The sequence below is a fragment of the Neopelma chrysocephalum genome, unplaced genomic scaffold (genome assembly GCF_003984885.1).
Source record: "Neopelma chrysocephalum unplaced genomic scaffold, ASM398488v2 Primary Assembly neopelma1_22b, whole genome shotgun sequence".
Taxonomy (NCBI): domain Eukaryota; kingdom Metazoa; phylum Chordata; class Aves; order Passeriformes; family Pipridae; genus Neopelma; species Neopelma chrysocephalum.
In genome coordinates, this window is record NW_020897690.1 from 281,273 (window position 1) to 352,244 (window position 70,972).

The 70,972-nt window shown below is 36.7% G+C and overlaps 1 long non-coding RNA gene across 1 annotated transcript; it reads right to left on the reverse strand.

The window, feature by feature from the left end:
* Positions 1 to 17,677: 17,677 nt before the first annotated feature.
* LOC113965064 lies at positions 17,678 to 48,070 on the reverse strand. Its single transcript, XR_003533423.1, has 3 exons — positions 47,977 to 48,070; positions 38,088 to 38,128; positions 17,678 to 17,781 (listed from the first exon to the last, which is right to left on the reverse strand). It is a non-coding gene; the product is annotated as an uncharacterized LOC113965064 (long non-coding RNA).
* Between the last annotated feature and the right edge of the window lie 22,902 nt (positions 48,071 to 70,972).

Sequence of the window (70,972 nt, forward strand, 5' to 3'; positions counted from 1 at the left end):
ATACAGGTACTTCACTTATGTTTGCCTATTTACTATTAGCAATAAAAGATACAAACACAAAAAATATTTGTCAAAATTGATAAATATTGAGATAAACGTATTTATACTCTTCTTTCTAGCTTTCCATAGGTAGCTCTCTACTTCTAATCTCTTTCTCTGATTGGTTATGTTCTTAACTACTTGATTTTCTTTTAAAGAATAACATAGGTTGCTGCAACACATAAGGCAATATGACTACCTCTCTAATTTTCTATTTTATTTAAACAATTAAAGGATTAGTTAATTACTCAGATGATACAACATAAATGGCATGATGTGACAAACTAATGGAATATAGTAGGAATTGCAAAGAGAGGAATACTTAAAACTGCAGAATTTGTATCTTTCCTTCTTTTAGGTAAACATTTAATACATATCTTCTGGTACGCTGTTATCTATGGAAACCAATGTTTTATACTTTTCTCAAAAATATCATTGTCATAGAAAAGTATGAGAATAATATCAAAGATGATACAGAATTATTATTTTTCTTTTTTCTTATGCAAATGAAAACTTTACAGAGGATGAAGAAAGTTAAATTCCATCTGGTCTACATTCAGTTCTGCCCATTAGGAAGGAAAAGAAAAGGAAAAGAATATCCCCAAAGCTGAAAAATCTTCTTTGAAATAAAGTTGAATGTTCTCTTTCTCTTTGAAGAAGATGATAAGAGTAACACTCTTGCAATATCTATTCTTTGATAAGACTTTGGACTGTAAGAGGGGCTAGTCATCAGTCTCTTCACCAGCTAGGAAAGAATAGGCAGGAAAAACCCTTCTCTAAGATTCTGGGTGAATGAGGACAGAAGAGAGAAACGAAGGGGCAGAACCTTTCTTTCTCTTGAATCCTACAGTGAGGCTCTATTTAGAACACAGTCCTTCACAGTATTTATTGTAAATATCATTATCAGATAAGGATGTGTTTGGCTCTTAGGCAGAAATGTAACTGGGGAGTTATGGCTTCTGATTGACATGCTACAGTACAGAAAAATGATTGTGCTGCAGTGACATTTAATACTTTAAATGATGCAATTTTTTGTGGTTTAAGGACTAAATACAACTGCTTATGAACAAAATAAATTATGGTATAAGCTGAAAATATCTCTTTAAGGAATGCACAGGAGTTATAATTGGTTTCATTTTGTCCCAAACTAGTTATTTCTGAAGTAATGAGAAAAGAGATTTGTTTGGATATTAGTTTCAGAAATAGTTAAGAAAGCAAACAAGAAGCAAACTAGTGTTTTCAACTTTCTGCAACATATATTTATAAGAAACTTAGGAAACCTCTTTTCTAGAAGTGTTCTAACATAACTTCAGCGAACAACAATATAATAAATTTTAAGAAATAAAGGAATTCATTGCTTACTACTGCTAGTCAGGTAAAGGTTTAGGTATTCTGTATTAAAATATATGAAATTTGTAAAATTCATTTCTGTACAGAAAGCTTATACAATGCAGGTAATTCAGAAACCTTCATAGTGTTGAATGCTTCACCTTGTATTCACTCAAAAGGTTGCCATAACATATCTATCTAGACAGACTGAATGGGTGAATCCATAGTTACATTCAAAGGGATTTTGCCCTTTCCTACTTGTATAGGATCGAATAGTTGAGATAACTTTTGTGTTAAATAAGAACCCTAAGACAGAATATTTTTTGTTTTGAAATAAGCAACACCAGAATAGCTTCATATAGAAAGGTTCATAAATGTCAAACTTTTAGGTACTTCAGGTCATAGTATGGAAATAGGAAGTGTCAGGTAATGAAAATTTGTATTCTTTTCCCCCTGGATATTCTTCAGTCTGTGTTTGTATAAAGAGATATGGAGAGTTTTAGTTAAACTTGCTGTTGACAAATTGCTACTGTATCATAATCCTCAGGACCTTTTCTAACACTGTGGTGGTCTAAAAATGTGTAATTAATAAGGAAATCGTAGATTTTGCATATAAGTTGTTGTATTGTATTGTATTCTACATATAATGTATGTATGTTCTGTTTCTTCATTGGTTGATATTTGACGCAGTACCATATATGGTTATATTCAGCCCCTGTTTCCTATGATTGGTTGTGATTTGCATGCTCTGCCTAAACCCCACCTTCTGTTCTAGTGCCTTCCTTACCCATATTATTTAAGGCTGGAGCCATTGTGTGCAGGGCCTTTTGTGCCCTTTTGTTCCCCCATTTAAGCTGTTCAGTTGCCCTGCTACTTTTATAATAAAATCACCTTACCAGCTGCACCCAGACAAGTTGCGGAGGTCTTTATTCAAGCGCCGACCTCCGCATAACACTACCATTACAAGCTATGGCATGATATCTCTTCAAGGCCCATAATCAGATCTTGAATCCCAGGCTGGTAGCCATGGAATTTTGTGAATCTTTCTAGCTCAGTATCATCTGATTGTCCAAAAGTATTCAGAAGCAGAAGCAGAGAAGTTCTGCTGATTAATTTGGACAGAAACCTCCTGTCAGGGGTTGAGGAAGGGGGTAGTAATTCTCTGACCATATAAACAAATAGGATTAGGTGTCTGATTTTTGTGATACCACTGGAAAAAAATTCCCATAGCTTCATGTTTTAGAAGGTACCATTGAAAAGTATTTAGATTAGATGCAAAAGTTTTTGTGGAATAAAGTAGTCTGCTCTGCTTCATTGGGAAATAGGAATATGGTTGTCTTGTAAGTTTCAGAATCCATTTCTATCTGGATGTCATTCATTTTCCCTAATGGATATTATGTCTTAGTAAACTAACTAACTCCTAAATAATTATGCTTAAAGCTAGTAGTGAAATAGACCTATGAGGGGTGCTACAGTGTATTGATTGGTAAATTCAAAGTTTTATGAGCTGTACTCCAGTCCTGTCAAAATCTTATTTCTGTGAGACCTTAAGCCTGTAAAATAAATTAAAAAACTCATTTAGATGGATACATGCTGAGAAACCCATGCAGGAATAACGCCATTCATGGGCTCAGACCTGCATACTTTATTTTCTACTTTACATTCGTGGTAGATGCGTGTCCCGTGTTTTCATGTTTCTGTGAAGCTGCTAATATTATGACTCTGTAGGAAAAATTCTTGTGTTTGCCCAACAACTTATGGAATGGATAGTGACCAAAAAGTAAGTGTTATGAGGATATGACATTGTTTACAAAACCTGTCTCTTAAATGAACTTACCTGGTAGTGGAGGACCATACTAATGAAGCACACATCAACTGTGACATTTGCTATATCTTACTGCTGATGTGTGTGTATGTTGCTGGAAATGGGCATCTTCGCTCTTAAAAATCTTTATTTTACCTGGCTTTTGTTGTTGTATCTAGTATATTCCTTAGGTTACAGTGCCAGAAGGTTAGCATGAATAGAGCAATAAAATGCTTTCGGTAAATGTGAATTCCTGTGCTTTTCTCTTTCTGAGCAGAATTTCCTACCTTCTATTTTCCAGAAGAAAAGTGTGTGCAGGATCATTTACCCGATAATTAATCACAAGTAATTTGTAAACTAATTTTTTATCAGGGTGTATAATTCATGAATCTCAGTCTTCAAATACTTACAGTATAGCAGATAAAACTATACAGTTCCTATTCCAGAAATGAGAATTGTGATGCATGCAAAGGTCTGGAAAATGGACCAGAAGCAATGAAAACTTGCATTTGTCACTCTCATACCTCAAAAATGTTAGAGAAATATGGACAATGATACTTGAAATATACTTAGTGTTTTAACAAAAATATAGAAAAGATGATCTAGAATAGACGAATGTTTTTAAGGGCTTATGAAGTTCATTTTCCCAGAAGTTCTGAAGTAAATTCTTCTGCAATTACAGTATAACAGTAAGCCATTTATTCTAAATACAACAGGGAAAAGAGTATCTATCACTTGGATATTTTTAAACTGTCTCCCATAATGCATTCCTGATAAATGAAGCATTGTGAGGCCAAGCTATAATGGGGGAAGAGCACTACAAGTGAAAGCACTATTGTCCTTTTACTACCTTTAATCTCAAACTGCAGATGCACAGATAGCCTTTGTTCCTTGGGAAGAAAATTTCCTTTTTCACTATGTTCAATTCATCTGTTTTGAATAGTACAAATCCATCCACACATATTTTTTTTTTCTGAGTTTTTCATCAAAGCACTTATCAAAGTGAAGAGGCATTGACCTTCTGTTCCTTTAACATTTCACTCATATTGAGTCACCACCTAAGTTGTGCTGAGTTTTGTCTTAATTCTCAGTTATAACCATTTTTGGCAAAGGACTATGCTATCAAAATCCAGATTTTTGGACCTCTTTTCTGTTACTAGAGAAAAGCCAATAATTGGTTAAGTCAATAAATGGTATATTGAAATAAAAACTTTAAAAGTATTTATGAGCAATCATGATCAGTGAAAAATGTAACATTTAACATTGATTTGGTATCTGTAATAAATTTTAGCAACCGGGTTTGAAGCTTGAGTGGTCAAAGTGCAAACAAAATATGCTCCATGAACTCCTGTTTAACAGCCAAAGATACTTCAGCCAGTGAAACAAAAAACACTTCAGCATGAAGAAATATCAAATTTTATTTTTAATGAATGTGGAATCAGTGCAGAAATCATTATTTTATCAAAGAAACCTTCCAGCTCATTAGACAAACAAATTTGAAAGAGACCAAAAAATGTCTTGAGATTACACCTAAGCCTGCACCTACTCTTCCAGAACAACATATTTCAAAATTGCAATAATTCATGGAGAAATGCATAAGAAATCCATAGAATTTTAGAAGAAAAAGATATACTTTGATTAGGTTCAGAAACTTATGAAAGTTGCCCAAGTTATATATCACTGCATTTCTCTATTAACATAACAGCTAGTCATGACATGGAAGACAGTCACGCATATGTTGAAGTTACAAGCTCAGACCTTGAACACGAGAATAGAGTATTTTTTGAAACAGAAACAGAATACATCAGTCAAAGCACTGAAGTTTTTCCTCATCATCCCACATACACGCACAAAAAAAAAAAATCTGTTACAGAAGAAAATATTTTGAAATTTTTAATTTCCCTGACTTTAGAGTAAATCATACTAGATCATACTATATGTGTATGAACTAATAATATAGACAGAATAGTGTCTCCAATAAAATTTTAAAACAAAATAATCGGTGTAAATGTTTGAGGCAACTAATTTCAACAGTTTAAATGTCCAAAAATTTACAGTGCTGCAAATATGATTACTGCACATATTCATGCATACAGTTTTCTAATTACATATGGAAACATTTGCTTAAGAAGTACTGCAGTCAATAGGGAAGAGAGTGAAAATTATTCCAAACATTTTAAAATGACACATTTATTTCCTGAAAACTACGGTGAACTGTTTAAATATAAACACTGATGATTTCCTCCATTAAGAGCTAATTTTAAATTATAACACATTTAAACACAATGTTAATGTGTTAACAATTATGTTAAGTTTAAGATGAACTAGATTTTCTTCATAATCTCAAAATCTGTTAATGTTTTCTTGCCACAAATACAATTTTGGGGTTTTGTCATGCTCCAGTTACTCATGTTTGTGCCTACATCCTCTTCAGATCAAATGGGAGCTGCCTTCCTCCTCAGGGTTGGGGCCTGCAGAACTGTTGCTCACTACAAGTTCTCTACCACCTGCTGAACTCTGGACATCATATTAGCCTGGATTGTTTCTCTGAACCAGCCATCATCATAATCACAAAAGTAGACAACCATGATCCTCATCCAAGCTGCAATATCCCTCCTTTCATTCTCCAGTGCAGGAAAGAGGTTCCACACTTGGAAAACTAGTTCCTACTCTGGTGGTAACAGTGTAGTCTTATGTGGGATGTCCAGCAGTGGATTCAGGCCTCTAGACGTGGAATACCATTCTTGAGATCCTCTTCAAAACATGGTACTGTTAATCAAATGTCAGAAAAGCACACCACAAAGAGGGTTCTTACTACTGTGAATTGCAATTTCCTAATATAATTAAATTAAGTCAATGCATCCAGACAAACTGCCTGGTGAATACTGGCACAACTATCTCCTTTGCTAGAATGAAAATCCCTACAAAGGCATTTCAAATACACCTAAGCTGTAAGCACAGCCATGCAAATACTTAAAGATTATGATCAAACAACTCATTCAAGTTCCCTTGGTTACTTTAAAAAAACTAAGGATTTTTTTTGAAAGTTTATATGTGTTTTATTCAACCACAGGAATTGTTATTGCAGGGCCAGGTCAGAGCCAGCATGGCTTCATGAGGGGAAGGTCCTGCTTGTAAAACCTGATTTCTTTCTATGACAGGGTAATCCATCTATTTGATCTGGGAAAGCCAGTAGATGTTATCTTTTTGGATTTCAGCCAAGCTTTTGATACTGTTTTTCACAGTATCCTTCTGGACAGAATGTCCAACATGCAGCTGGATAACCATGTTACGTGATGAGTGAGCAACTGGCTCACAGGTTGTGCACAAAGAATTATAGTGAATGGGTGTATAGATGGAATACAGGCTGGCAACTGGTCACTAATGGGATTCTACAGGGTTTCATCTTAGGTCCAGTCCTCTTTAATATCTTCATTAACGACCTGGATGCAGGACTCAAAGGAATAATAAGTAAGTTTGCTAATAACACTAAACTGGGAGGAGCTGTCAACTTCCTTGAGGGCAGAGAGGCCCTGTGGAGAGACCTCAACAAATTGGAGGGATGAGCAATCACAATCCATATGAATTTTAACAAGGGCAAGTGCTGGATTCTACATCCAGGCCAGGACAACCTGGGTTGTACAGACTAGGGAATGAGAAGCTGAAGAGCAGTGCTGTGGAAAGGGACCTGAGGGCCCTGATTGATGGCAGTGCCCTGGCAGCCAGGAGGGACAACCATGTCCTGGAGTGCATCAGGCACAGCATCATCAGCCAGTCGAGGGTGATGATTGTCCTGCTCTGCTCTGCACTGGTGCAGCCTCATGTTGATTATTGTGTGCAGTTTTGGACACCACAATATGACAAAGTCTTTAAGTTGTTAGCCAGTGTCCAAAGGAAGACCATGAGAATGGTGAATGGTCTGGAAGGGAAACTTTATGAGGAGCGGCTGAGGTCTCTTTGTCTGTTCAGGCTGGAGAAGGGGAGACTGAGGGGAGACCTCACTGTGATCTTCAACATCCTCATGAGGGGAAGCCGAGGGGCAAGCACCAACCTCTTACTCTCATGACCAGCAACAGGACTCCAGAAAACAGCATTAAGCTGAGTCAGGGAAGGTTTAGGTTAGATATTAGGAAAAGGTTCTTCATCCAGAGCATGGTTTGATATGGGAACAGGCTCCCCAGGGAAGTGGACAGACCACCAAGCCTGTCTGAGTACAAGAAGCATTTGGATGATGTTCTCAGGCATACGGTGTAATTCTTGGGGTGTCCTGCACAGGGTCAGAAGTTGGACTTGATGATCCTGATGGGTCCCTTCCAACTCATTATATTCTGTGGTTCTATGGTTTTGTTTTTGTTTTAGTCTCTCTCCAGTGTTTTAACATTCTTCTCAAGATGTGAATGTCCGTAACAGGCATCTTTTACTCCTCTTTCATATTCTCACTAATTACTTATTATAATTATGACATTGGAAACTATTGAAAATTTCTATTTAATTGATTATCTACTTACTCTTTTGGAGTCTTTGCATTCTACCATTGCCTCCTTGAAATAATCTTTCTTTAAGCACAGTTTGCATTGTTTAGTTCTGAAAGGAATATTTTTCTTACCCTAGCTTACCAAGTGATCCATGTCTTCTTGTGGCAATGATCTGTAGTCTTTATTATTTAACCAGTTACACAATCTTTGTCATCTTTAAATTATTGACTGTAACTTTTTTTTTCTAGGTCATTGATAAAGGTCGAAATAATGTGAGGTCAGGATTCTATTCTTTTGCAGCTTTCCTCATAATGCCGTGTTACCTTCATGTTTTAAGCATATTTATTCAGCAATTATTTTTTTATGTAAAATGTTTTTTTATGTTACATCTAAAATCACATAAATTTAACTTTTTATATAACATTGAGTTTCATGGGGTTTAAGGTATGGCTATGATACTAATAGTACATATTAGACAAGTACACTTTTATACTTTCTATGTTCAGTCATGACTGAAATGAGTTTGTAAGAAAACCATTTCAACCTGTAAAAAGTGTCCCTCAGCAATATCACTGAGCACATAAAAAATGTTTTTGTAACTTACATTTGGTTATTAGTGTGTGGGAGAAAGGGTTTGGGACATGGAGAGTGAGGTCTTTATCAATAACTCTAGACTCCAGTTTCCTACAGTAAGGAAAGGCATATTATCACAGAAGGCACTACATGCTTTGTTTGTTATACTCTTTGAATGAAGAATTAAACAAATATTGGACTGCAGCTTACGTGAACGTACTTCTGTCACAAACTTCCTCAGCCTGATTTTTCTTATTATTTCTACATAGAAAGACTTCAAAGACTATAGGAGTGATAGTCACGATTAAATATGTGCTTATCTTTAGTTCGCCTGCATTTCCCGAAATAGCCATCATAGTTCATAAGGTGCTTCATCTCAAGTGTTGAATAACTTAATTCCTTATATATTCACTGGAGGTTCTAGAGATACATACCTTCATGAAAATAGCATTTCAGATCAATGATATTTTCAATAGAGTTGTATCACAAGTCACAGTCAACGAAAGCTACACTTATACCCTTCAGTGCACCCTCAACTCCTCCTTACATTATGTCTGTACTCACCTTGAGAAGAGAACCCTTCCTCTAAACTTGAGGGCATGTTAGACTCCTGTAATAGTTCCAGCCTGTATAGGTAGGAAGGTTGTATATATAAGGCACAGGTGAACGGCTTTTCATCTCATGGAAAAGCCTGTCAAAGCTGTCCTGTCTGCTATGTTCAAAAATAGAAGTCTCTGGTTCACCAAAGGCATGCAAGATTGTTCTGTAACACTGAACTCCAAGTCCCAAAAATATGCACTACATGATGAGACATTCATTCCCTCTGTTTCTAAACTAGATAATGTGTGGGGCTGAAGGAAGGGCTTTCTTCACCTTCCTTCTGCAATCCAGAATGGATCAGAACAGAAAGAAGCTAAAACTGATTCACCTCAAATTCAGACTGACAGTATTAAGGCATTTACAAGGACACATCACCTCCCGTTGCCTCAGACAGAGCCGGTGTTATTTACTCAAACAGCACTAGGCATACACTTCAGCATATCAGTTCAAACTCCTTAGACACATGTCTGCAGAATACCTGGACTATGGTATCAAAGTGAAAAGAGGTGTTGTGTGTCTGGCACAAAATCATACACTATGACAGTGCTTTTATTACAGAAGATGATTGAAATCAACAATAAAATCATGGAATCATAGAATCGTTTAATATGCAAAGGACCTCTAAGATCATTGAGTCCAACCATTAATCTCACACTCAGTTTAGTCCACCACTAAACTATGTCCCTAAGCACCACTTGAACATATCTTTTAATTTCCTATAGGGTTCGTGACTCCATCACTTCCCTGAACAGTCTGTTCCAATGCTCGGCAACACTTTCAGTGGAAAAATTGTTCTTAATATCCAATCTAAACCTCTGCTGATACACCTTGAGACCATTTTCTCTCATCCTATCCTCATACCTGGGAGACCAATGTCCTCTTTGGTACAGCCTCCTTACAGGTAATTATAGGGAGTGATAAGTTCTCCACTGAGCATTATTTCTACAGGTTAAACAACACCAGCTCCCTCAGCCACTCTAGTCTGTACTCCAGATTTATGCTCTATACCCTTCACCAGCTTTGTTGCACTTTCAATGCGCAAGAAACAAGAAATGCAAGAAACAGAGAGGTACATCTTTGGGCTCTGCTCACAGATGTATGTACGGTGATACTCCTTCTACAAATATTTGCTGTGCACCTACCAACATAGCCTTGTTGGTAACTTGTGTGAAGTAGGAAAGGTTAGCCCAGTTTGTTAAATAAACAGAGGCAAAAGAATATGTTAGAATATCCATCTCTTGTGTACCTTAATACTTCCAAGATTATAGCTTAGTTCCATCTCATGGCACCTTTCAGATTATAATGAGGTATGGCCCCCAAGGTGAGAAGTTGTCAGCCAATTTATGTACTGTTTTCACAGTTCAAAAGACTTTTCAGAGGGATTCCCTTCTGTTTTTTTTCAGGTGAATGTATCTGTCTAAGAGGTCTTCGAACAGTGTTCTTAATAGGGGAGCACCGGGAACTAACCACCTATTTCAGTATCTTGGACAGTTCGTGTCCATTTTAAAAGAAATGTTTAAATATTCTCTTTATGAAGGGAATGCAAAGTGGTCTTGCAAAATCTGGCTGAAGGTATAGCTGTATGGATGGAGATGGGTGTCAAAGGTTTCACAAATAAGATTAATTGACATCAAGCACCAGCACAAACTGCACTAGAACCTGAACAACAAAGCAATCATTCTCATAAATATCTACTTTTAGCCAAATTAATTTCATTCCTAGAAAGAGATATACTTGCATAGCATTGGTGTCTAATTCTGTATTAGCCTCATGTTGAACACTAAACTGGTATCCCTGGGTGTTTTAAGGCATAGTAGTGGCATAGGTATGCCCTGGTGTAGTCACTGTCCCTTTCTCCCAAAGTAGTCCCCAGAGACACAGACTCAAAGTTGAACTTAAACCCTAATGTTTTTCCTCTATTCAACTTCCAGCAACCCAAATTACTGCGGTCCCTTTTTTACAGTCTATTAAAGCTTCACTGTCTTCTGGCTTGAGTGGACAGGGCACAGGAACCTTAGCAAGGTCACTTTCCCCAGCAAGAACACTGTGAAGCATGCTGAGCATCCATACTAATGGGAAAGAAAAGAGCTGATTGTGCTCAGCAGTGTTTGATAATGTGTGTCAGGGGACATGGTAAATACATAAAAATTGTAATGTTAAATTTTATTACATATTCACAGTGCCCACCCAGATATGTTCTGGGTTGGCTGGATTGCTGCTCAGCCACTCCAGGTCCCCACATCTGTGATGTGACCACGCCTAGAGAGAGAAGGCTAGCCTGGGTGCAGGGTCCAGCTGGTGCTGTTTTCAGTGATGTCAGCTGGAATAGGCACTTTCTGTGTCTTCATTATTTGCAGCAGCTCTATCTTGTAATTTGTAATGCTTTTCAGTTAAGCCATTTTACAACAACCTTTCAGACCTCCATGGGGTCCCAGCCAGGAGCAGGGCAGTGGAGAGCACTGGTGCAGCCCCAGCCCTGGACATCTGGCACATTCCTGGGGACAGCAACTAGCTGAGACGAAGTCAGGGACAGGGACAGGGCAGGGCTGACAGGGCCATGACACACTCTGTTGCTGCTTTGGAGAGGCAGATGCAGCTGTCTCATGTGGCCTTTTGACAATTGTATTGTACATCTGGAGGACACTGCATATGACCTGAAGACAGTATTTGTCCTTACCAGGCTATGAAGTCTCACCTACCAATACTGCCTCAACCCCTTAAGTGGTCTGGCAGTTGCACACATCATGGGCAACCCGAGGACTGCTTGATAGGGACTGATTATAAGCATCCCTTTGGCTTCTTTGTCTCACAAATTCACCTGCCCTCAGGTTTCTTCACTGTTCTTTTTAGAAAATGAGAGCACTTCCTTCATAGGCCTCTACTGCTATAACAGGAACAGCAGCCATTTAGAGTTAATAGGCATTATTTCTCCATGATGTAGGGGTGTGGAGCTACCTCAAAAAAAGACTTTTCCCAGTTTCATTCATTCCACAATTCTAGCAAGAGAAGTTTTGGAGATGATAGTAGTGATAACAGTGTGAACCTGTGCCTGCTCCTCTTTCATGACCACCATCACTACCAAGAGTGCAGCCACTCCAGAAGAGTGCCATAATGTGTGAGAACGTGAGTTGCTGCATTTACACAGCAACTGTTGACTTTGCAGCATGGTTATGTAGAAATCCACAACTGATGGTGCTGAAAAATTTCCAGTGTGTGCAAGTAACCCTTAGCACAGTCATGTCTGTCATCTGGCAAGACTGACAGCTCTTATTGCTTCCTATCTTGTGTAAGTTCTAAGCTGACAAGCAGTGCAGAAAGTGCAAATGCATAGCAAATGCATGGCTGAGCAATGCTGATACTGACATATTACCCAATACACTGGTCACTGTATGTATGACCTGCACTGAATGGGCCAGTGCAGCAGAAGCCATGGCTGTGGTAGCTGCCATGATTACTGCAGAGATGATAAAAGTAATTAGCCATCCAATGATGATTCCTTGATTTAACAGTTTCCTTAATTTACTGTGTCCTGCATCATCCTCCCAGCTTCTGGTTAAGTTCACTGGGAGCCACAGTTCGGCCCTTCTGCGCATGGGAATTAATAATGATAAATTGAGAGTAGATACATTTTGATTTGCGATACATCTAAAATAATAAGGATTACTTACAGTGATGTTAAAGGTATTTGTAGTGGGTTTCTGTGGCTGGGTTTTGGTAGCAGGGGGGGCTGCAGGGGGGGCTACAGGGGTGGCTTCTGTTAGAAGCTGTTAGAAGCTTCCCCTGTCCCGTGGAGCCAATGCCAGCCGGCTCCAGGACAGACTTCCTGCTGCTGACCAAGGCCAAGCCAACCAGGAGTAATAGCAAAGCCTCTGTGATAACATATTTAAGAACAGAAGGTTGTTGTGCAGAAAGAATTCCACTCAGGGAAGAGCAGAGTGAGAACATGGGAATAACAACATAGACACCAAGGTCAGTGCAGAAGGAGGGGCAGAAGGTGCAGACCATGGTAGAGCAGCTGTGCCCCTGCAGCCCACAGAGGACCATTGGGGTGCAGAGACCCACCTGCAGCCCATGGAGGAGCCCATGCTGGAGCAGGTGAATGCACAAAGGAGGCTGTGACCCTGTGGGAAGCCCAAGATGGAGCAGGGTCCTGCCGAAGACCTGCAGCCCGTGGAGAGGGAAACCCACGCTGGAGCAGGTTTTTCCTCGGAAGAACTTGTGGCCGCTGTGGGGGACCCATGTCGATACAGCTCATTCATGAAGGACTGAATCCCATGGAGAAGTGACCCGTGGGACAGGAGTTTGGGAAGAACTGCTGCCCAAGAGATGGACTCACACTGGAGAGGTCCATCAAGGACTGTCTCCTGTGGTAGGGACTCCACGGGAGCAGGGGAAGGACTCCTCTCCTTGAGCAGCTGCAGAAACAACTGACTGCAACCCCCATTCCCTGTCTCCCTGCACCGCTGAGGGGAAGGTGGGAGAACATGGAAGGAGAGGTGGGGGGAAGGTATTTTTAAGATTGTTTTATTTCTCACTCTTTGGCTTTTATCTTGTTAGTAATAAATTTAAGTATTATCCCCACTGTTTAGCCCATGAAGGTAATCAGTAAGTGACCTCTCCCAGCTGTTATCTCAACTCATGAATCCTTAGCTGCTTTTTTTTTCTCTCTCCTCTGTCCAGTTGCAGAGGGACAGTGAGAAACTGGCTTTAGTCAGTACCTGGAATCCAGCCCAGGTCAACCACAGTATTGTTACTCACATGAATCATAACAGCAGGTGCAGCAAAGAAGGCATATGAATGACAGGTACACACCATGACTGAGTCATTATGCCAGTTAGTAAGAGTTAGTAGACACAATGAATTATCCCTAGAATATTTTCTTCCATGTGACATCTGGACAGGCCTTGTGCTGCTCAGCATTCATCAGTATCCTTCCGGGATACTTGAGGGACATTCTCTGCATCTGTAGAATCGGATTGCATCTTGGGTCCACTCATGATAAGGTTTCATCAAACGTGCTGGATGCCACCAGGGTCCTGTGGAAGACAAAATGCAAGCATACCCCTTCCCCATACTAACAACTCTATAGGACCTTGTCATTAGGTATCTTTTTGTGGGTTTTTGTACAATACTTATGGATCTAAATTAAAAAAATTAAGGGTAAGTACAGCTTTATCTACTTGAGGTGTCATATTCCCACTTTTTGTTTTAAGAGTACAGTTTTTAATACAACGTACACATTTCTTGCACCTGGGATTAAGTGAAGGATTTTGTTTTGTTTTGTTTTCTTTTTTTGTCTCTTTTTTCTCTCTTTTTTTTTTAATTTTTCTCTTTTTTTTATTTTTATCTTTTTTCTTTTTTTTCTTTTTTCTCTTTTTTTTTTCTCTTTTCTCTTTTCTCTTTTGTTTTCCTTTTTTTTTTCTTTCTTACATTGTTTTCTATCAGTTTTATTTTCAAGGAAGATTTAAACACCTATCAAAAAAATCTCCATGTACATTCTTAAGACAACTAATAATCTGGCATTGTTCTAGGTTTGTGAGGATTCCCAAAATCACAAACACTGAGACACGAAGGCTGTAAGCAAAGCGACTTTATCCTATTACTTGCAATAGCAATTAATACATACTGACCCCTGAATTTTTGAAAAGATGCTGAGCAGGATAAGGAGATGAAGCATGGTGCTTGGTGAGAGGGGCAGGCAGGCAATGCACCTTTCAGGGCATCCCCTGGATCAAAGCAGTGTGCATCTTGTCCTCCTCACCCATCCAACCCAGAACCACCTCTTATATCCCCCTCACAGGAGTGGTATTTTCCAATTGTGACATTGGCTCATGAGTGGCCAGCGCACGAACCGAGACCACAATGAGTATGATACCAACGCTGTGCCAACGATGGCTCTGTTGTTTCTTTTCCAAAAGGCAAGTTCCCAACAGTAAAACTATACAGTATTTTCCCTTGCCACATCGACGAGCTCAACCATGGACCAACTGTAGCAGGGTCTCAGACACGACTCTGGTCCCTGACACAGACATAAATCAATCAATCAATCAGAATTTTTAACTTTTTTCTTTTTCCCCATCAACTTTAATATTATTCTTAACCTTTTATTTTAAATCTCGACTATGGCATGTGTGTGAGGGCACCTAATTGTACACATGTACCTAGGACTAGATGTTTGTTGGTTTAAAGCATAAAACACACTGTATAAATAACTTCCCTTTCTAAAGTTATCAAGAACAAAGTTATAGGCACTTAAATTATCAAATAAATTCAGTGGTTCCAATGCTGTGTGTCCATTTTTCAGATGATTCATGCATCCAACATCCTCTCTCAAAGCACTTAGCCAAGGTCGATCCTCCCTTCTGATTCTGATTAACTTAATGCAGGTGCAGAGTAACTTAGCTTGTTCCCACATCCTTCCTCTGTGCTGTGAAATGTGAGCGTAGGAATCACCATGTGGGATGTGGGTGTGTGCTTATCTCCAGGAAATGTGCTTGACATTGTGTGTCTTGCCTGACGCAGTGCCTACTGTACATTTGGCCTGCTTGTCAGGGAAGGGATATTGTATAAAGCATTGTGCCCTTAAAAACATTTTGTTGGAGAGGTTGAGATGCATTTTCCCATAGATACCACTGTGTGGAAAACAGAATTTACCTTTTTGGGACTATACACAGAGCTGACTGATGCAAATTAGAGAGGTGATAGGGTTTACTTCAACTCAAGTCCCTGCAGGTTTGACATTTGCTTACGTGGCTAGAAGAAAAGTTCAGAATTTCTATTTTGGTGAGAACTAGTTAGGTCAGGTCAGACTTCTAATTGTTTGTTAGTTTTTCTCAATCAGTAAGTCTGCCTAAGAGGTTTACTATCTTCTTTATTTATTTTACTTTCCAAATTTTCTTGTCAATGATATAGTTTACCATGTAACCCAATAAAGAGTGATTTTTAATGCCACAGAGAGTACTGTAAATTGTAGTTGGGAAATAGCTATATGGAAGCAGGGGATGGTAGTTAACTCCTTAGAACAGATGGTAATCAGAGGTTATGGATGTGGATTTAATCTAAAAATAAATTAAAAAATCACAAGTTCTGAACCTATTCATATAAAGGTAATATCAAACATGATTTGTCCATGATATTTCCACTACAGAATAAACTAACCTTTAATAGTCATATGAGGTTAAAGTAATTAAATCATTCTGTAAATGTGAAAATGAAAATTGAGACAAGAAATTGTGGTGGGTTAACCTTGGCTGGCTGCCAGTGAGTTCTTCTCGCACTCCCCCTCCTCAACCGGACAGGGGACAAAATAAGATAGAAAAATTATATGTCAAGATAAATTCAGGAATATTACTTACTTTACCACCATGGGCAAATCAGACTTGAGAAAGATTAACTTATTTTTTTTTCCAATTAGAAGTAAAGTATGATAATGAGAAACAAAAAGAAAATTAAAAGCACCTCTCTCTCATCCAGCCTTCTTCCCAGGCTCAATGTCACTACACTCTCATCTCCTGTACTTCCTCTACTCCCTGAATGATGCAGAGGGATAGGAATGGGCATTGTGATGAATCCATAACAGCTCCTCTCTGCCACTTCTTCCTCCTCACACTGTTCCACTGGTCCCACCTACAATATCCTTCACAAACTACTCAAAAATGGGTCCTCTCCAATGGATATAGTCCTTCAGGAACAGACTGCTCTAGTATGGGTTTCTCATAGGGCACAGCACCTGCCTGAAAATCTGCTCCTTCATGGGCTCTTCTCCATGGACCCTGCTTCCTTCAAGACATATCTGCTCCAATGTGATTCTCCGTTGGCTGCAAAGGGAAGCCTGCCTCACCGTGGTCTTCTCCAGGGGCGGCAGGGGAAGTTCTGCTTAGGGACCTACAGCACCTCTACCCCACTCTTTGCCTGTGGTGTCCATCACAGAACCCATCCCTGCAGCCCCCTGTCTACAACCCCCTTTATATAAACTCAATAGAGCAGTGAACTGCCTATTATTTCCAAAGACATGTTGTGGGGAAAAAAAATGAAAACTCAACATTTTTAGTGTTATAGTAACACAAATCAAAAACTTTATATATAAATGTAAAATTAAGTTAATTACCAAAATACTTCCATAGGTAACATTTCACACTCTTAGTATTTGTACAGAGGCAAGTGGTCATTCTGTAATTAACCAAAATTATTTGAAGACAATATGAAGCAGGTGTACGATATTACACCATGGTATGATGTACCATATTGCTGGTCTAGTGATAAGCTTAATCTTTAATCCTGTCTTTAAAAGTAAAATTTTGGTTGCATGTCTTTCTTAATAATTTCTCCAGCTTTTAATGACTTGTGAAAATGTTAATTAAAATAATTACAAAAGTGAAAAATTGTCAATTTTGTGTTTTCTCAGTAAATAGATGCATAAGAATTTCTGTGTATAGTTATCCCATGTATTTTGCAACTCAGTTAACGTTCATTTTCCAAGCCACAAAATTTAATTTTTATTCTAGCATTCTGAAGAGAACACATAATAAAAAATATAAATTAACAAACAAACAAACAAAAACAAACAAAACCAAACCAACAACAACAACAAAAAAAAACAAAAACAAAACCAAAAAAACAAAAACCCCCCCACAGAAGTTATTCTTGATGGTAAGAGTCTTTGGACTAGTATTGAAGGAGGAAATCAATACAAACACTGTTACTCAAACTACTTTATCCTTTTGATGAAAATGTCAGTAAGCTGTGGTAGAAATGCTGCATCTTATTTAGTAGAGAAAAAAATTGCATGTATGTAATTATAGATTGTGTTTATTGTAGGATGCCAGAAGTGGCACAAATGACAAACACTTCTGTTAAAACTACTGAGGTATATTGTGATTTCGCTTTGTCCCATATGGCTTGCCCAGGGAGATCATTTTAGATAAAGAGTTTTCATATTTTCCTGCAGAATTTCCAGTTGTCCTGAAGAAAAAAAGTGAGAAAATGCTCTAGATCAGATATTTGTTACCCAATTCAAAATAGATTAGCAGAATGCTTTGCAAAAACACTAAAAAAGCAGTTTTAAAAATGAGGGTAGACTCTTGCAGCGACATATTGCAAACTATTTCGTTGTGAAGCTCAGCATCAAGCAGCCACATGAACTCCTACAGAGCTATTTCTTATAATGAAATAAAATAAACTCTACTTGCCCAGGCTAGATATAACTAATGAAAAATAAACCATCCCCACACTGATTTATAAAAGAAACTTCAAAAAATAATACATCCATTTCTTTATTAATAGACAAGATGAAACTTCTCAAGCAGAACTTGGCCAAAGAATAAAGAGCTCTTGGCCTATAGCTTCAACTACATTCTTGCTGGACTTTTGAACAATTGAATCATTTGAGAAAATAAATTTATTCCATTTAGTGGGTGCAGTTATCTCCTGGGTTAGAAAAGTCATATGAAATTCCGGTGAAAGAAAAAGGAAAAGAAAGTAAAAGAAACACAGAACAATAAGCGATACAAAACTTTTTCCTGTGTTGCCTGTTTAGAAAGCATATAAAATGTGTTTTTTCCTTTCTGGTGTTTTTTTTGTTGTTTTGGTTTTTTTGTTTGTTGGTTTCTTTTGTTTTCTTTTTTGTTTGATTTGGTTTGGGGGATTTTTTGTTTTGTTTTTTTTTTGGGGGGGGGTTGGTTTTGTTTGTTTGTTTGTTTTTTGTTTATCTGAAGTATTTTCAAAAGAAATTTATTTTTCCACTGCACCAAAGTACACAGAGTGCTCTTAAAAGCTATGAAATAAGTACTAAAACCAGAAGTGCCATCTTAACTGCATAACTGTACAGATGACACGAGTTGTCTACCAAATATGTCTGTAGTAAATTTAATTTATCCAGGACATATAGGTTCAAACATATCTACTCTAAAGTAATTTTCAATGTTTTGGGTTCTAAGCATCTCCATTGGACTTATCTCCATTTCCACTCACCTCCTACTAGCCCATCAAGCCTATGAGCCTCAGCTGCATCAGCAAATTATATATACCTGGAAAATGTAACGGGAGGTGACCCAGATCATCTTTCTTTGTATCAGTTATTCAAAATACTGAGACACAGTTACTACTTGATTTATTCCAGAAATCAGAGAACTGTGGACTGTTAGTTGTCAATCTGGTAGATAAAATGCTTAAGTGGGCTTTGTCTCTGCTTTGCTGGATCTCCTGGGCTAGAGGATTTCAGGTTCATGCTGAAGAAGCTGTCATCCTTTTCTGGCCTTCAAAGTTTTCTCATATGGACAGAGTCCTTTCTGGAAAGCAATCCTTACCTGTGCTCTCATTCCCAAGTTTTTCTCTATTATTTTTTTTTCTGTGAAGAAATCTTATCAGACTTTCTAACTTCAGTTCTTCTCAGTGGTTGGAGGCACAAAATATAATACATGTTTGTCATTTATCCTGTCAACATCTCCAAACAGCTGTGTAGCAGCAGCGTTTATCATTGTGAAGGTGGGGTTGGTAGTGTAGGTAAGACTCCATGCCTTTTACAGACAATATCTAAAGAGAACTGTCCTGAAAGGAGTTATACACAAGACGGCTTTCCAAATTTTTCTAACTAGACTATGAACAGTGGGGACTCGGTGGACACACCTGCAACCTGCTATCTGCTTTGATTACAAAAGGCAGCTGAACAACAAGCGTAAGAAAAAGTATGCAAAGGAGGGCTAGGCTGTGTTTGGTGTTGGGAGTGAGTGTTTCAGGTGTTTCAGGTCTGATCTGTATGGAGAGAAATATTGTAATGCAGTTTTGATGATACAGTAGTGATATTTCTGTAACTGATAGATTACAATAATGAAAAGTTAACAAAAAACTTTATCTATGTAACAGGAATGTATATCTGTCCTCTAACCAGCCTGTTAGGGCTTTTTTCTAAATTGACCTATTCAGTGACTCTAGTACAAGGATGTAGGCATAAGCAATTTTTGCTAATAAAGCATTAGGTGTCAGTAACCCATATCTTGAAGGCTGTTGGGAAAAAAGGAGACTGTTGCAGGGAACCTCAAAAGTGCAGACACAAGATGATACAAGTGTTGTAAGGGGATGAAAATAAATCACAAGTGATTAATTATGTGCCACTGAAAATGCAACCTTAATAGTTGGATAGGAAAGGTAGTAAAGCATACATAATTATGCTGCCAATTGCAGCTTGCTATGAAATATTCACTAAAGAGTTCCTTGGTCCTGATTTCCTCCCCTGGGATAAGGGGACATATAAAAATACCGTGGGAAAACATATTTCTGAGGTATCCCTTCCCTGAACATCTCATCATATATCTTTGATGTGTTGAGTCTCATCATGTGTTCTGATATAATATTGCATCATAAGTTCTAATACGTTGAATCCAAAAGACCCTAATCTAAGCTGGAGGCTTAGAACATCAAACCCAGGCCATGAAGCTAACTGGGAGCAATGGAGGTCTTTCATCTAAATATTACTTAGTCAAAAAAAAAAAGAAAGAAAAAAAAAGAAACTATCATGCAGCCAGGACATCTCTTGTTGTTCTCTTTTGCAGATGACTAGTTACTGCAAGACTGTGAGATTTCTCTACCCGGAAATTATTTGTCTGGCTCAGGCTAGATGATGAGTCAGGCCTGGAAATTGTCCTAGAGTATGTTAATGTCTTTTAAGTAGGATCACTATTAAAAGCAGAAGCAGCTTCAGTTTTATGTGTGGCTTGCTCTTGAAACTGCCAGTATGATCATGTGGTATGCACATAGCAGTTAAATGCTAGACATTAGATGCTGGACAGTCACATGGCAAAGTAAGAAAGATTCAATGTAGGGTGATGCAGACTTATTTATTAGGCAGAATGACAAGACTCACTCTGAACCACCTGTCCCAGAAAACCTGAATGACTCTTTGGACCGAATATCAAGGCATTGCAAATATAGACACTATGATTAACAGGCTAGAGTGCTGCAAGTTTTTATCAGAAAGCTCTTTATACTGAGACAAGCCTATGTAAGCATTTGCATATTATCATAGTCCCGGAGACTACAGAAAAATCTGAGGTAGAGCATGACAATTATTCAGCTAAGTTTATCAATGATTGAGGACATGTATTAACAATGGACCATTAGTGATGACAGAGATATGACTTGTTCAGTCTGAGGTAGCACATGATGAGAGCAATAATCATAATGGCAAAAAGCTTTTACAATCAGACATCAAATGACTAAGAAGCATTTCACCTGCTACCAATATTAATAACGTCAATAACAATACTCTTAGATATGAGGAGGTTCAGAAGGTTTTGAAGGATTATCTCATAGGGCTATTACTAGCCACTAACAGTATGTAACTAATTCTTTCATTTCTTGCTTTCTTTCTCTCTTTCTTTCTTTCTTTCTCTTTCTTTTTTTTTCTTCCTTCCTTCCCACCTTCCTTCCTTCCCACCTTCCTTCCTTCCCTCCTTTCTTCCTTCCTTTCTTCCTTCCTTCCTTTGTTGTCCACTGAGCTAATAAAAGTGACATTTGTTCTGACAGAAACTACTTTAAAAATTAAAAAATTTTATTCAGATTTTCTCCTCCATAAAAACAATAAACCAATAAATTATGTATTGAAAAGACAGAACAGGAAGTCCAGCTAGCGTTCTTTACATCACAAATAACATTGAAAAAATATATATCTCTAATTAATAAAAAAAGAAAAAAGAATAAAATTACCCAATTAAATATCTATTTTGACTTTAGATCTATTCATGTATTAGACCAAGGTAATGTTAGCAGTTACATTCAATGTAAGGTGACAAATGATACATTTATAGTATTGACCACATAATACACTCTGATAAACAGGATTAAAAAGACATAAATTAGTATTCTTTTACATGTCAGAATATTCGTTATTAGAATTTACAATTATATGACTCCTATATTCAGTGGAAAACTTTGAATTTATCACAAATGCAGTTATTCCTTCTTATTTTTAATTTCATTTCCAATGTAATTTAATTAAATCATATTCTTCCCCTCTCCTTTTTAAGACCAGAAGGTGCTTAAACTGTAATTATTTAACTGATAAGACTGCAATTTAAGATAGCTAATTACAATGCAGAACTGAGCAGAAAAATAAGTAGAAAACGATTTCTTCAGTGTGTTTTTTAAGTTTTAGCTACATTAAGAGTGTTTTACAGGAAAGAAGTGGTACTTTGTCTTTCTGACAGCAAAGGTTAGACTGACCATTAAAACAGCAGCCAGAATGCATGCCAGGAACAACTTTGTTTAATATGCATTTAAAAATTCAAGAAGATAAAAGCCACTACCTTCTCAGTGACAGCAGTCCAGCAAGGAAGGCCTAATTTTGAGGACTAATCCTTCAGGAAATGAGAAGTTTCTAGTCTTCTTAAAACAGTGAGGGTATATATTCATACTACACCTCTATACTGGAGCCATTCTGAATTCTGTTGTTTTCAGGGTTGTGTAGATACAGAATTACCCACTGTCCATTAAATGTATTTTACCTTTTCATTAGATACAAGTATGGACTAGATTTTAAAAAAGAAAATAGGCTTAGCAGCATTCTACTACTGGTTTGGTTTTCGTTTGGTTTTTCTTCAAACTGAAGACAGTCTTCCATTTTAATATTTAAATGAAATATAGTGTTGAACGGTGGTTATTTAAATATTTTAGAAGGTGGTATCTTTTTTCATATATTTTATTTTACATGAAACACAACACAAAATACATAACTAAAAGCAACAGGAGTTACTAAAAATTCCTTTGTCATGGAATAGTGAGAAAGTAGATCTCTACTATGGCTTCTCTTTCAATTTGAATTGAAAAGAAACTTTGGAGATTAAAAACTGACAAAAATGAAAGGGGTTTTTATTTAGTTAAAATACATAGTAATAAAAAAACCAGCAAAAAACTATGTAAAATGAGACAATGAGGACAATTTGATCCTTGGAAATGCTGATGACAACTGTTTAAAAATAATAATAATTTTTTAAAAATTAGCATATTATGCACCTCCTTTTCCAAATATTTAACAAAAGTGTAAAGAAATAGCTTACTGACTCAACAAGTGAGGTTTATTTTTCCTGTCAGAAAGTACTCATTGGAGTGTTATTAAGAAAAAAATAGTTTCAGTGGGCTTTTCTTAGAACAGTTCTTTGAACAGTTTTGTGTTTCACAAAAGTTTAGTTCACTGGTACTGAAGTAATATGTCACCAATATGAAATTCATGTTTCATAGGATAATCACAGCAGAAAAGAAGAAACTCCTCTAAGGATACAGTTTCATGGATTCTGTTTTTTAAAATAAGGGATGAAGAATACTTCAAAGAACCTAAATGTTGCTTTGTTTCTGATTATTTACAGCATATGTATTACATGAATGATTGGAATGATAGATGCTTTCTTTATGTTTAAATGTATTCTTCCAGGTAAATAGAAATCACTGAAATATTCTGCCAAGGTGGCCATAGGAGTTTTCAATTTATGTTTTGAGAGGAGAATTTTCTGACTATTTGAAGTTGCTTAATGCTTCTCACTGCCTCTGTTGCATGTGGCTTTACATGTCACAACTGGTCATTTTAAACCAAATTAAACCCTTCATTTAAGTGAGCACAAAACCTTTCACTGACAATGTTTCTAACATTAGTGTATGTTATGAAGCAAAATTAAATATTTATCTTATGGATCTCAAGCAGACAAGAAATACACAGGTAATACTTTCAGACTTGGTGGTCTTTTTGCTTTTGTCTGTGTTATGCAAAATTGGAATTTTAAATTCCGAATGTAAAATGTGTTTCATCTGCAGGTTGCCTTCATCAATTAGAATTTAATTCAGTTTTAGATGGTATTTGAAGGTATTCCTTTATAAAAATGAATCAAATGGGTATATTTTATTTCATTTTATTGTATCACAAAATTGAAGATTGGTCTCCAAAAGTACAGACAAAGCTGAACAGCCAGTCTCTTAAATACCAACTCAATATAAGCATTAAGCCTGTGAATTATGAAATATTCTTTGAAAACAGCTTCAATTACAAATCGCTTAAACTGAATTTGACTTCCTATTTTTACTTAGCCATCTTTGAAAAGAAAATAATACCCAAAATTTAAATTGTAATTCCTGTAGTATATTAATAAAATGCATCAGAGCAAAAATGCAAAGGGCATTATTGTGATTACTACAATCGAATCAAGTTCACTTATTCAAGGTCCAGGTTAAAGTTTCCAAAAGGGTTTTTACGCTTGCAGCTAACACTAAAATCTGAGTCATAGAGGAGAAAAATATTAGATTTCTCTTTCATTTTCACATCAGCAATACATGTGGAATACCAACTTCAACAGCACAAACTTAATATTTATTAAAAACTCCTTAGGATATGCCAGAAGGAGTTATGTTTGGATAGTTTAAGGTACTATGATGACTTTTAGTATTATTATTTCACATGACTTAAAACTCTGTTACCAAAGAAAGTATCTGATTGTGGCCCTTCACCAACAGCCCGGACTCTAAGGCACAAGTCTGCTGACCACAAAAGCTTGTGGAGTTTCTTTACAACCAATTAACATAATTTTCAACATATTATAACAATGACCTCTATTTCCTTTTAGGGATTTTGCTTTGATTTGAGTTTGTTGGGAGTTGGTTTGTTTGTGGGTTTTGATTGGGTTTTTTTGTTTTGTTGTTTTTGGTTATTTTTTGTTTTTCTGCTATTGTTGGAGGGATAGGGTTTTTTGTTGGGTGTTTTGTTGTTTTTGTAAGTTTGGGGTTTTTTTCACCTACAAGACTGGGTATCTTTGTTGTCTGATTTTAGTACAGTAAGAATGCTAAAAAAGACACATAACAGTGACAGTGACTGGTTTTATAAGGAAAGTTTACAATAGAAAATGAACAGCAAAATTTACAAGTTAAGAATGAATTGTCACTTTTTTCTACATAAAATTTTTTCTTGTCTAATTAGCTCTTCAGAATGTTAAAACTGAATAGCTTGTTTCTCAGTAAAACTGAGAACTCACACACTTTAAATCTATTGCTAAATATTTAGCGAGGTATCTATGATCTCACCAGTTAGTATACCTCAATTCTCAAGCTGAACTGCAGTCCATTAACTTTAATATCATAACAGACATGAGGTGATCATGACTGATGACCTTGTTAAACTTCTTTGTATGGAAAATTGCAAACAACTTAGTTTTGTCATGATAGAAATTGGCACTGGTTGCCTTATTCTACTGTATCTCCCATTAAGTCACATCACCATTTGGCTATTTTACCTACAGGTGGTGGCAATGGTTTCCTAAAACGTCTGCCTGTGAAAGATGGGAAAACTGCATCCCATGATATAGTTACCTTCTCCAAAATTCACATGAGATCTGCATCCTGACAGTTATGCAGTTTTTTAGACAAAAAGTTTTTGTAAGTCTATTATTTATCTCTCACACAAGTAAGTAAAATTTAACCACTACAAGCTAAGTGTCTAATTCTCACCTTCTTCCATCTTCTACCTTTTCATTTTAGGCTATAAAGAAATCCATTTACTTGAGTTGAGTGTAGTCTACAGGTGGTGCACATAGGAGGCTTTCCAAGCTGTGTCAAAGGATGAGTACCTTTTGTCCCTCTTGTACTTTCTATCAAGAGATAGGAAACAAAGATCATGTTTCTTTCATCAGACCAAATGAAAAATTACATTTTAAAAGTGTATAGGATATAGGATCGAACTCTGGATGCTTGAAAAAAGGAATCCTGATTTTATTTGACCTAAGAAAGCTGCCTCAGGGTATCTTGTAATGGATTGATGGAAAAGACAGCTTCTCCCCAACCCCTGTGGTGACTCATCAAAACTTGTTCTGGCTTTGAATGCAAGAGAGGAAGTGAGGAAGAACTGAGATTTCAGTAAGAAACTCATTTTTTACTGGGAACCTGTTCTCTGTTCATCGACAAGATTTTGAAAAGCCTCATGGACATACCCACAATGTAATGATCTTTTCCTCTTGTATGGTTGTTGTTTTCTGCAACATAAAATCACAGAAATCATTTAGGTTGGAAAACACCTTGATCCTAGGGGTCCAGAGGTCTGTGGATCTGACTTCTCATTTCATGCACAACTCCTACAACAGCTGTTGCTCAGCATAGTTTTCCATCAGTTTTTGAAGTCTTGTAACAGTCAGTCGTTTTCAACCATTTCATTTACTTCCAAAGACAGCTGGGCCCAAAACTGTGATTTTGCAGCCTTGCATTAAGACCTGACAAAGAGCTGGTTGCAGTTCGCATGAAGTGCTTGGTCTTGCTGTTCCTGCAGATGTCCTAGAAAACTTCCCTACCTCTCCCTGGGATGTTGTCCTTTTCTTTCCCTTTATATGGAAATATTATTCACTATACACATAATGATTGTGTCAGAAATATTCTGCTTCAGCCCAGTTTACCGAAGATGCTTAGTTAGTTCAAGTCTCCTAGCTCTTTACGTGAGCTGAAAATCTGCTACAAGCCTATTATTATCACTATATGACCTCCACCTGTCACAGATGGGTGGCAGGTATGGATCTCTGGATATGGTTACCTTTACTTTTCATTCTTGATGAATTATAACTTTGGGGTTTTGGCTTGGTTTGGGTTTTTTTTTTCTCTTTTTCTGACTTGCTCCTGTTCTGATCACTTCTTCACATTCCCATCATGGAGATGTGATCAATCAGCCTTCTGTCCAATTCTCAATACTCTGCCTGGGAAGTGAAGGTCAGGAGGTAATGAATTGGCCCGCAATATATTCCACACTTTGGGATTCATCAGAAAAAGAGACCAACCTTATTAGAGGCCAAGGATGATTGAAAGCTGTGGGTTAAGTAGCATAGAATCTGCCTCAGAACTTGGTGTAGAGAGTTTGAATAAGGATTCTTAAATTGGAAAGACCATCTTTTTACCTCCCTGTCTTACTACTAAATATGGATGATCTCTTCGTCAGGATGAGAAATTAAGACTTGTATTCCTGTACTGCTTTTAGTACAATGAGGTACAATATACACATTTGCTAATTGGGTATCCTTGTCCATGTTTTCCTGTTAAGCAGACTGAGACTTGTGGCATGCCAACTGCTCATAGCAGAGGCAAAAGTGAGAAAAATAGGAAAAAAAGTTCTCCAAAATAGGAACAAGTATGAACTCCTACTTGAAAATTTCTGCCCCAGCATAGGAATCTGTTAGTATTGATGAAAAACTTTCTTTCAGGACATAGAATAATTATGAATGCTAAAGTTAATGCTAATAAATGCCTAGACAGTGGCCAATGCTATGGCTGTCTTTTGTCTACAAGATAATACAAGTTACCTTTCCTCTGGAAGAAGAAAAGGTCATCTCCACTGGAAGAGGAGACTGAGAGGAGACCTTGTCACAGTCTTACAAGTTCCTTGTGAGGGGAAGAGGAAGGGCAGGCACTGATCTCTTCTCTGTGGGGACCAGGGACAGGACTAAAGGAATGGCCTGCAATTGTGTCAGGGCAGGTTTAGGTTGGAGATTAAGAAAAGGGTTCTTCCCCCAGACGGTGGTTGAGCACTGAACAGACTGCCCAGGGCAGTGGTCACAGCACCAAGGCTGACAGAGCTCAAGGAACATTTGGATGATACTCTCAGGCACATGGTGTGACTCTTGGGGAGGGTCCTGTGCAGGGCCAGGAGTTGGACTAGATGATCCTTGTGGGTCCCTTCTGTGATTCACATTCTGTGATTCTGTGAGTCTGCGATTCTGTGGTGAGTGACAGGAACATCTTTTCTTCTTGCTTTCCTTAAAATAATCATCCTTTGTGATTACTTTAATTAATGAAGTACTGAAATAAAACCAGGACAAGCATTCATTGCTATCTTATAAAGAATGATCTAGGTAGTGAATTTGTTGAGGAGAGCTTTTAGGTGGGGTACTTTCTGTCTGTCTATTTCTCAGAGTGCTTTTAAAGGGGGAAGAAGTAAGAACGGGCATCTGCCTGTGGTTTCTCATCCTTTAACCAATTTCCCCATATTATATTTTGTTTATAACACTCTGAATACAGCTTCATAACTGTTTCTTACACTATCAACACATTCAAAGCTTAATGAATGTAATTTGTGAGAAACTACCCTGCTGATAGTGATGGACAACACTAAGCAAAAATTCCCCTCTGACAAGCATTGCCATTCCAGACTCTGTAACAGAACAGATAGGGACTATATTCTGTGGTATATATCTAGCACAAAGCTTTTTTAACCATGAGATTGGTACTGCCTTTTCTTAGAAATTTTACTACTTTGTCAGATTTGTTTTTTATCAGTGATGTCAAAAGTAGGGAGAGTACCTGTATGCCCAGCAAAAGTGTACCAAAAGTTGTTGAATGTAGCACTGAGCAGGAGGGAAAATGTAGAGGATACTGTGAGAAGAACACCATGAAAATGTTCTGCAAATCTGATGTGTTTAAGTATCATGGTAAGTCTACAAGGAAGTCCATCATTTGAGACGAAGACCTAGAGATCTGAAGGGCAACAAGATACCATACAGCCTGGGAGAGACAATGAAGCAAAAGATCCAAAATACCTGTTCTCTAGCTACTTAGGTGAGATGAGTCTAGGTTGACATACTCCAACTTCAGTCATAGTTGGATTGTTTGAGTGTTTCACATTGAAGTCCTCTGTTCCACACAGTGAAAGAAAAGACACACAGTACCCAAGTTCCAGGACTCACTGAAGTGTCACAGATATTTGCCCTCCAGTGTTAACACATGCTGGGGTACTGAAATGTAAGTCCACTACCTATTTAAGTCCATGCCATTCAACTTGTATTATCAAAACAAAATAAAACAAAACAAAAATTAATAAAAAATGAATATATGAGAGTTTGCACCTGTGTTGTAACTTTGTGCAAGACTATCAGTAACTATTCAAAGATAGGGAATGAAACTGCCTTTGTGTCTTTTATGGCAATTGATATTATAAACCATGGAAACTATCACAGAAATGCTTGCACAGTAAAATAATGAAGAACGAATGCCCAACAAACAAGTCAGTACTTACTGTGCAAGATTTCTCTGAAGAGCTTTTTTTTTAAGATTACATTATATTTAAATACTTCCACTTTGGATGATAGTGGATGTCTCTTAGACAAGTACAAAGATGCTAATCAAAAACTTTTTTGATGAGTCAGGTGTTAGAGTGACTCCAAATAAGTGGGTAACAATGAAAACAAAGCTGATTTTATTATAGAATTAGAAGTATGGCAAAATGCTTGTATTAAATACATAAGAAAGCTCATAATAACATTTTTTATTGTCAGCCTGCATAACTAAGCATCTTTTTTTCCTTACATGACTAACATTTATCTTTTGACTTCCATATAGATTTTTTCTTGTCTTTGTGAGACAGATATTTCATTCAAGAGCATAAACTGTTTGCTTTAAAAAATCCTATAAACCTAGACAGATAAAGATTTCTCCTTCAGTTGTTCAGTTACACTTTATTTGATTACACTGGCACAATTAACCCCTTAACATTGCAAAATATATGAATCTGAAGAACCACTATTTTCAAAGGAATATATAAATAGATGTTGAGTTGTACATAGTTGTTTTATTCCCTGGAAGGAAACAGTATTACAGTGTAATAACTCCTGCACTAAAATAAATTATTACTAAAATAAATAATAGTTCTTTACTTTAGGTATAGCCCCTAATTATACGTCTTGTGGTGCAAATACACAACAGAAAATAAAAAAATAAAAAAAATCCCACAAGTTCAAGGTCCTGCCCATGGGTTGGCATGTTTCAATGCAATACTGAAAAATGAAAAGTAATCATCTCTGCTCATTGCATAAGTAAAGCTTTTTGTAAAATATCCAAATATTTGAAACTATTAATATTATCTTTTATGTAAAGCATCATGTCCAAGTTTTGGTGTTGTGAACATGAGACAGAAATATGTTGCTATGGAATTCCAATTGCACTTAAGATGTCCATAAAGCTAAGGCTTTCTTTGCTAAGCACTTCATAATCTAATAACAAAAGATAGTCTGGAGTTAAACCTGAGCTAAACAGATATCACAGAGCAGGAGAAAAAAAGAGAAATTAATGTACAGACAGATGAAATGTAATTTCTTCATAGCATCTGTAAGCGGCAGAGCTAGATATAAAATTTCCTTGAGACAATTAGGGGAGACAAGGAAGGAGTGTTGCCCTCCATGTCAATGACCAAATGGAATGCACGGATCTCCATATGGGGATGGATGAAGTACAAACTGAGAGTTTGTGGGTCAGGATTAAAGGGAGAGTAGGGACAGGTAGCATTATAGCAGTGGTCTGCCACAGGCCACCAGACAAGGAAGACTGACCTGAACTGATGAAGCTCTCTATATAGAGATAGGAAAGGCCTCAGTTTAATAAGCCCTGGTCCCCATGGGGAACTTCAATCATCCTGATATTTGTTGTAGGGCATAAACAATACGAGAAACTTCTGGAATGTATTGTTGATAACCTCTTTCTCCAAGTGATGGAGGAGCCAACAAGGAGAGCTGCTATACTTTATCTAGTTCTCACCAGCAAGGAGGGGTTGGTGAGGAAGGTGAAGCTGAATGTCAGGCTTGGCTGCAGATACGATGAAGTGGTAGTCTTTGTGATCCTTAGGGCAGTGAGGAGGGCGCACAGCAAGCTCCCTGCCCTGGATTTCAGCAAAGCAGACTTCAGTCTCTTCAGGGATCTGATTAGCGGACTACCATGGGACAAAGCCCTGGAGGGAAGAAAGGCAGTTAATACTCAAGGAAATCCTCTTTCAAGCTCAGGAAGAATGCATCTCAACAAAGAGGAAATCAGGAAAAAACGCCAGAGGGCTGGCATGGGTGAATAAGGAGCTCCTGGACAAAATCAAACGAAAAAAGGAAGCCTCCAGTGGCTAGAAGAAAAGATAAGCAGCCTGGGAGGAATACAGAGAATATGTTTAGTCAGTCAGGGATCAGGCTAGAAAAATTCTGAAAGAATTAAATCTGGCCAAGGATGTCAAGGGCAACAAGAAAAAAGCTCCTATAGGTAGATTGGTGATAAAAGGAAGACTAAGGAAAATGTGGGCCCTCTCCAGAAAGAAGCAGGAGAACTGGTTACCTGAGACATGGAGAAGACAGATAAATCAAACTTTTTTACCTCAGTCTTGACTGGTAACTGTTCCAGACACACTGCTCAAGTTGTAGAAGGTAAAAGTGTGGACTGGAAAATGAAACATCACCCACTGTAGGAGAAAATGAGATTGAGACCATCTAAGGAGGATGAAGGTGCAGAAATCATGGGACTTGAGATGCATCAGCAGATCCTGAGGGAACTGGCAGATGAAGTGACTAAGCCACTATCCATCATACTTGAGAAGCTGTGGCAGTCTGGTGATGTTTCCACTGACTGGAAAAGGGGAAACATAATTCCCATTTTTAAAAAGGAAAAAAAGGAAAACCTGGGGACCTACAGACTGGTCAGTATCACCTCAGTGCCAGGCGAGCACATAGAGCAGATCCTCCTGGCATCTATGCTAAGGCACATTGAAAATGATGAAGTGAGCCAACATGGCTTCACTAAATCAAATCATGCCTATCAAATTTGGTGACCTTCTGTGATGAGGTTTCAGCATTGATGGATAATGGAAGAGCAACTGGCATCACCTGCCTGGAGTTGTGCAAAGCATTTGACAGTGTACCATGTAACTCTAAACTGGAGAGACATGGATTTGACAGGTGGGCCACTTAGTGAATAAGGAATCTGTGGGATGGTCACTTAAGAGTTGCCATCAACAGGCCAGTGTCCAAATGGAGTCCAGTGATGAATGTGGCGTTCCTCAGTATTGGAGACCAGTACTGGGGCTAGTGCTGTCTCACATTATTAATGACAAAGATGGTGAGACTGAGTGCACCTGCAGCAAGTTTGGTGACAACATCCAGTCGTGTGGTGCAGTTGGCATGCTGGAGGGAAGGGATGCTACCCAGAGGGACCTTCACAGACTTGAGAGGTTCATCCATGCAAACCTCATGAAGTTCAGCAAGTCCAAGTTCAAGGTCCTGCCCATGGGTTGGGGCAATCCCAAGCTCAAGTACAGGCTGGGTGGAGAGTGGATTGGGAGAAGCTCTGAGGACAAGGAGTTGGAGGTGTTGGTTGATGAGAAGCTCAGGATAAGCTGGCAATCACAGAGTCATAGAGTCATAGAATCATAGTATTCGCTGAGTTGGAAGGGACCCATCAGGATCATCAAGTCCAACTCCTGGCTCTACACAGAACACTCCAAGGATAACACTAGGTGCCTGAAAGCCTTGTCCAAATGTTTCTTGAACTCAGGCTTGGTGCTGTGAGCACTTCTCTGGGGAGCCTATTCCAGTGCTCAACCACGCATTGGGTGAAACATCTTTCCCTGATATTTAACTGAAACCTCACCTGACAAAGAATCATAACATTTCCTCAAGTCCTGTCACTGGTCAATGTGCACTTGTAGCCTAGAAAGCCAACTGCATCCTGGGCTGCATCAAAAAAACATGACCAGCAGATGAGGGAGGTGATTCTGTCCCTCTGCTCCAATTTTGTGAGTCCCCACCTGGAGCCCTGGGGCCTCTAACATACAGAGGGCAAGGACATGTTGGAGCAGGTCCAGAGGAAGGACATGAAGATGATCAGAGGGCTGGAACATCTCTCCTATTAAGACAGTCTGAGAGCACTGAGGTTGTTCAGCCTTGGAAAGAGAAGACTGGAGTGAATTTATAGTTTAGTTATATCTATAGTTATAGCCTTCCAATACCTAAAGGTGGCCTAGAAGAAAGCCAGAGAGGACTTTTTACAAGGGCATAAAGTGATAACAAAAGGGGCAATAGCTTTAAATTGACAGAGAGTAGGTTTAGATTAGATACTTCACTATGAGGGTGGTGAGTCATTGGAACAAGTTGCCTGGAGAAGCGATCACAGCACCAAGCCTGCCCCATCTCTCGAATTGTTCAAGGCCAAGTTAGATGGGGCCCTTGGATCAGTGGAAGGTGTTCCTGCCCATAGTAAAAGGTTGGAACTAGATGACCTTTAAGGTCCCTTCCATTCTAAGTCATCCAATGATTCTATAATTCTATGATCATGGTTCCTACTTGTCTGTAATTAGTACAGAAAAAAACCCTCAGAGAAACTTGGAGGAGTTTAATTTTGATTCATTTTTGTATACTTATAAGGGTAATCTCAGTTTAAGTGCAGTTAATTTAAATTGAGCATGATTTCCTATCTAAAAGCTATTCTGTATCAGATAGGAACTGATACTTTCATAAAGATTTTGTAGTCCTGTTAAGCTTGATTCTGAATTCTTTAGGACATTGATGTGACATTAAGACTTTTAATACTATACCGACCTAAAAACTTGTACAACTGGGATGAGAAAGCACTTTGTATAGTTTAAAAAATTGCTTTACAAATGGAATATAGGTTTGCATACCAAAATTGTAAGGAACATATAATGCGACTAATTAATTTTTTGTGATATACCAAATGAACAGTTGTTGAAGAACCTCTCAAACCAATTTAATGCAGAAAGTGCATACAATAGAGAAGTCAGTACTTTTCAAGGAAATAAAACCCCCACAACTGAATGTTTTATGCAGAGACAGATTCCAGTGCAGAACTTGCTGAAATCTTCCTATATGCTTACCTCCATAGCTACTTCAAACTAGAAAGATGAAATTTACCATGTGCATGGTCATGTCACATATGCTGAAGAAATTCTCCAGTCCTGACAAAGGAATTTACCTTAAACTAGTGTCAAATTCGAATGATGAAACTGTATTTCATGGTATAAATACTGGAGTTTAGGCATTTCAGAAAGGAACGCAAATCTTTCTTCCCTTTTGTGAGATTTCATGTTGGGAATCTCAGAGTTGGGTTCCTTAGTGCTTGTATCCCAGAGACTGTATTTCAGTGACGGTAGTGACAGTCAGCTATTTAACAGCTTCAGCATTAGCCCAAACCAGTTTGCAGGATAAGAATAATGCAACTTAATCAGTTATGGTAGGTAAAATAAGAAGTGAAGAAGAGAGTTAATATAAAGCTATTGGATGTCTCATATTTTGGGTTACAAAAAAAAGTAAAACATAATTGAAAAGTTTTACTTGTTTCTACAAACAAGAGTCTTGATTTTCTTTATGGGTGGAGGGTAATAACAAAGGAGAGCTACTGACCTTCTGCATACATTAGCACATTGCAAGACTTCATGTACATAATAGGATGAAAAGGAACCTCCAGTATTATTCTAAATGTCACAGGCCTTATAATCTGAATTAAGTACCTTAAGGCTGAATTGTTCATCACTGAACTACAAAATAAGCCCTTGAGAGTTTCGAGCATGTGATTCTGTTACTAAAAATGTAAAATAGAAGGCATATTAGAAGGACTCATACATAATAATGCATAAAGGACAACATAGTCAATTTAAACTAATATTCCTATTATGACAGACAAAAGTGATTGCATATAAATAATGCTATATGCTTAATATTTTTTATTCATGTTTGATATATGCGTACTGAAAGACTAATTGTACATTATTCTCCTCTTTGGCAACATTTAAAAGGGTTATAAATTAATAACTCACAAATTGTTGTACAAATTAAAAGCAATCATACGTGTTAGTCTCTTGACTTATAGCTGGACTTCGCAGGCTCTAGACATTGTCAGTTACGATAATCCTCAGTAAGTCTTCCTGTTTAATTATGAACCCTCTTGTATGCATATGATTTAATAATTCATGCAAACTACAGTGCTGTTTGTTGTGATAAAATTTTTATCTGTGCACACTGGGACACATGAGGACTAGTATTAGAGCTCAGTTTATTCTTTCCTGATAGTTCATGACATTTACATTGGTCTCCTGTGATCATTAATATGCCAATCCAACAGTTTTTTTCAACCATCTTTTTGGATGATTGGCACACTGTCTGTGAAAATCCTTTTTCATAAATTGAAGCCAACAATATCCCAATGCTTTGCTGGATGGTATTGAATTTGCGATGAAGTCAAATTTATTGGTCAACTGCTCGCAGATACTTTTTGTTTATTACTTACTAGATGACAGTCTTAGGATCCAAAATCAAAACTGGTATAATTTGGGTACTGATGCTCAATAAATGTTCTTTATCATACAAATACAGAAGGAATACATTAAGGGCTAAGCAAAAAGATAAAGACTAGTTGATTTATTCAGTCTGGTTTCTATTTTCATTGAAAATAATTTCCATTCCAAAAACTTTCAACAAAATCAGGCTCTCCTCCATAACAGAAAGAAAAAAAAAACCTTTTATATTGTTTTATGATGGATTCTATGTTTTGAAAGACTAATCATATACAAATGTATTTGTTTCTTAATATCCTCAGTCTAGGAAAGCTAATAGGTACTTGGAATGTGAATAGCTGGAGGCTAGCAAAAGTAATCAAATAAATCAAAATTGCATGTGCAGGGGGGTGTGTTGTGCCTGCACGACTGACATTTACATAAGAAGAAACCCCACAAAGGAATAAATATGTACAAAAAATATGTTAGTGAACTATACCTACACATTTAATAGTGGTATAATACAAGCAATATGCTAAATAATAGACCATGAAATGGTTGGAGAGAGATGGAAATTAAAGCCAATAAAATAACCTTCAATTTCATAGAAGGCTAGGATAAATTTTTCTGAATCAGCACAGACTGTTTTTTTTTTTAATCTTGTAAATTTCCTAACGTATCTGTGGAGAGAAGAAAAATTATGAATTTGTGAGAAAAAGTATTCTTACATGGTACAGTAATAATAAGTCTGAAGATATGAGCTGTAACTTGCTAATATTTCTGTCACATTAACAGCTGATTTTTTGATTCAAAACATACAACATTAAGAAAATTACAAATATTCCATCAAAGTCTGCTAGATCTTAATGAACCTCATTCAAGAAAGACTACCAGGTTGTCCTGGTTAGAACGGCTGGGACCAATTCATCCCTGGATGGGTGTAACCCAAAACTGTGTATTCTATAGCCTCCATGCCATTTCCCAAAAACTGCTGTCAGTAGAGGCCTGCAAGGTGGGAAGATGTTCCTGTACCCTTTTATGGAATTCCCCGCTCTGATATCCTTATATGGAATTCCCCGCTCTGATACCCTTATATGGAAGAGGGACTGAGCATCCACATGCCCTTTTATGGAATTCCCTACTCTGAGGGAGGGACTGAGCACTCCCGCCTGAACTGGAGAATATATAACTGGGAGTTTCAGAGCCTTGGGGCTCTCTCTCGTGGGATCCAGAAGAAGACTCCAGACCACTGCCTTTAACTAGACTGAGACCACCACCCTCGACTGGACTGCAATCACCACTTCTGACCAGACTGCAGCAGCTCTCCCACCAGCAGGTTTATTCCCTCTCCCTTTGCTTTGGACTCGGGGGTGGGCCAAGGTACACCACTCTTGTTCATACCCCAGGGTGCTGGTTTATACATTTGGGTTTTGTGGGTTAAAAGCAATTGTCTGTCTGTATAATTGTACTTATTGCATTATTTTAATAAATTGTTATTCTGACTTATAAATCTCTCTTTGAATTGAGTTCATTTTCCCTTGCTGGTTAACTTTTAAACCAGCACACAGGTCATTATTATAAATTATCTTTAAAACAGAAGAGTGTCATTGCACAGTAGAAGAAGTCTCTGCAAGTGAACTAGTTTTTTGTTGTTGTTGTTGCTTTGGTTTGGGTTTTTGGTTGGTTGGTTGGTTTTTTTGTTTTGTTGTTTTTTTTTTTTTTTGTTATATCCTTAAGTTGTTTGGGTTTTTTTTTCTATGTGCAAAGTATAATGTAGTGCTGTGGCAGAAAATAAGCTATTCTCTAGCCAAAATGCAAATAAAAGCCAAACTTGAGCTCAGATGAACCATTACAAGAATGGTTCATTTGTGCAAACTAAAGCAAACACCTTACTTCCAAAAATGCAATCTGAGTTTGATTTGAAAATGTTATCACTGACAAGTTTCTCCTGACTGTCCTTACTCAAGTAGAAAGGGAAGATAATAATTTAAATATGTAGGGAAATATTTCTCTTTTCCAACCTCTGAAAAACTTGTCTCTATCACACAAACATACATAATTGAGCTCAGTGACAGAATGATTAATTTTTATTTGCCTGAAGGTCAGAGAAAAAGTCACTTCCTTCCTTTCTTCTTTCCTTCCTTCCTTTCTTCCTTCCTTCCTTCTCCCTTCTCTCCCTTCTCTGCCTTCCCTTCCTTCCTTCTTGAAAAGTGAGGAAAAAGCTTAGAAATTTCTGATACTATGCCAATATTATTCTGTCAGAATTACATTACTTTCATATTGAAGTTGATTCTCTTATATAAACTATGGGAATTAGTTTAATGTCAGGAAAACTTGAGTTCCAATAGCACTTAAGCACATGATCTCATTTAATCTGAGAGAGAAATTAAAAGGTCTGCTGAAGCTGATCAGGAGTACTAGATGGATCAAGCAGCTATTTTCCCATGCACTAAGTTTAGATTCAGCCACAGATGAGTTCTATTTACACAAGCCACAGAAGTAGGGAGAATACCACAGAAAACAAAAGCTAAAATCATAAAAGATTGTAACACATTTTCTAAGTCAATGAATTATTTTAACTATTAATGTTTATTTGTTTGGTAAGTCTGTGATCTGTTTTCACCATCAGATGGTACTATTGAACATAGTTCACAGATTTTTGAGGAGCAGAGGAAGCTTGTCATTAGAGAACCTGCAGAAATTAGCAAGTTGATATTCTAATGTGAGTTAGACCTTAACTCTAAGGTTACTACTGAGAATTACAAACAAAATCAAAGTAATATCTAATTTATTCCTTCTACCCATAACACATAAATTTCTGTATCTGTTACTGATTTTTTAGTTTGCTGTAGATAGCTAATTTTGGCTGTACCAGCATTACCACAAGCAATGTGGTCTGGTTTTGTTTTGGGGTTGGACCATGAATGGGAGATGAAACACTCCTGATTGTCATCTGATACTCCAGGATATCCTGAGACTCTTGGTTGTGAAAGAGGCTATTAATGTTCTGCTTACTAAGAAACATTTAAAGCCTCTGTTATGTTATTGTTTAATGCCAAAACACATATAGAAATGTAGAAATCCATCGGAAAAGAAAGTACTCCTGAGTTACGTTCTGGTTTCCCTAGCCATTGTCAACATTTTTTTTCAGTCTCTTGATTGTAACTCTCTTTACCTTCAGAAACCACCTGGCAAGCATGCTTGCATTTTAAGACAAAAATAAAGCTTACTCTACCTGGCCCAGGGCAAACTCTACTGGATTGTCTCCACTGGAGGCTAAAAAAGAGAAAAGAAATTATTAGGGCAGCTGCAAACCACAGGAAATGCAAACAAATCAAAGACCTAAAGCCTTAAACCTTGATGTTTCTTAATGCAGATACGAGAAGTAAGGGGAATGCAACCAACAAGGATCAGAAAACTAATAAGAATAAGAAAAAATTCATGGTTAAAACTGTGGTTGATGTCAGCTAGCATCCTGACTGGCAGACTCAGCAAACAAGCCAATGATTCTAGGTCTGAGCTAAATAAAGTATGCTGGTCTCAGTGGCTGCTTTAAATTTCCATAGTTACAGAAACTATTCCTCCTTCATGTGCCTCCAGTTTGGAGCCAAATCTCTGCCTCAACACCTAGAAGCATCTGCTGCCAGACTTGGCTGATTCTAGTTACTAAACAATGTGTTAATCTTAACTATTTCAGCATTGTATTAATTGAACTTTTACTTCTATAATGACAAGATAATCTTTAATAAAAATCTTCCATGTTACCTGCTCTGTGAGACTACTCTAAACATGGATTTTCACATATTTCAAACCAGAAAAGCTTTGCTATATCCTTTGCTCATTGTTTTACACTAACTTAAGGACATATATTTTAAACATATTTCAATCACCCTCAGTCGCTGTCAGGACTGAGTGTGATATAGATGGTGAGTGACACACCAGTGTGGTTCATTACTGGTAATTCTGGCTTCAGAATCTGAATTTTGAGACCCTAGTGAAATATGAGTGTTGTATTTTCTTTCCCTCTCTTTCTGGCCAAATTTTCGGATTACTGAAGCTCTTGTGCAGATTTTGCTAGCAATTCTTTTGGTGTTATTGAATGCAACAATGCACTGACATGCAGTTATTATGTGTTATGGTTTTATGACCCTCTTTGTGGATTTTCTGGCCTGCTTTTTGAGATTTACTTGTACAGAAAAAAAGTACTTTTTTTTTACTTGGGAACTAAATTTCACTATCTCAGTGAGCAATTCTGGATTAGTAGCATAGTTACTGATACAATTTTTGGTCTTATGGTTTCTTCTCTGTCTACACTCATTGATGAAACCTGATTTCTCCTTAATGGGAGCACAATTTGTCTGAGCCCCTTGGTTACAAAGAGGACAGTGAGGATCCGATATTTATATTTTTAAATAGAAAACTACAGTAGATATTGTACCCTAATAGACATTTCAGAATCTAATAGCTTTCAAATATATTTTTTGAAAAATCAGTTTTGTTTGCCTTTTTCTTTTAAAAAGTATTGACCAAGGTAGTAGAATTCCAAATCCAGTAGGAGTAGATACACCATAAGCCGGTAATTACTGGGGAACTTTCACAGAGTGGGAGCGGGACTGATCATTCCTATTGGAGCTGCTCATAGTATTCTGTGGTTTCTTTTTTCCTGCCCTCAGAACAAGTTACCAAACCTTTCTTTCTTCAAGCAGAGATGCCTGGCCCGACAGTAAATTAGTTTGGTTCCTGTGGCTGAGGCTGGGACCATGTTCAGGTCCACTAGGGACACTTCATGGAATGTTTACTTTTAGCATGTGTGTCTACTTAGAAAGTCTCATTTGAATGGATTAGGATCCAAAGGCATTACAAGAGTTCCGGTTTAGCTCTTCTATTTTATTCTGTTACCTTTTGTCCCAAGTTAAATCATAACTATCACCTCTCTCAGATGTAAATTTAAAAAGAAAATGAGCACACAAACGATAGAGCAATAATACTCTGCTTATTATGTTACTGAATTTCTAAATCAAGGTTCTTAACTTCTATATGGTGACATAAGATTTATCTCAAGTGGATAGCTTTTGACCTTGTAGTCTGCTGTCTTGATCTGAAATTACACCTAACTCATCACTCTCAGTGTCAGAAGATGTATCAGTATTCACAGCAGCAGCAGATTCCTCCAGAGGAAAGGAATGTATCTGTTTAAAAATTGTCAATTATTTTTTATCCTCTATATTTAGGCTTTACCATCCGTTGATAATAGTATTTTCAAATTTCATTTTTCAAACTGTATGAAAAATGAAATCCAAAAATATAAATGTTAAGTGAAAAGCATTTGAAGACTTTTGTTTCAAAGAAGAAATCAAAGAATCACATTACAGAACCTGTATGTGGTGGGGGGTTGTTGGGGTTTTTTTGCTGTTCATTTTTTTTGTTTGTTTTATTTTGTAGGGTTTATTATTTCTGTTCAAAATAGAACTCCATCAGCAAGTCTTTAACTCCTTTTGGTTTTAGTGATGCTGTCAAAATTGCCTTCTTAACACAGATAGTGGGACTTTAGTATTATTTCAGTGTTCTGTCTCAAGCATGGTTAGTGTTAAAATATTCTTTCATCAGGATGATTTCAAAATCATAAGTTTATTAAAGAATGTAAGAAAATTTTTCTTGTGGTTCTATATTAAAGGGTAAGAAGATTAAGAACAAGGCCATCCTACTGCTGTATAATGAACTGTGTACATCCATACTTTTTCCAGCAACTACCAACACCTGCCACTACTAATTTACCAGTGATTATTGTAATGACACTGCAAAAATTGGATTGAACCCAGAAAGAGATATTTTTCTCAGGTCATATATCTCCAAACTACTAAATTGTTAAATCACCAGCATTGACATCATAATATTTTTCTCACCCTTGAAGAGTACATCTGGAGGCATAAAGGTTCAGCTCATTAGTTTGATAAAAACAAAACCGCATAAATTTCTCTGAAATTGTTTCTTATTGCCTACAAATTCTGACAAAAATTAAAAAGTATTTTACTATCTTCTTAAGTTTTGAATTGAGAAACTTTAATGTTTTCAATATATGTGTTTAATATTCAGAATTTTTCCTAGATAGTCCTGATTGAACAAGACTGTGCAGATTTATTTTCTCTTTACACTTCTAGGACTTCTTAAAATAGGTGCAGATTATTTTTTAAAACAGTTTGGTAACAGGTATAATGCTAAAATGTCATGCATTTCTGATTGTTAGATTCTTTTATTTTCTATAATATATTCTTTGATTTGTCAAAATCAAAATAAAATATAGCACAGAAAGCTGCACCAAATATCTTGAAATTTTAACCCTAGGTTTTAAAAGCTGTAAGAATATATATCAGGAAACTTGCTTTACAAAGTTTACTTTGTTCTTAGGAGAAACAGCTTTAGGGAACAGCAAGAAGTAGATTGAGAAATGATCACATCCAAGATTTTTTATTCTCCCATCATGGACCGTATAAGCATTTATATTCATTCTCTACCTTCACAGGATGTTCCTATTGAACAGGGATAGTGCTAGATAGTTTATGCTTGTATGTATCTTAAATTTTTTAACCCTTCCTATTAACAGTAAAATAACATTCTTCTCTAAACTGCTCATTGCAGTTTTGTCAGTCACAAATCAGTTACATGTGATATCTGTAACTCAAAAACATTTACTTTCCCTGAAAATTAAAGTTACTTAAAGAAAAGCAAAATGGTCTTGTCAGTTACCTTCCAAAATACTTTAATTCTTTAAGTTATTTAATGTAGTGACTAACTTAATTTTATATTAAAAAATTGTCTAAATCATAATCATCAGTTTGGTGGAAGAAAAGATTCAGTTTTGCTGTTAACTTTCTGCACAATTCTTTAGAGTTATTCTAGGCTGAAGGATGATACCAGCGCACGGAGATGACCTTCGTAACAGTTTCATACAACAAAAATGATCACAATTATAAACCAAGTTTATAATAGAAGAGGGAATTTTATTTTGCATTAAAATTTACTATGAATCACAATAATTTTGGAAACTTTAGAAGTTTTTCAGAAATGCTTGTCAATGTCCTAACATAGTTACCTTGGAAGAACCTGTTTGTAAGAAAACTCAATGAGGTGAAGAGAATTTCAGTTAAGGCTAGATGTTTTTTCATATTCACCTGATTTATTTTGAATATTCTGCAAAATGTTACTGTAAGTCATTCATTAAAATGATAGGGGATCTCCAATTACATAAGCTTTTGTGAGGATTCTGTCCTAGTTCTGGTTTAAATAGGTTATTTGTAAACATTGTGAAGAATGAATGTTCAAACTCCTATAAAAATTATTTTTATTATCTTAATTCTCTTTCAAATATTCTGCAGGTTAAAGCAATAAGTAGGTCTGAGATGAAGTTTAAACCATGCTACCATCTTCATCAAATTTTAAGTGCAATCTGTTCTATCAGCTCTGATTGTAAATGCCATCTGATATCAAATTGCATGTTGCATACAAATAGATAACCCTGTTCACAAGATTAAAAAAAAAAGATGACATGAAAACAGCTTTGCGTTTAATCAGAGGTAGATCCACAAATAGTAGGAAGGAATAGAGCATAAATTATTTTTCTGTACAGCCTACTTGGAAAGTGGCTGTGAACAATAATAGATAACTGGATTGGACTTTGAACTGTAATTCTGATCCTGACACCAAGGCATTTTGATGCTCATTATGTTCTTGCTACTTGTTGTCTGTCATTTTTATTTAGATTGCAACTCTGTAAGGCAGGCTTTGTCCCAGTCTTTGTACAACATGGATCAAATCAAGCTCTTGATTTCTTCTGACTGTTCTAAATATGGAAGCAGCTACCAGTTCACCCACATCTGGCCTCCTAGATTAGTCTCAACACTTTCCAAAAAGCTAAGTTATATAAGAAAAATGAAGTGTACAGTGTGACAGCAGCAGTTCTCCATATCCAGCTAACTTTATGTTATATTAAAAAAATGACTAAATTTAGATTATATTATAAAAGTTTGACATAATTTTGAAAAGCTACATCAGATATATTTTTACAAACAGTTTAGATAAGTATATCTCTACAGGCTATGTTATCTATATCCATTTTCCTGATATTCTCACATAATAGATACTTTTTGTCCTTTTATAACATTCTTATATATCTTCAGACGTCAAAGAAATGGGAAGAAGTATCAGTGGAATGATATTCAAAATACAGTTTAAATCAACCGTAATTTAATAACTAATATTTAGAACTAAAACCTCCTTTAGGACACTATTTCCCAAATATCTATGTTGGTAAATTTGTATATTTTGTTATATATTTCAGGTTGGACTATCCTATCTATGTATGTCTATATCTTGGCATGCTCCCAGACAAGGTCAGATGCATCTTTACATGAGTGAGCAGTGTGCCCTTACATCAAAGAAGGTCATCGGTATCCTGGACTTCATTAGCAAAATATTGCCAGCCTGTTGAGGGGGCGGATCCTACCCCTCTACTTATCACTGGTGAAGCCACACTCAAATGCTAAGTCCAGTTCTGGCCTCCGCAGTACAATAGAGACACGAACATACTAGAGAGAGTCCAGTGAAGGACCACAAAGACGATAAAGGGACTGAACCACCTCTCCTGAGAAAAGGCTGAGACTGCTGAGAGCTGGGACTGCTCAACCTGGAAAAGAGAAGACTCAGGGGAATCTTATTAATGTATCTATATATCTGAAGGGAGGGTACAAAGAGGATGGAGACAGGTTCTTTTCAGTAGTGCTCAGTGACAGGACCGGAGGCAACAGGCACAAACTGAAACAGAGGAGTTTCCTACTGAATTATAGAAAACACTCTTTCTCTGTGCACAGATTGCCAGAGACTTTGTGCAGTCTCTATCCTTGCTCATATTCCAAAGTCTTCTGCATATAGTCCAGGGCAGCTGGTCTGGATGCCCCTGATTGAACAGGGAGGTTGGACAAGATAATCTTCTGATCTCAACCAGCCTGTGACTTTTTGATTGTCTGAAATCTGATGTGTCCTTTTTGGTCTAATGCTGGAATAAATAGACAAACTACTCAAGAGATTAAAGAAAGTGTTTTGCCAGCATCATCTTAGATAATATTTGGGGGATTAAAAGCATAGATTTAAAGAAAAATAAAGGTTTTCTTCAACAAGTCAGATAGAATTTGTTTTGCAAACTTAACGCACAACAATAATTCAATGCTTTCAGAAACATTTATGAGACATAGCTAAATCTTACTAACCTACATAAATGTATATATTTTCCTATAATCAAAATTATGATGCTGGTCATAATTAACAAAACATTCATGTTAAAGAAAAAAACATATGGAGACAATATTTTCTTTCAATAAAACTTATATTTTATACTACCTGAAGATTTGACCTGAAATGGATCATTAATCGTAGAATCACAGAATGGTTTTAGTCAGAAGGGAACTTAAAGAGCATTTAGATACAAATCCCCACCATAGGCAGGGATGTCACCCACCAGATCAGATTTCTCCAGGCCCTATCCAACCTGGTCTGGAACACTTCCAGGGATGGGGCATTAACAACTTCACTGGGCAACCTGTTCCTGTGCCTCACTACCCTCACTGTAAATATTATCTTCCTGATACCTAGTCTAAATCTCTCTCAGTTTAAAACTGTTCCCCCTTGTCCTACCATTATCTACCCATATAAAAAGTCCCTGTCTTTTTTACATAAGCCCTCTTAAAGTGCTGGATGTCTGCTATAAAATGTTCCCAAAGCTCTCTCTTCCGCAGGCTAAACAACCCCAGCTCTCTCAGGTGGTTTTCATAGGAGAGATGCTCCAGCCCCCCGATCATCTTCATGGCCTTCCTCTGGACCCCCTCTAACAGGTCCATGTCTGTCTTGTTCTGAAGACCCCAGACCTGGATGTAGCACTCCAGGTGGGGGTCTCATGGGGGCAGAGGGGAAGAATCATATCCCTCAACCTGCTGGCCACTCCTCTTTTGATGCAGTCCAGGGTATGGTTGGCTTTCCGGACCGTAAGCCACACTCTTGGCTCATGTCCAGCTTTTTCATCCATAAAAACCCCCAAGTCTTTCTCTGCAGAATTCCTCTCAACGAGTTCCTCTCTCAGTCTCTACTCATGTCTAGGAATAGTCCCAGCCAGGTGCACTTGCACTTGGACTTGTTGAATCTCATTAGGTTCTCATGGACTCACTTCTCGAGCCTGTACATATTCTGTACAAGCCTGAATATCATCCCATCCTGTTGTGTCAACTGCAAAGCTCGAATTGGTACCATCTGCAAACTTGCTGAGGATGCACTTGCACTGAACGGTCTATGTCTCTGCAATCTGGAGATAAGGATGACTTTTGGGATTGTATTAAAGGCCTTACAGAAGTCTAGATAGATGACATCAGTCGATCTTCTCTTGTTGATCACTGCAATCATTCCATCATAGAAGGGCACCAGATTGGTCAGGTATGATTTGCCCTTAGTAAAGCCATGCTGGCTGTCATGGACCATCTCCTTATCTTGCATGTACCTTAATGTTGTTTCCATGATGGTCTGCTCCATGATTTTCCTGGGTGTAATGGTGAGGCTAACTGGCTTGTTTGCTGAGGCTTCCTTTCTTTCCTTTTTAAAAATCAGAGTGTTATTTCCCTTTTTCAAGTCAACAGAGACTTCCCCTGGCTAACATGACTTTTCAAATATAATAGAGAGTATCTGGGCAACAACATCAGCCAGCTCCCTCAGCACCATGGGATGTATGTCATCAGGCTCCATAGACTTGGGTAATTCAGTTTCATGAAGGGATCCCGAATCTGCCCTTCACTTACAGTGGAAGGTACTTTGCTGTCACAAGTCCCCCCTGGAGGTTCCAAAAGGAGAATGTGGACATTCCCCATATAAATATGATAAGATAAAATGTGTCACACATTTTTCTCAACTTTTTTTCACAGTATAACTCAGTGGGATAATTTAATTTTGACACTTAACTTATCTAGAGGTTGAAGAAACACTGAAACATTCATGAAACACAAAAAAATCTCCACAGTCCCTCATGCTCATGTTATGTTACCTGTACATTTTGTTTAATTTAGATTCTTTCGTAGGTAACAAAGAATATTGAGAACACTTAGGTTTGCCAGGATGAATATGTGTGCGCTGCTAAGGGCCATGAATTACCAACAACATTTTCAATAATGAAACACAGCTTTTTAAACACATTCATATATCTTAAAAGTCAGCTGTACAAATGAGAGTTTACAGAAGATTTTTTAAAAGTAAAACTGTAAAGTATGTTGATTTATGCCTTGCCTTGATATTGAAATGCATTATAATTATCCTAGTCCAAGTTTTATGTGGCAACATATCTATGCCAAAAACCATATCTCCAAAGAGGCATTTTAGCCAACACAGTCATTTCTCACAGCATAAAACGTATATGTGTAAATATTTATGTTATATGTACATCATTATCACATTTGTTTGTTCATATTGATGCATGTGCATATGTGTATTGATGTGTGTGTCTGAAAAAATATGTATGATGTAGATAAGATATATAGCTCTATCTACATGTGTACTGGTTCTAAAAAACCTGTAGTCTCATGTGAAGGCCCCTGCATTTCCATACTGGAATGTTAGATATCCATTTTGATAAGGACTCATATTCAACTCAAGTTATGCTTATGCAATGCAGCCTGAAACCTCATAAGAAGCACAAATTTTGTATTCCCTTCAGTCCTATATTCTCTGATGTGACACCAATTTATGGAGTTCCCAGACTCTGGCACTGTGATGCTCCATTGTACATTTTAATGATTCTCTGGTGGCTGGAACCCAACAGTAACAGCTCCATCCAAAACCTCTTCATGGAACAGGTAGAGGAAAGTCTGTTCCTTTAGTGGAAGTTTAGATTGTGCTTGCCCTTCACACAGAATCAAGGGCTGGTGTATTATCCTCATTTTCTGCACTGATACTAACTAAACTGTGAACACAGGTAGATTTTTAAGTATCTATTTCTATGATTACTGTGACTGTGATTTAATGCTTTTCAGAGCAGGTGCTAAATCTGTACTACACCAGACCTCTCATATTTGCTCCCAAAAATCCCATTTTTCCCTTTGTAAGCAGTAAGTTTTAAGCACAGACAGCTCCTATTTGTAGATCCCAAATGCTAAAGTGAGATCTTCAGCAATCTGTGTGCATGTTGGACGCTACCCATTCCCCTTTTGAGGTTAATTTCTGCCCTAGGAATACCAACTTTAAGTGAAGAGCTTTCCTTTTCTTCCTCCAATTGTTCCTGGCCTTCTGACTTCATTAGCTGCCAAGGATTCAGCTGCTAAGAAAAGACAGTATCCACAATTGTTAAGGCATGCTTACCCCAGTGTCTGCTCTCTTACATTTTTCTCTGCTGTGCTTCTGACTGAATATGTGTACTCATAATATTTAATAGGGAGTGTGGAACAAATAATAACTACAGGTTTATTACATGTAACACAAGTCTTTTTGTAATCTTCAAATCAGAGATGCACTGGAATAATTACTATCATCATAACTGCTGTTTAGAATCAAAAGGTCCCCCTGGAAAAGCATATTGCTGGTGCAGATGAACTTTGATGGTGTTTCTGACATTGACTTTTTCATCAAAATGCTCCATTTTTATCCTCGTGCAAAGAAACAGGAATGTAATTGAGCTTAATGACTAGTAACTTAACAATTTAGTAGTTTGGATGTATATGACCTAGGAAAAGTATTTTGTGATTGGTTTTGATTACATTTTGTGGTGTCATTGTAATAATCACTTATTACCACTATTAAACAATTGATAAGCTTTTCATTAAAAGTCTGTGTTATTAGGAGTTCTCAGCTAATCTCTTGACAACTACAGCCTTAATGTAAGAGGAGGAAAACATATAATTTGTAAAATTTTCCATTTTCTTTTAATGTTAAATGCATAAAGCGGCAGAGAAAAGGTGGAAACCACTGCTTGATCTGGTTTTAAGATGTGTTTTAGTCTTTTTCACAAGTAATTATACTTGTGAAAGCATATAATTATAAAATTATAATTATACTTGGTTGCAAACCAAAAAAGACATACATGAGTAATAAGAGCTGATTCTTACCCTGAGCTAATGACCAAAAGATGAGGGTAGGGGCAAATCCGATTGCTGGAACGTGCTGCTTCAGGAAGGATACTTAATCAAAACAGTATTTACATAAAAGTAAACACATGCCTAATTTCCAGCAACATGTTGTTTTGACCTATGAAAGAGGATGAAATTAAAATTTCTTAACAAATCTGCTCAAGAAACAGTGTAATGGTAGCATTTGTATTTTAGAATCTCATAGCTTTGTATTTAACAACCATTTCTCTAAACTGGAGAAATTTATTAATTTATTACCCCATTTAATGCAAGATCTAATTCAGAATTTGTAACAGTACAGGAAACAAACTTGACAGTGTTAGTCTATGTCCTGGTTTCAGCTGGGATAGAGTTGATTTTTTTCCTAGTAGCTGGTAGTCTGGTGTTCTGGATTTAGCATGAGAATAATGTTGATAACATATACATATTTTAGTTGTTGTTGAGTTGCTACACTAAGCAAGAAGGCTGGAGGGACACAAAAAGTTGAGAGGAGACACAGCCAGGACCAGCTGACCCAAACTGGCCAAAGGGAGATTCAACACTATACAGCACCATGCTCAGTACGTAAACTGGGAGGAAAGCTGGCCAGGCAGGCACTGCTTGGCAACTGGCTGGGAGTGGTGAGTAACTGCTTTCATTTGCATTACTTGTTGTTATATTTATTTCCACCTACAAGCTTTCTCACTTTTAGTCTTCTGATTCTCTCTCCCATTCAGCTGGAGGCAGGGGTAGTGGTCAAGTGGCTTCCTGGGTCTTAATTGCTGGTTGGGGTTAAACCATGACAGTTTGTGACCTTCCAGAGGAATGTAGTGCCTGCAAATTGCATTTCAGAGGTTTGTCCACATTGTAAGGGAAAGATATAAATTAAGATAGCAGAGATGTCTTTGAGATATTTACCTTAATGCTATTAGTTTCTCAATACCTATTCTCAAAACTTCTAAGATGGTTCTTTTCATAAAATGTCTGATGTATTATAATTAAAATTTTAAAAACCAGTTATTTTTAAACATTTGAACAGACAAGACAGGAAAAATGGATCTAAGGCTGACAAAAGTCCTAAGCTGAATCAGGAGGATGAATTTCATAGCTTTTATCATATGAAAAGCCATTGGGATTTGTTTAAGTAAAAAAAACCCTGAATATCAAAATCAGAAAATTCATGTTCATTCTAGAATTGCAAAAGGAAATGGGGAAATAGACTCACTAAGAGGGAGATTATTTTGGTTTGGTGTGTGGAAGTAGAGGAAGAGGAAGAAAAAGATCCATTACATTTTGAATTTCGACAATTCCCATAAAATGGCCTGCCAGGAAATGAAAACATATCTTGATTCTGGAAATAGCAAACATGATGTAATAACTATAAACCCATCCAGCTTCTACAAGCTACATGAGGGCAGAATGTGGGAAGGAAAAGACATCCCTATATGGAAAGCATGACATTAGCCCTTGAGTACAGAAGGAAGGAAATTAATCAAAATGACACATCAGTGTTGAAGATATTAATTATTACCAGTTTTTCACACACAAATCCCACAGGTTGTCTGACAAAAGAAATAAATTCAAAATCAAAGCAGGTTATTATTTATGCATAGGTAATATAAGAGGAAGTTTATCAAGGGCAGCCCATTCTCCTGGCAATGAACAAAGAGATCTCTTCTTTCCTGGCAAGAAGAAGATTTATTTTGTCTGGAGAATACTTCTTTTCCGAGAACAGGATTTTCAAGGGATGTGGGTTTTCTCTAATGTCCTTCTGGGACTTCCCCTGGTCTAGCCATATTCCAGTTCTACATGTTGTATAAAATCAGAACAAGAGTGAAATATTAAAGATTCACTAACATTACTTCTGTTACTGCAAACTGACTATGTAAAAAAAAAAAAAAAGAAAGGAAAAAGAACTGCATTGACTCACCCAGTACAGTATTCTAAGTCTTCAAGATGGGGTCAAATTGAAATACAAGAGCTTGAATCAAAAAAATAAATAGTGATGTCTTGCATGAATAGAATCAATGAGATGTAGATATGTCATTTAAAACATTGCAATGAAGATGGAATTCACATCGTTATCAGAGGAGGCATAGTGGATGACAAGGTGCCTAAAGTAGTTATTTTTTCCACATTATTTTTTAACACAAATGAAGTGAAAAAATATGTACTGGAAGACAATGAGACTTCTGATCCAGAATAAGAATCACGGTTTTATTCACGTTCAGCAGATGTACTCTTATGGCACTTGTGATCAACAAACTCCAGATGAGAACAAGAAGGTATAAGGAATTCAATGGTTGAAAGACTGCACCAAAAGGGACATCATTTGTAATTTGTAAGAGGACTGTGAAAGAAAAATACATATCATTCATGTTGCAAAACAAAACTTATTATGTATCCAGGTCATAAATTTGTAATGTATCCTTTAAAACTAAAAAGGAAATTGAAAGCAAAGTAACATATATCTAAGCAGGAAACCTTCTCAAACTATATATACAACAAAGTGCACCTTGTGGAAAAAGTATGACCATGTTAACTCTCTTTTCATCAAGCTTCAATACATACTAGTTTCAGACATGTTTTCTTAAATAAATTTAGGAACGCAAAACAACTGATGAACTCAGATGTTGTCATAAGCGGGGAAAAGATTGTCCACTAAAGCACACTCTGTGAAGTTTTTAACAAGCAACATCAAATGTTATGTGAATTCCAAACAGACTGGAGGCTTAGTTTAGCTCAGGAACTGTGTGTGTACTGCTTTAAATATCCAGCCCAGGGAGTTTTCCCTGCTCCTTAAGCCAAATCATACTGGGCATTTCGAGTATGCATTGATGTTGTCCATTCCTCCATCATGGAAGAGTGTTTACATTTGCAAACCATAACTCTTGGTTATGGTGGTTAGATGCATACCCCATATGTCTCTGTGCATATTCAGCCAGACCACAAACACCATGTTTAACTGCACTAGCGGCTTTCATTAAAAAAAATTGACATGAACTCAACATTGAGGTAACTTCTGCTACATGTAATAATAACATTTTGCCTACTAGCCCTGCTTTTTTTTTTTCCATCATCAGGACTATATATTTTGTCTGGGCTTTGTCTGGCAGTCTTTGCTGGCTCAGTCTGTTTATAGATCTTCCTCAGTCTCTGTCATGATGTCATCAAACCAGATGGATAGGAGAGTACTACTAGGAAATTAGGTTTAAACTAAGTGCTAACAATGCAAGTATGGAGTGGTTACCTTTGCAGTTTTCTTAGGAAAACTCCTGCAAAGAAACAGCACATCCCTTGCCAACATTTCTTATCTGTTGCTTCTTTGGAGTTCTGCTGCACTCAGCCTCTGAGGGTCAGTGCAGGATTGGCAAGACTTTAGGAATGATTGCATCAGTTGTCCATGCAGTCACTATGCAGGTTGTGGGTGATTTACAGTGAAAACATATCCAGGTTATAGAAGTTCTGGAGCAACGCAGGCTGACCAACTGACAGAGGGCAGCAGGCAAGGCCAGGTAATATGTGTCCCGTGAGGCTTTTATAGGTAGGTCACCTGCAATTGCTGGCATTCATTTGCTCCCAAAGCACTACCAAGGATAAACAATAGATAAAACCATTAGACAGCCATATGTTACATGGTAGGTCATTTAGGGATTCATCTTCATATGAAAGAGGATAAGATGACAAATTCTCTTTATCCATGACTATCAGTGCACACAGGGCATCAGCAGGACTTTCCAGGGAACAAGATACTGCTTTAATCATCTTTACTATGCATTCACTTTGGGACAGTCATGGGCCACAAAGCCTCTCTTTGGTAGGTACATTCAACCAGCGGATAAAATGTGTGATCAAGGAATAAGATGTATGTGCAAACAATGTGCAGATTATCATTAACTGCTGTACTTAGTTCAACCTACGTGAAGATATTTGGAATGCATTCAAGGCAAATGAGTATATTTCATGCTGTTTGCAACCTTGTATTTTTTATCGGCAAATATTTCTAAATGCAGATTTCCAAATAATCATACTGTAATAGGACTAAATACAGCAATATAGCACTCACTTTGAGTCACACACAGATTTAAGATGAGGAAGTACGGAGAAGGTTATTTGTTTATTAACTCATAAGAGCCAACCTCACCAGGTGTTAAGTGATTTTTTTGTATCATGTTAAATATTCATATTAAAAAAAAAAAAATCTAAGGTGTTCCTCTTGGTTCACAATGTTCAGCACTTTCCATGTTTTCTATGGTGGGGACCTCAAAATGCAGATTACTGCACTTTTTTCTGACCTATGTTGTTCCTCGAAGTAACTTTAAGAAGGGTACAAATCTCTCAACATTTATTCCACATCCTTTTCAACAAATTCTTTATCATCTCTTGCAATTAGTTTACATCAAAGATGCGTTGTCCACATAAGATCAAATTATTTCAAACAAACCAGTCTTGGGGGATCATGAGGCTAGGTGGATCAGACAACAGAATGTATGGAGGGTCAGCACAAGTCAACTCATACTGTCAAAAGTATAAAAAGTAAAAGTAACTGGAGTAGCATAAAGATAAGAGAAATTGTGCTGCACTTGGTATACTTTTTCTGCATGGATATGAAATGCATGAACAGCGGTATTTGGTATTCATGTCAATAAGTTTACTCAATCCTACAGAAATCACATTGTCAATGTAATCATATGAAAAAATTATCTCTGAGAATTAAACTAATTGCTAATTTAATTTGTGATGATCTAAACAAAAATGTGAGAGATTTTTGGCATGCATGGGGAAAATATATTTTTATATATGCAAAAGCTATCATTGACTGCAAGAGAATTTATATCATCTAATATATCTTGTCACAACGGATGGCAGCTTTTACCGAAACACTTACTAATGAGACCATTGGTTTTAGATTCCTTACCCAACAGTATAATTGCATCTGACAAAAAGGATCTTAAAATTCCTTCAGCAAGGGTGTCAAAATAATTTTCTTTCAGTCTGCTTTCAGCAGACTACACTCCCAGTAGCATAGGACAAAAAAACCTGCGCTGCAAAGAACTCACTAAGAATGTAAAAAGTTTTTTAAAAACTTCAATTTATTCTTTTCACGTTAATTAACTTGAAACCTTCAAAGCATGAGGTTCACTTAACAAAGATATTTTTTATGTACTAACAAATGCAGCATAGGAAAAAATGATTTTCAGACCACTTTGAAACCTGTCTAGAGGCAGATGGCACAAATGAAAATGGCTCAAACCAGAACATGAAATGGAATTCAGGTAAAAAACATGTTGAAGTGAAAAGAATATTGACATTCACCACTGAAGACAAGCACTCTATAATGCGTTTGTCTTATATATTATGGGTGAGTGCTTGGACTGGTTGCCCAACACAGTAGTAAGAGTGATGTAAAAATGTCTATAGAGAAGTAGCTGCCAAGTAGCATTTCTGGACCTAGTAAAAATTTTAATTTTTCAAAATATATCAAGTTTGAGGAGTTTTTTGTATCCACAGCTACCCAGTGAAAAAGGCATTTCTTTCACAGAATGGCTACATTCATAGAATCAGAGAATATGCTGAGTTGGAAGGGAGTGATCAGGATCTTCAACTCCTGATCCTGCACAGGACACCCCAAGAATCCCATCATGTGCTTGAGTGTGTCGTCCAAACTCTTCTTGAACTCAGACAGGCTTGGTAAAGTGACCACTGCCCTGGGGAGCCTGTTCCAGTGCCCAGCCACCCTCTGAGTGAAAAACCTTTCTGCTGATATCTAACCTAAACCTCCCCTCACTCAGCTTCATGCCATTTCCTTGAGTCCTGTCACTGGTCATGAGAGTGAAGAGATTGGTGCCTGTCACTCAGCTTCCCCTCACAAGGATGTTGTAGGCTGCAATAACATTTCCCCTCACTCTCCTCTTCTCCAGGCTAAACAAACCAAGTGGCCTCAGCTGCTCCTCCTAAGGCATCCCCTCCAGTCCCTTTAACATCCTTGTGGCCCTCCTTTGGACGCTCTCCAATAGCTTAATATGTTTTTTATATTGTGGTGCCCAAAACTGCACACAATACTCCAGGTGAGGCCACACCAGTGCAGAGCAGAGTGGGACAATCACTACCCTCAATCGGCTGGTGATGTTTTGCCTGATGCCCCCCAGGACACAGGTTGACCAGAGAAGTTGTGGATGCCCCATCCTGGTAGGTGTTCAAGGCCCCATCCCCCAAGGTGTTCAAGGTTGAATGGGGCTTTGACGAACCTGGTCTAGCAGTAGGTGTCCCTGCCCATGGCAGGGTGTTTAGAACTGGATGATCTTTAATGTCCCTTCCAAAACAAAAAAAATAAGTATTTAAGTTATTATTACTATTCAAAATAAAGATTTCAGTGGACTTTGGATGTGCCTCAAATAGGAGACACTTAGCATCAGTATGCCAAGTTCAATGTCAAGCAAGCAAGTACCTGCAGAACAGTGTGCAAAATTCATGTTAAGGGTCACAGAAGTTTGCATCAAAGACAGAAAGTCTTTGGCTACTGTTTGGCTTAATGTAAACCTCTGAGCTTTTGTGAGGTATTCTGTTTGATCTGTGGAAACAGGAGATGCAATCACCTATCAGTAACTATGTAAAAGAGCTCTGACGAGCTTCAGGAGGGGTGTTTGGTCTGAGGAATTTGTAGGTTTTACTTCTACCTCTGTTCTGTCTTTTCCAGTTTCTCTACTGGAAGTCAGTGCTAATCTTAATTTGAAATTCAAGCAAAGGTCTATTCCAATTTTAAATACCTTTTTGAGGGAACAGAGGAAGATAAGGTTTTTTCAAGTATTTCTGTTGGTGCCAGTGATCTCAGTCACTCAATTCACTCTTTAAAATATGATGTACTTTTCAGAACAGAAGTTTGTTTGGCACATGAAGATAAGTAGGAGAGGGGAGATGAATCAGTCTCAATTGGATCATATAATAAGGGCCTACATTTTTTTACAACAGTGACAACACTTAAAAAAATATATTCTGAATTATTTAAATGTGTCCATTGTTAATCCACTAGCCTTTAGAGATCATTTCCAAAACTCTCCCATATCAGAAGTTTAAAATTCAGTGGGTTACCTTTTGTCATAATGTGTTATTTCAAATATTAATCTTTCCACACACAGGAACTTAAAATAAAGAATTAATACTTTCAGAAGAACCAAAACTCCCTACAACCAATTAACTAAGAAAACTCACACAAACAAAAATAAACAAAAAAATATAAACAAACCAACAAAACCCAAATAACCAAAATGCATATAGTTTGGAAGTATATGAGCGTGACAAAAATTTAAGTCATAAAGATATAGAATTAGTAGTCTAAGGTATTAAACAATTCCTTAATATTAAATTATCATTGTTTTTTGAAAGAGTCTCAAGGTATTTGAAAATCAATAATATATTATTGTGATTATCTAGATTTACTCTATTCTATTTACTAGTTATGCTTTGAAATGCATGTTTTAAAGATGGTGGAACTAAGAGGTATTTGTTTCCATAATGTTCTGCTTTTCATGCACCAGAAAGGCTGAAGTCCATCACTGACAGCTCTCAAATATGTTGTCATTGTGCCTACTAATGAGGACAAAGTTGTATAGCCTCAGGTTACCTTGTTAATTATTTTCCAAGTTTTAATACCAATACCCTTCATGGAAACTGCACAGTTTTCACAGAGACAGACACTAGTGTATTAGATGTAAGATACATGCTTTCAAACAAAGCTGCCTTTTAGACCAATACATCTCAGTATATATAAGAATCCTTATTTCTACCTTGAAGTTCAGCCACCATCACTGCAGCGTGTGAAATCAGACCTAATGAATTCTGAAAACTGTGTGTCAGGATAGGCAAATGTCTGCCTATGTTGCAGGATTATATGGACATATTACAATAGAGTCTGAAGCTAATTTCAATAGTTGTAGCCTAATTGTAAAGGAAATAAAGGGTTGGATTTTAGAAATCTCTCAGAAAATTAAAAGATACCTTAACATATAGTTCCACCTGCTCTGACTAGTCTACAGTCTGGTGCACAAATTAAAATTAACATGTGATTGCCTTTCCTACTTCAGTACTGTAGAGCTACTTTTAAGCTTGCTCCATCCTTGATATTAGAGTTACTGGGCTAGTAGATAACTCAGATCATAAATGGAAATGTTGTTTATGTAATGCACTAGGGATTGGTTTACTGCAGGCTTGGCCTTCTTTCACCTATCAAAGTAAATAACAAACTTGCTCTCTAAGTGCCAAAATGGATTCAACTTTTCTGTAACTCCAGTCCATGTTTTAACCTTGTCTGAACATTTTCTTTAAGACCATCATAAATGAATCACCAGGGATAAATGCTGTAGGAGTGAACTTGAAGCAAAATCCTTCCCTGATCAACATTTCTTACAGATAATTTATGTCAGACTGATTTCCAAAGATTGCTTCTGAGATTGTACATATTTATCTAGTTATTTCTTAAGATGCATGTAATAAGATTGTATAGCTCCTCAGTTCTTGTCCCGTTTCTATATCAAATTAATTGAAGCCTCCTCTACCAATGTACTCTCATGTCTGCTGGTATCCCAAAGGCAGGCTTGTCAATCACACAATCACTCTGCTGCTTTTCTGCGGTTGACCTGATTCAGCACTGAAAAAGAGCAAGTACTTCTATGCAATCAAACCGGAACTGATGGATACCAAAGAGACCTTGATAAGACTCACTTAGTACTAAGCAGTGGTAGTAAGGCAGGCAAGATAGAGCAAGAGAGAATGCACTGGGGGAAATAGTTGCTTTGAAAGTTATTTTTTTTTTTTAGAAACCCTTGTAGAAAGAAACAAGTGCAAATATACGAATAGAGTAATATCTGCGCATATATGCTTTGCACATCACACATTCCTGCCCACAGCTGTAACTGTAAGAATGTTAGCTGATTTTGGAATAAAGTCAAAACACAGATTTCTTGGAGAAACCTTGAATGGCACATTTGACAAACCTGGTAGTACCAAGATCCACAAGACCGTGGTTCTATGACACTTCCATTTGAATTTAATTTTAAACAATTCCAAACTTGAAAAATAAAACACATCAGTCCCCAGTGGTTATAGGCATAATTTGAAATTGTGATGTTTCAAATAATTTAAAATTTTGCCTTTTTTTTTTCTATTGTTGTAGACATAGTTCGTAGCACTACGAAATTGTCACCCTGATGACTTATAAATGCAAGTTTTAACATTAAGGTTCTTCCTATTCCAGAAAGCTGGTTAACCAATAACCAGATCTCTCAAGCATTTAAAACTTATTCTTGAGTAATATAATTTCTAAAATAACAGCATTCCATATACTGAGTAATGGTAGATTAAGGACTGCTATGCATGGTCCAGTATGAGAAAATAATCTGTGATTGTTTTCTCAGAAGAAAATTTCTAAGGACTACCATATTCAACCAGCAAGATTATATAACAGTTTGCCAATGCTTAAGCAGCTTTATTAGTCCTCATACTTGGTCTGGATTTGGTTATGACAGTCTCATTTATTTGGCTGTTTTTGATAGACCAAAATTAAATTTTTTCACAGACATAAATGAAGTTCACACACAGCTTTAAGTGTTTACCTTTAGTTTCTAATGACCTAAGGTTTCTTATATAATTAGCATAAGGGGAAAAATTTCCTTTTGTGAATAACATAAAAGTGTCCTATTTTGGGTTCTGCAAAGTAATACTTTCATTGGGATGATGACTGAACACTGGAACAGACTGCCAGAGGGGTTCTGGAGCCTCCTCAGAGATAATTTTTAGTCTATCTGGGCAATCAGCATTTTGTGTCCTTGCCTGAGCAAACAGTTTGGAGCAGACAACCTCCAGTGGTGCCTCCCAAATTCAACCATTCTGTGATTCTTTAATTCTGATTCTATGAACTCAAAACCTACTTTGCTCCTTGGAATTCAGAAGAAGACCAGGGCCTCTATAGGCATCAGACACTCAATAAAAGTATACCTCTGTCCCTGGATCCTCTTTCCCCAGCCCCCAAATGGTAATTATCCTTAATCTTTCTCCTGAAATTAACAAAAATGTAGGCAAGGGTGAAGCATTCCTCTTAGGAAACAATAAATAAGGTTTATAAACTTTCAGAATTTTCTTTTAAAATAAAAAAAAAAGTTGTGTTTTTCCCCTTAAAATGTAATAGATGACAGAAATAGGAATTCTGAAGTAAATCAACAGTTGCTACAAATAATTTATGCACAATGACAAAGCCAAATTTGGATTTTACACAAGGCTATATGGCTAGCTTTCTAGTGTCACCTTTTCTAGAATCAAATTAAAGGTTGATTGTGTATAGCATCTTGACTTTTACGGAACAGAAGTTTTACGTGATTTATCACTTAAAGGCCTATTGAAAAACAATTGGAAACAGAAATCTGATTAGATATTGTTCAGAGTCTCAATAAATATTTAGGAAGATAACTCTTACTGCAATTAATAGCCACTGAGAATGTAAGTTATGGATGCCTGTATACACTGCAAAAAAAAAAACAACCCTCCAAAAAAGAAGATACTACATGACTGGTTATGTGTTCTTTTAAAAGGCTGGAATCTGGAATCAGGTTAAATTGATCTGATTCCCAATTCAAGCTTACTGCCCTTTCTAAGAAAAGGAAAGACTTCGAATGCGTATCTGAAAAAGCATGAAGTCTAAAAAACTCCTCAGGCAGTTTAATTACTTTTTGTCCGACCACCTTTAGTTAAATTTGAAGTATGTCTCACCTTTCGAAAAAAGGTAATTATGTTGAGATAGTTATTCGTACTTTTATCTTTTTGTCCTCAAACTATTCTCAGAAAGACAGTAATTCAGAAAAGAAATCCGAATGCACAAGTTTTAAAAGAAAACTACTAGTACAATAACAGTGATGCCTCACAACACAAAATTCTAGTTGGACAAGATACAAGACACAAGCAGCTACAATTATTTACTATTCTTAAATACTGTTCTTTTTCTTCTTCATCGGTAGGAATCTGCACAGGACTCTACATTCACACACAACATTCTAATGTGGGTGGCAAAAATGGGTACTTTCACCTGGAACAACCCTCAGCATAAAACCAAACTGCAGCTTTCAGAGAGGTGGAAGATGTACCTCACATCTGGGCATATGTAAATATTTCTGTTGAAGAACACAGCATCAAGCATCCAGCACACTGAAGAAAGAAAAAAATTTTCTTGGTCAAGCATTCTGCTATGTCTAGAGAGGAGGTAAGCTTTTGTATAAGGAAACTGTAAGCAATGGTCAATAAATATTTCATGAAATGATAGAACTAAAAAAGTGCTAGAGAAGATTGGTTCAGATTTTAAAAAAAAATTACAGCACTGCTTTTGTTTGTGCTATGAAGAGACCTAAACAGAAGAAATATATTTGCTTGCCTACATCCATGAAGGTTGGTTGGAAATATCTAATCTAGACATAATTTTAATTACCTCATTGTCAGGATTTATGCAAAGTTTTGTACAGTGTACATATCCAAAAAAGGTTTGATTTCCTCAAATGTCAAGAAATTAACTCTGAATATACTTTTTTGAAGTTATTAATTTTAAATCATTGATGTTCTCTGATAATATAGATAGATAGAACTTGTGTTCTAAGTAATTATATATTTTAAAAAAGCTTTTTTTTTTTGTGATTTGGTAACTTTTCTCTGGCTCTGTTAAACCTCCTCAACTTTTCCTTCCATTTATTACTGCCATCTTCTATATCTGTGTTGTTTTTTCCCCTATACTTTAATGTACTGTGGAACCATTTGGTCCATTATATATTAGAAATAAATGATGATTACTAACTCAATTTTCCAGCAAACACTGCCCTTGTGACTCCTCTTTAAATAGATTGTTCAAATAGTTTTCCCTTTTTCTTCAAAAAGAGGTGACTGTCTTCAAACCAGAAGTAGATGTGCATTCCTAGTCTCAAAGAGAAAGGAGAGGCAGATATTTCTCCTGTCCAGTGATGACATTAAGTTCAATATTTTGATCTGAAAAGCATAATTTTCCCTAAAGTGAAAGAGAAATAACAGACTTGTTAAGCATCTACCTCATGAAAAAATTATTAAAGATCATATTCATAACCTCCTTTGCTACAGAGAAACACACTGAGATGTACATGCAGGCCAGAGAAATGCATTGGTAGGATTTTAACACAAAAGTGTGTACCCTTTGGGTGTTAGTCCTTGGTTTTTGTTAAACGGTTTCATTTTGACAAGCTACAACATACTTTCACTCAAAATGACCCCTTGTCTGACACAAATAAAATGAAGAAGAAAGTGAGGGGAGAAAAAAGGAAAAAGTGGCTTTGCTTTACGAAGATAACCATCCTCCTCAGGCACAGTCAAATCAGAAGAGTTGTAAAATAAATATTCAATAATTTGATGAGGAAAAAAGCCCTCTTGACCTTTTATGCAGCCCATTAACACAGTCCGCTAACACCTGCTTTGTAATTAATGTGCTAATCAAGGCAGCAGGGTTCACCAATTGCCACATTTCCACACAGATTTCCAGCTTTGTTGCCATGTTGCAGTTAGTCTGCAGCACTCTTAATGTAGCCTTCTCCTGCAGGAAGAAAATTGGTTTCAGATGTGAATGCTTCATAATGAAGCAATCCCTTAATAATAGATCCCATAATAATAAAACTTATTATGCATTGTGCTGAAACTAATTTTCTTTCTTCTAGAAGTATATGTGTGCTTAAAACTTAGAGGCAGAACAAATGATATTCAGATTTGTCCCAAAATGAGATATTTGGGCATAGTTTACAAAAAACAGACAAACTGTCACAGTCACAGAGTTGAAAAAGCTGTTCGATCAATATGCTGTTCTGTCCACACATGCACACAAACAAATCATTTTATGTCATATATTTCATGTCTACTTGCAATATTAATACTGTTAGAATTACTGAAATGTCACCTGGAAAGCAGAAAAGCATTTGAAAACTGTCATGTGGATAAGGTTCCCATGGAAACCAATTTCCTTGATATCCATGTGTTCAATATAAATGCCTGTAATTTTGTTTGGATACTCATGAAAAAAAAAGGCTGTAACAAGAACTTGGAAATAACTTACACATTTTTAAAAGATTATAAAAATACTCATTTAATGCACTGTATGTCTCATACAATAGAAAAGCACTAACCTGATCAGCATTCATCACTTCTAGCTGTAGCTTTCATGCTACATATGATGCATACGGCTTGTTGACTTAGAAAACCTAAGGATTTTACCAAAGTAAACACAGTGCCTTGAGTTCTTTTTTCAGTATTTAGAGTTACACTGGAACAGCAAGATTAAGCACATTTGCAATGTAGATTACAACATCTTTGAATTTCCACCTTCAATTTCAGAAGACTGGTTATCTTACACAGTACTTCTGTGTCACAAAAACACGTTAATTCCAGAACAGGAGGCACTGCCCCTATCCAAAACTACTTATGATAAAATTGCGTGTGGCAGACAGAATTGGTGACGTTAAAGTAGTGGACAAGAGATACTACACTTTTATAAGGCAGACTGTGATAAATGTTAACTAAAGAAATTAGCAAAGGAAATAGTCCTTGTGAATAATCATAAAGTTTATTCCATAAAACACAAAAAAACCCCCACCAACCAAATGCAAAAACAAATCCTAAAAGGTTTGTTGGTGGTTTATGATTTTTTTCCTCTTAGGAAATTTGGTGCCTTTAAGGCTTCATTTTATTTTAGGTTTCATCTCTTTATATCCTGGAGTCACCTAAGGCTACATTAAAGTCACCTATACCCTTAGTTACCTAAGTTTCTTCAGCCATCTCATATCCTTAGACACATTGTGTCTTTACTACCTGACATTTCTGTTTATCTTGTTAATACTACCATGAAAGACATGGTCCAGTTATTGAAGTAAGATGCTTCTAAAGCATAAATATGCACATGTGAACTGAAATAACTGGTATTTTTTCTATCTTTTTACCGAAGATCAAATATGAAAATCAAATATTTCAAAGATATCTATATTTAGTTTAAGAAAACAGAAAGTAAGGATTCTTTCTTTTGACTTTTTTCATGTGTAGAAGGGAAAAAGCCCAACACCCTAGAGGCAGAGAGAATATGCATTTGAGTAAGACAACACTGGTAATACAGGGGAAAAAGTAAGAATAGAGACTTTTTGCTTCCTTCAAAACAAGTTCGTGAAGATTTTCAATTGTAAGTCATTGTATTGCTTCACTGGGTCCCTTAAACTGTTTGCTATTTTTTAAAGCTGATAACCTAGATTTTCTGCGCTACATGACAAAGTATTGAGCCCATGTCAAATGGAAATAAGAAATGTGCTCAAAGCTTGAAATGATTCTCCTTGGTTGTGGTGTTGTTACAACTGCAGCAACAGCTGTAACAGCTGCAACTTTTGTAGAAAGTACAACAGCATGTTTTGCCTCTTTAAATATATTCTACTTACTACAAAAACATTAACCTCAGTACACTTAGCTATATTGCCTACCTATCCAATTCAAGCAATAAGCAGAAAATAATTTAAAAATTTTATTAGCTATTTCCAGGATGGAGGAAAAGACTGTATTATACTGCTGATAACTGGATTTCCAGGATGGAGGAAAAGACTGTATTATACTGCTGATAACTGGTCATTAATGTCCCTGATTCTGAATTAATATCCTTAATTCTGGCTATGCTATACTGATGATATGCTTTGGAGCCAAATGAAGACCTAGTGTTTTCTCTGTAGGCTACATCCCTTTTTACTTTATGTGAGCATACCTACTGTTACATACAGATAAAATTTGAATATAATTTTATTTTCCAAGTTTTTTTCCTGGTTAAAAAAGAACTCAAATCATTCTATTGCAGTTCCAATATATTGAGACAAGATTGTTTTGAGATTCTTTGTTTAAATACTAAACAAGGTAGTAACTGTGGAATCAATATGTTAAAGTCATGAAAAATGTTTCTGGATAGTCAAGAGACATGCACAAAACCTTCTCAGAGTGAATTGTGGAAAAGGACAGGAGAAATAAAACCAGGATTGTAGGGTTTGAGAACTTAGAGTGAGAGTCACAGAGGAAGTAGGACAATAAAGAATTTTGTCTCCAGCAAGCTATATTTTACTTTCCAAAGAAGTTTGACTAATAAATTGATAAAGAAAGTGTCCTGATGATATATGTATCTAAATTTGCATTACAGGGCATTATTAACAAAATTGAAGTTTTTGTTTCCTTTGTCTTCAAAACTCATGGAAATATAAAACAACCCCATCAATTAAAAAATAATGTTTTTTATGGTAGATCCTAACATTAAGATGATTTTCAGGCTTATTGTTCTTGTCTTCAGAATGACTTAGCACTTAGATATGTCCTTGGATGTTGTATGGAGAAAAAAAGACAATATTTCTTCTTGCCAGGCTCAGATTTTTTTGTTTTCATTTACCAGGTTTTTTATGATCAATAATTTCAAGTAATTCTTTCTGAAGTGTTTTTCCTTTGTGTATACTAAAATGCTTTTTGTTTAAGCAACAAATCTGAGTAGTAGTTATCTACTATTATTATTTACATATGGTTGAAAAAGTGAGCAGACATGAAAATTAGGTAATTTTCAATGCTTATGGACTGTTTATCTCACTAATATTTTATTTCACATTTTTTTACATTAAACTGAAGATTTTTTTTTCTGAGGCTTAAATAATATTAAATAATTTTAAAAGTTTTAACTCGAAATTTTAGTCTCATAATATGTGGGACTATTTGCTCATTCTTGTCAATTTGTATTAGGTTCTAAACAGAGAATGAGTACATGTATGAAGTATTTTAAAAATGTTTCCAATGTCAATTAATTTGCAGAATTATAAAAATGAAATACAAATATCTCGCTAAGTCATGGCGTTTACCAGATAAAGTAAACATGAAAGCCTAAATCTGAATGAAACCTGAATGAAAACTGATCATTTAAAAATACAAGACAATAGTGAAATATTTATTATATATTCATTACTTGCATATTCTTAACATTACTTTGTAGCCCAGAGATATTTTTTAATTGACCTTCCTTCCTGAAGTGTGTTGTAACTATAAGTATGCATGTAAATGTAGATGTTTGTCTGCATATAATATGCCCAGGACCCTACAAAGACATTATAAAGTCAAAACTGTTTGTTAAATAAAAAGCTGTGAAGTCCAATTTTGTTTGTAATTGATCAAGCCCTGAAGTAGTTTTAGATTTATATTATAGGAGTCATTTACACTGTATCGTCTCTGAAAGAGGCTGAAAATATCAGACTCAAATGCATGACTACAGAAACTTTTCCTAAAGACTTTTTTCCTGAAGATACAGGACCCTGGGCAACCTGATCTAGTGGTTGACATCCCTGCCTAAGATGGGGGAGTTGGAACTATATGATCTTTAAGGTATCTTCCAACTCAAATCATTCTATGATTATTTGATTCTATGATTGACTTGTAAACTCTTAATAATATAACACAGGATTGTACTTCTTGTACTGTATAAGAATGATTCTTGGTCATTTTTCTTGTTTAACTGACCGAATAACACAAATCTCATAATAAAGTTCCATAACAGAGATAGTACCATAATTTTTTTCCTCATGAGATCATAGAGTTTTAATGGAAACATTTGTTTTAAGTAAATAACAGTGAGGTTTTTGACTTATTATTTTGACTAACAGTACTCATCAGGAGCTGATCTGGTGGAAAATATACATTTCCAAAATTAATTAATCCCTCATCCTGAGGCAATTACAGTTTTATGCAAGGCTTTTGAAGCCTAAATTCATTTGTGTTTTCCATTTTACACTGCCAGGGTTGGGGCATCTACAGTCTCCCCTGAGCAACCTGTTGCAGTGTTTCACCACCCTCACAGTGACGAATGTCTTCCTAATATTTAACCCTTCTTTCAATTTGTATCCACTACTCCTTGTCCTATCACTACAGTTTCTGATGGAGAGTCCCTCTGGGGCTTCCCTGTAGTAGGCCCCCTTCAAACTGGAAGGTTGCTATGAGGTCACCATGCAACCTTCTCTTCTCCAGACTGAACAGCCCCGACTTTCTCAGCCTGTCTTGGTAAGGGAGGTCCACCAGTCCTCTTATCAACTTTGTGGCCTCTTCTGGACTTGCTCCGACATTTCCATGTCCTTCTTATGCTGGGAGGCACCAGAATTGCACACAGTTCTCCAGGTGGGGTCTCACAAGAGCAGAGTAAAGGGGGAGAATCAACTCCTTCAACCTCCTGGACATGCTCCTATTGATGCAGCTCAGGACCTGTTTGGCTTTCTGGGCTGTGAGCACACACTGCTGGCTCATGAGTTTTTCACCAACCATCATCCCCAAGTCTTTCTCTGCGCGGTTGCTCTCACTTACTTCTCTGCCCAACCTATACATGTGGACAGGGCCTTGAGCAACCTGGTCTAGTGGGAGGTGTCCCTTCCCATGGCACGGGGGTTTAGGACCAGATGATCTTCAAGGTCCATTCCAACCCCTTGACATTCTATGATCTTATGATTTGAGAAGCCAGGATGACATCTTTGGGAGGATTCATATAAGTTCTCTCACTGATAATCATAGAATCATAGAATCATCATAGAATCTATGATTCTATGATTTGTCTTCTGTGTGCAAATACAGTGGCAATAGCACAAACCTAGTTATAAACGAGATGATTTATTTTGTTTGTTTTTCCTTTATAAGCAAAAAAACATATTACAGAAAAATGTTATTTAAATAAAAAGCACCTGTAAATGAACTTTATTTATCTAAATAACAGAAAAAATATGCAGTGGTATACAGTGATAATGTAACCCATTATAGACTCCTGAAAATATCTCACTAGTAAAAAAAAAGACATCCAAGCAAAAAAAATTATCCTGGTAAAGCCTCTTTTCTAGAGATCCAAACTTTTTTCCTGTCGCAAAATCCTTTTGTGACATGAAAGTTTTATTTGCAAATTGAGATGAAAAAATATTTCTGTGCTCTAGAAAACTGTCTGACATATACATATCTTTTGTGACTTTCTGGTGATTTTTGGAATGTACTGTAGAAGCACACAGTATGATTTTATATACCATGACGTAGGTTATGCTCCAGATGTATTTTATACCTGTTTTTATAACATAGTAAATGATCACAGTAAAGAAATATTTTGTGTTGTGTTGGTTTGTTTTTTGTTCTTCTTTGAATGAAGTAATGTGATTATATTTTCAGTTCTTCCAAAATTACTACAAGACTGCCATATTTTAACAAGTTAGGCAGAAATAAAAGTGATGCAACAGAGAGTGCTCTTCCTTCAAGAACAAGATATTAACTTCATTTTTCTTAGGTTTCTTTCCCAGGATACTGAACATTAGGCAAACCAAGTTTTTTTTCCGGGTAGCAATGAAACTCTGAGTAGCTCCTGTTCTGAATCTTCATTTACAACAGACTTTTAGCCACCACCTACCCATTCAGGCTTGTAAGTTCAATTTTCCCACATTTTTGTATCTTTTCTATATCCCAGTTAAGTTCAATCTTTCCATCTAGAAGCCTTAAGTTAACCATGTATATCATGGTTTGATTTAAAAAGTCAAATATAATAGAAAAGGGGAAAAAACATAAAAGAGAAGTAATCACATAAACTCTGTGTCTCAGCCTCATAAGCTCTGCAGTTCTAGGGATTCATCGTCCAAACTTAATTTAAAGTGACTGGGCTGATGCTACATTGGCTGCCACTTAGGCTCTGACTAGTGCTACTGCTGTGTATCATTAGAACACTTCCTGTTGGACAGAAAAATATCATTGCTGCTGGCTAGCACTGCAAAAAGATGTCATGTTACAGAAATCTGTTTGGTACCTGGAATAAGATTTGAGTGGTCACAGTCTCATTTTACTAAAATAAAATAAAATGAAATAAAACAAAAAACATAGGAAATGCCTATGAGAGACAGTGGGGGAGAAAGGAGTAACTGGCTTACAAAAATATACCTGGATCTTTAAAATAAAAAATCTGACATACTGAAGAAACTGGAGTAACAGCTGTCATCAGATTGAGATAGAAGGTGACCTCTCCCAGAAAAAGGTGTTCCTGGAGTTCCCTGGCTGACACAGCAGTGGATACATCAACTTAAATACATCTTCATTTAAGCACATATGGTTGCAGTTAAAATCTCAAAACTCAGTAGGAATATATAAACACACACACACATATATATAAGGAGAGATTGCATATATATAAAGAATATAGACAATGCTATAGTGGCAACAAAAAGATGAGGAGAGCTGTAGAAATCTAAGACATCTAGTGGAAGGAAGAAGTTTAAGCGCACTCCCCATTGTTTATAGGGTACATGACCTCAATTTATAAGTAACTCATATAATTTAAACTCCTAATTTCACATATCCTCAGAGAATTTGCCTGTACAGCTAAATTGATGTGTTATTGCTAATGGGGGCTCATTTCCAGTGTGGAAATATCAAGCACATATTGAATAAATCACTTTAAAGTCAGTTAGTTTTACAAATATGCTATTTTTTCGTGCTAAAATAATGAACATAGTCAATTAGCTCAAAGTAGCTTCTGTGCTATATGTTCTCTACCTACTGCACTTTACTTTTTTTTTTAATCTGGGCAAGTCCACAGTTACTCCATAGTTATGGAACCTGAAGAGCTCTAGGAAATTACGCAGGAATAACCGTGTTTATATATATTAAAAATATATACATATATATATGTGTACTTGTATGATTTAAAAATAATTATTAGAGGTTTGGTTTTTTTTCTTCCATTGCATATTAGAAGTCTTTCTGTTCTTGACTGTTTTTTCCCCTATTTTTTTATTTTTTATTTTTTTTAAAGTTAAATAAAGATAAGAGAATTCACAGAAGTAAGAGAAATTCAGTTTTGTTAAAGAATTTTTTAAATGCTATGTATATTCTTTAACAACATAATTTTAATATATTACTTTTATAAATTTATATATTTATATTAAACATGGACACTGATAAATGTAATGCTGAGCACCAAAGAGAAGATTTTGTGAAGGACTTGGCATTCAAGTTCAGTGTGTGTTTGTATAAAATGCATTTCCTGACTCTGCCTACAGCTTAAGCATGTTCAATATAAAGAAAGGCTTGTGACCCAAAATAGCATTACACCAGATACCAGTATAATCCATCATTAGTGGAAGACAAGTATCTTAAAAAACATGATGGGTTGAAGGCGTGTGACAGAAAGTTTTAAAATGGCTGCACATCTTTGGGAGTGTGACATTTTGTACTGGCAGGAGCAGAAGCAGGCAGAACAGACTGAAGAAAGGAAATTCCTAATGAGGTTTGAAGGGAAAGTTATTATAGTGCCTGATGCAAAACACACCATAATCAATTTGTAGTGCTCTTTTTTTCTAATTGGCTGTACCAGGTTCTTTTTCAGGGTCTGCATTTGATTCATATTAACACATACACCATGCAGGGATAAAACAAGGAAAGGTTAGGAAAAGTATTTTGGGTGATAACACTCACAGAAACTGCATGGGTGGCATGAAGGCCATGATTTACGGCAGCTGAAAAACTTGTCAGTATATACATTTTTTTAAGCAATAAGGATTTACAACTTTCCTGTCAAATATTGATATATTCTCTGTGTATATGCAAAAGAAAAATTAACAATGTGATATCTTAGGTAAAATATATAATTCTCATTGTAAAGAAGAATCAAATGTCATACCATTTATTTTCCAAAATTATCTAGGATCTAAGTTAACTTTAAACAGCAAAGTGCATGGTGACATGAAGCAGAAAACTTTAATTATTCCATGAAGTAAGGAAGGCACTTCAGCTTTTATTCTAGAAAATAAAAAGCTAAGATTATTAAAAATATAATTTTTAATTCCAAGCATTTAAAGTAATTAAAGAACAGTTCAGTATATGGTGTAATACCAACAGTTAAATTCTAAGTATCTTTAGAAAGGTGTTAATGTGAATTTGTCTGGTGTAGGTAGCAAATTTAATACAGATTTCAAAGCAATGCCAAAATTACTTCCATAGAAAATTTACAGAAAATGTATCTATCCTATAAACTGCAAGAGTCTACCAGAACACAAAGACTGCAAATTCAGGTAATCAGTCTGGCTTTCTCATGTTTTTCTGTTTAGTTTGTGTCATGATTACACACTGCCTAATGTATAGCTGATGTTGGAAAACAAGTTGACAGCTACATGAGAGAGCAAGTAGCATCACTAGGAAGAATTATATTTAATTATGTGTTGTTAAGTAAGAATTTATGGAGTTGATGCTTAACAAGAACCAACAGAAATCATTACAGAATCATAGAATCAAAGAATTACAGAATGACAGAATCACAGAATATGATGAGTTGGAAGGGACTCATGAGGATCATCGAGTCCAGCTCCTGGCCCTGCACAGGACCATCCCCAAGAGTGTGGGGATGTGCCTGAGAGTATCTCCAGATGCTTCTTGAACTCTATCAGGCTTGGTGCTGTGATCACTTCCCTGGGGAGCCTGTTCCAGCACCCAACTACCCTCTGGGTGAAAAACCTTTTTCTAATATGCAACCTAAACCTCCCCTGACACAACTTCAGGCCATTCCCTTGGGTTCTGTCACTGGTCACCACAGAGAAGAAATCAGTGTCTGACCCTCCTCTTCCCCCCATGAGGACGTTGTAGACTGCAATGAGGTCTCCCCTCAGTCTCCTCCAGGCTGAACAGGCCAAGTGACCTCAGCCGCCCCTTATACAACTTCTGTTCAACATCCTTCACAATCTTTGTTGCCCTCCCTTGGACGTTCTCTAAGAACTTAATAACTTTCCTATATCGCGGTGACCAAAATTACACACAGTATTCAAGGTGAGGCTGCACCAGTGCAGACTAGCTTATAGCCACCACTGAGACTGGACTGACATTTTCATGATCGGTAAAGGGTATTTTGTGATTTTTGTTTTGGTTTTTGTTGTTGTGTTTTTGTTTGTTTGTTTTTGTTGTTTTTGTTTTGTTTCATTTTGGGTTTTATTTTTGCTTTGTTTTCTTTGTTTTTGTTTTTGTTTTGTTTTGTTTTGTTTTGGTTTTGGGTTTTGTTTTTGTTTAAGCATAAAGAAAAAAACAATCTGTGAAAACATCAAATAATTAAATTTATTTTTTCTTTATAATCATAGAAATAATAGTAGATGGACCCTCAAGAGGTCATCTGGGCTGATCCCAATCCTATCACATTATCAGCAGTATCAAGTAGGTTTGTACAGAATAGCTTGAAGTACACTACAATGTAAGTAGACACCACTTTGTAGGCAATTTTATGTACCATTCTCCTAAATTATTCTTCCTGTGACAGTGATGAAACTACAGGATCATAGAATGGTTTGGGTTGGAAGGACCTTAAAGATCACCTAGTTCCAATCCCTCTGCCATGGGCAGGGACAGCTTTCACTAGATCAGGTTGCTCAAAGTCCCATCCAACCTGGTCTTGAACACCTCCAGGGATGGGGCATCTACAACTTCTCTGGGCAACCTGTTCCACTGACTCACCACTCTCATGGTTAAAATTTTTTTCCCTTATATCTAATCTAGAGCTACTCTTTTCTAGTTTGAAGTCATTCCCCCTTGTCTTGTCACTACATGCCCTTGTAAATAGTCTTTCTCCTTTCTTATAAGCTCCCTTCAGGTACTGGAAGGCTGCAATTAGGTCAGCCCGAAGCCTTTTCTTTTTCAGGCTGAACAAACCCAGTTCTCTCAGCCTTTCCTCATGTTCCATCACTCTAATCGATGGCCTATCTTTACTACAAATTACTAATATTCTAATAGTTTAGTACATACTACTGTGGTGCAGTCCAATAAGGTGTGCATGCTTTAGGAGAATGCACACTCTTTATGTAATGTGGGCCAAGGCTCTCCTCAAATGGAATTGTATCAATGATTTCAACAGAAATCAGGGCTGGTTTTGACTGCTTTCTTTATATTCTAGTGTTTATTTTTCTCTGAAGCA